A 72,089-nucleotide genomic window follows, 5' to 3' on the forward strand; every position below is an offset into this window, starting at 1 on the left:
CTTGCCTATCGGAGATATCAATCTCAATCCAATCAATCTGATTGTACTCGTACGATAGAAGATACAAGATCAGATCACACAGCTACGATAAAAACAGTATCAGTCTGGCTTCACAATACCAATGAAGTCTTTAAGTCGTTAACCTGGTTTTAGAAGAAGAAAACCAAAGGTTAAAGGAGAATCGACTCTAGCACGCAAACTACTATCACACGTAAGGTGTGGGGATTAGTTTTGCACAATACTAGATGTCTCTTTTATATAGTCTTTCAAATCAGGGTTTGCAATCAATGTTATCTTAGTAACAAAGCATTCAATATTCACCGTTAGATGAAAACCTGATTTAGATTCAAGCTAATATATCTCAACCGTTAGATCCAAAACTTAGCTTGTTACACACACTTGACAATGCACACTTCTAGGTTTGTTAACCATACCCAAACGTATGCACTTGTTGGTTCAACAATAGTTAACAAAAAGCTTATCCATATGAGAACTTCATATCAACCATGTTCTTTTTCACCATAACTAGTTCAAATGACTTTAAATGAACTAGTTAGAGAGTTGTTCAATTGCAAGGAAATCTTATGTACTACACAAGAAACAATTGAAGAAAAGATTATTTGATTCACTTGAATCGGTTTATGAACTTTTATAGCCACGGTTTGTAAACTGCATTCCTTAGTCTTTTTAAGTTTAAGTTCAGAAATCATCTTCAGATATATAATCTTCTCAAGTTCGCAGACTAGGTTCGCGGAGTTAAGTTACCGGGGCAGAGTTTTCAAACTCCAGCAGAAATTATCGGGTACGAGAACTTCGCCGGTTCGCGGACTGAGTTTGCGGACTGAGCTTCACGCAAGTAGTTTGTCAACTCCAGCAGAAATTCTCGGGTTTGAGAACTTCGGCAGTTCGCGGACTTGGCTCACGCCATTCTTCCGGTTCTCTTGATCAACAAAGTTCGCAAACTTTGGTTCAAGGAATAGGACTTATACATAAATGTGTTTCCACAACAATGCTTATGTCCACCATTGGTTATGTAATCTAAACTCTCATTTCAATCATTGAAACATTCTTAGAGGACGTTATATAGTTGTTACACCATTTCTCGTCAAAGCAATTTTCAAGATAATTGAAACATATCATGAATTTCGTCACATGGTAAAGACAAACCTGATCGAAGAGAAAATCTTACCAACACATATTCCAAGATATAGATAGGCGAGGTATACTCGGCTCGAAATACCAAATGTGTATAATCCAAGTCTATATATATAGCATACGACTTCTTGTCTCAAAGAGTAGGAGATAGAGTAGATAGAATTTTGAGTGATAAATAAGTTCAAGTCTTCACATACCTTTTTGTCGAGAAGTTCCACCGGTTCCTTGAGTAGTTCTTCTACTTGTATGATGAATCGCCATGAATTCCTTGAGATCAACTACACTTTCTATCCTAGTCCGAGAATTAGCTATAATAGACTAGAAATCAAGACTTATAGTTTTGATCACTAACATTGACAAACATGCTTGAGATAGCAACGCATGTGAGTTCGACCGAGCAATGCTCTAACAATATCCCCCTTTGTCAATTTTAGTGACAAAACTATCAATACATATGGAATACAAAAAAGATAAAAAACCTTTAGTAGCTCCTATTCCACATGTCTAATCTTCAACATTCCTCGAAATCTTCGTCACTTCCAAGTACTCCAATGATCCCAAAGGTTGTAAGTTTAGCATCACCGCTGTTGAAGATCCGTACTATAACAATGAAAAAACATAGTTCTTGATCATTGTTATACAGTCTCAATGTATTATTACACAGCGTCAAAGTTCAATTGTATCACAACTTCAACAATAATACTATGGTGATATGTATCACTCCCCCTTAGTCAATACTCTATCTCACATGGAAACCACTCCCCCTTACGTAATGATCCGAAACCCATATGTATTTGTAGTATGAACTACATATTAATTCTCCCCCTTTTTGTCAATAAAATTGGAAAAGGTACAAGAACGGGATCATAATGAAATTTCTGAGAGAGACATTTCATGACAAAAGGAAAAAATATATACCAACTAATTTAGATGCAATCATAAAGCCGAAGCTAAATGCATTCATCAAGGAATTTAAAGATACAAGATAACCCCTCTAATATTCCACAACCGCACACCCCTCAAGATATGACCATTAAGCACAAGTTCAAAAGAACTCTCCCCCATTTGATGTCATTCCCGAAAGAACAACAAGAGCGACCTTAATTTTAAAAGAAAAGAAGGATTTTATTAGACACCAAAAACCATGAGAATGATTTTATATATCCAAAAAACTCAATCAAATTAATCACAAGTAAACCCATGATTAATTTAATCGGAATACGCAATCAAATTAAACACAAGAGGTGATCAATTCAATTGATTATGCTCAACATAAGAGAACTTATGGAAACACGAAAATACTCAACTAGATTAATTACAAGAAAAACCATAATTAATCTAATTGTAAAACACAACCAAACTAATCATAAAAGTAATCAATTTAATTGTCATTTATTTTGCTCGACATAAGAAAACTTACGGAGCAATAACTAAATAACCAAACAAGATGATTAATTTAGTTTAATATGCTCGACATAACATATCTCACGGAACACCAACTAATCTAATAAATCAACTTGGTTGTATAGTGCTCAACATAAGATGCATTATGGATGATAGACGCATTTATGTGTCTAATTTGTCCCAATTGTTTATATTGTTAGTGCTCGATTTTGTACTTATTTGGTTATTGTATGTCTTTGTAGGTGTTTTTGGAGAAATAAGCTTTTGCGGCGAAATTGGCTAAAAAGTGGTTTTTGCGCTCGTGGGAGAAAATTACTATACGGACTCTCACTTTGGATAAGGGGTAACCTAATTACTAAGGGGCACCCCATTTCAGGGCATGTACTAAAGGGACACCGGAACTGGATAGGGGGAGGTCATCTTCAAGGTTTCAAAACTGGATTTTGGCGGAAAAAAAGGCAGCAGCGTCAACATTTTTGGATCAAGGATTTGAGCGACCTAGGAGGCGATTCAATGGGCAAATTTGGTACCCACGGACTCTACAAGACATAAGGTACCTGTTAGAAGCGATTAGACCCATCTAATTGGGCTGGATAAGTCAGAAAATCCACACAAAGTCAAGACAGTGCACACGGTTTCTGTTTAGGGTTTGAGATTAGTTTGAGAGATTTATGGGATATCTTGCGTGGGATATACATCAAAACAGTTGGGTAAAAGTCCTAGAAGATATTTGAGACGAGAGAATAGCTCGAAACAGCCTATAACGCAACAAGAAGAAGATTATTCTTCAAACAACCCGTAAAGAATAATGGAGATTTCCAAGGGGTTTGATCGAGTTTCAAGGGGATTTAAAGCCTATAAATAGTTTGTTTTATGTCAGAGAAGGGGGATGAAGAGTTAGGGGTCGATTGGGAGGCCAGCAGAGAGGCGCAGGAGGAGTTGCAGGAATTGTACCTGCTGCTGCTGCTGCCATTAACAAAGCTCGAAGAACACGAAGAACAGACTCTCCAGGGCAGACTTATTTTTAGCAGCATCAACAACAGCAGCGGAGTGTCGTTCTTTTACTGCAGTTCTCTGGTATCGTTCTTCTCTGGACGCTTATAGAGGGTCGTAGTTTCACTGTTTTATATTTTTCACTCTTTTAATCATATTTTGAGCATCAAGTATGTATTTTGAGAACATGATTATTATGACTAGCTAAACCCCAATACTGGGATGATGGAGGAAGCTGTTTTTAAGCCATGTGGTTATTTAAATAATTCTTAATTCACTTTTTGCACCGATTTTAATTGATTTATGATTTCAATTAATTACTTGTGATTTTGTTTGATGGAACATGCTTAGTCCTAGGGATTCTTGATGTGCCATGCTTATAATATACAAGTAATATTTTATGGAATCTAATTTGGCAAAGATAGAGTTAATACTTGTTTTATTTTGAGCTATAATCGCCTAGGATTATTTTCTGAGCCACTTGAATATGAAACACATTGGAATCCTGAGTCCTGGTTCCTCTTGATCTTGTGACATATATTCTGTATATATCTTAATTTTTAAATCTTTACAAGTCCGAGCAACGAATCCTTATTTACCGCAATCTTAATACTATAACAAAATGGCGCCGCCGACGCGGACTTGTATATAGATTTGTTTTTAGGTTTAATTTTTTTTTATTATTTATTATTATTTGTTCCTTTTTACGTTTCTTTTTGTGTCTTTCATTTACAGGTTCGAAGTGGAATACTAAGGACTTGGGAACAAAAAGCTTAAAGCTAAAACCTAAAAGAGAAGAAAAAAAAGACATAATTTTTTTTAGGATTTAATTTTTATTATTATTATTATTTTATTTTATTTTTGTATAAAGCTTTTATTTATTTATTTTTTAGAATTTGTAAATAGGCTTTATTTTTCATAATTTTTGTAATTTTTGGACTTTTTATTTGGACTTTATTCTGGACTTTGGGACATTTTTATTTTTATTTTTAAACCCTACGGAAGGGTATCCTTAAATACAAACTGTTTGCAGGGAAGGACGACGATTACGATATCGTCTCGGCCCCTCGGGTTCGTACATGACATAGGAGTCGTGGCCTGAGTCGACTTCAACGGTTCATCCCCTGTTTGGTACGAGAGGTAAGTCCATCGAAACACTCGCGAATCTCCTGTAAGCGAGTTACTGTATTCCTTAAGGTGATCCATTGATTGATGACGAATTTGGACTGTTTTTAATTTCCTAGTAAAGGGCAAGGCCTGGCCAAATCAAGATAAGGACTCGGATTTCATCATCGTTTCCTTCTTGCCCGCCTTAGGAAAATGAAACCAAACGCGAACCTAAGCCTAAAAATTTGAATAGAACGAGACCAATAGGGTAACGAGCTTAATAGGAAACTCGTTCGAAAAATATTGGTTGCTCTTTAAGCACATTTCAAAGTTCATGATGGTTTCTGTGAGTTGAATGCGTGACTGCGCCGCCTTGTGATAGCGGTGAGGCCTTGGGTATCAAAGCTCCACTGAGCTTCCCTCGCCTCGATTTAACTTACATTATCTCGGATTGATTCCAGAGGGGTGTGCTCAAATTGTAACGAATTCCTTTTCGAAGGAATAGAAGCTGGTCTAGAAAACAATCTAAGTGGAGCCATCATGCTTTTTGTTTGCTAGATTCTATAGGTTTGATATGGTCGAGTCGGACTTGTTTGTGATTGCGTAGAATTCCCCTGCAATTAAGAATGTCGAACTGGTATGATAGAAGCCAATACAATGAATATCGACCTGAATTTGAATATGGACATCATCAGTATTATGACCATAGTGAGAATAGTGACTGGGGACGCCAACCTTTTCAAGGTTATGGTTCATACCATGGTGAGCCCAATTACTATCCGCACGCGCATCAGTCATATGAGCAAGAAGATTATAATACTAGTTCTTCGTCTTTAGAGGATACAATCAAACTTTTGAAAAGTAGTCCTTATTATGATCCTTCAGTTCCTATTCCTTCTCTAGAAGAGACTCTCAGGAATTTAGCTAAGTCATCACGTCAGTTAGCTGAATCGACGTATAAATTAGATGAGGTGAATAATGTAGTTATGGACGAAAGAACTGCAACAACAACTGAATCTGTAGAAGATATCCTCAATAGATTAACTCAAAACTTAGATCCTACACTAAGGGAACTTTCTTTGGAAGAGACCCTTGAGAGGATAGCTGAGTCGACACGTAGACTTGAGTTAGAGACGAACGAAAGTATTGCTTGAAATAACTTGAATTGCCAATATAGTGTATCCAATAATACCCTTGAGAATGAAGATACTTTTTCACGTAATCAAGATAACGAGGTTATAATTGGCAACACTACTTATTTAGATAAGGTTCAATCATCTTCGTACTATTATGATGATGAGGATAGTAGTGATGAAGAATCTGAAATATGTAGGCATAGTAATCAGGAATCTAGTAATCCAATTGAGCTTTATAGTGATTATATTATTTCTACTTCAAATCCAAATAATTTTTATGATTATTCACCTATTCAAAAGAACGAGGATTTGATTAGGGATACCACCGTTTTAGACAATGTAGTTTTTCCTTTTGATTACGAAGCCGATAGTGGTTTAGAGGAACGGGTTCATTTCGAAAATACTGTTTTAGAGTCTAGCGACTTGGAAACAATAGTCTTGGAAGAAGAAGATAGACCCGTAGAGATGAGTAAAGATGCACTACCTGATAATAACTTAGAAGAATCTCTTGAATATTTTAAGGACTCTGAAGATACGGAAATTCAAGAAATAATTAAAGGTCTATTTAGAGAAACTGAAAACTCTAAGTTTGGGGGTGATTATCACTTCCCTAGTGCCTTACCTTTAACTCTCAGAAAGTCCCCACACTTAGGACTTGACATCAATGCCTCAACCATTTTACAAGATTACTTTCATACTCGTTTTCCTGAACCTAGTGATGTCCATAAGGAAGTTCAGTTGTTAGAAACCCATCCTCTGGTTGATGAGGTTAGACCAGGCTATGATACTAAGATCGACTTTGTTTTCCCACCAAATATTTTTCAAACAATTGTGGGAACGTATAAATTTCAAATGTGTCAATTATTAAGTTCTGAGACTAAACCTAATTACTTTAGGATATTAGAATCGACACATTTTCTTAAGAATGACCACTACTCTCACTGTGGTCAATTATGTAAGTCAAACCTGATTGACTTAGAGGATCCTCAATTATTTAGGTTATTATTTTGTGCTTCTAAGTTCTTATTTAAGTATTTACAGACTCTAGGACCTAATAATTCGGATCTCAATTTTGAGGAGTTGCAGCCTAAAGAAATATATTTAGACCCTTTTATAGAACCTGAACCTGAACCACAATTAGATATAGATATCTTAATCAGGAAACTAGGTAAGGGCATGCTAGTCTTGTACATTTTCTTGGTTCACTGCAGTTTCCTTTTGTCAGCTCTTTTTGGTTTTAAAGACCCACAGTTATTCCGGCTACTGTTATACGGTTCGAGTTGACTAATCCTTTTCTTAGTCTGGCTGAAGACTTTAAACTTAGCACTTCTTGGGAGGTAACCCAATCTCATGCAACCAGGTAATATCCTTCCGTAACTCTTTCATTTCAAATGGTAACAGTTTCTCCTTGTTCATGCTTTTAATTTCATCTTTAGAACATTGAGGACAATGTTAGGTTTAAGTTTGGGGGTATGGGAGAAACTTTTTAGTTGAATAAATAAACTCCAGAGCTTAGAAATTATGCCTATTGAGGATTGCACTAACTAATCTAAGTGGATGGAAGCATTTTGATTGTAGGAGTTTGAGGAACCAATCTGATTAGATGGAAACATCTAAAGAGTCTATTCATAAAAGCACAGAGCTCAGGTGTTAGAAATAACATGATAGTTTCACCATATCTCGTTGAGTCCTTTTCACTTCTATTTTTATTTTATTTTGTTTTTAAACTATGTTCTCTAAGTGATAGGTGGGGCCCACGATTCAAGTTGTTACCAATGCTAGGGTGAATTAGAGTGATTGAGATACCATGAAAAAAAAAAGTTGAAAAAGAAAAAGAGATGAAAAAAAAAGATGAAAAAAAATGGTAGTTACCAAAAAAAAAAAAAAAAAAAAAAAAAAAAAAAAAATGAAAGAAGAAAGAAATTGAGACCAGACCATTTGACCAAAAGGAATAAATTCAATAAAGTCGACCACTGGTACCCTTGTATATGCCAGTTGTGTTGACCTAGAGTTAGGTTATCGACCACTGGTACCCTTGTATATGCCAGTGTGTTGATATTAGTCAGACTAGTATCTAAATCCATTAGGATAGGTTCATTTTGGCGGAGGCCTTCAGACAGATATGGGAAACTCCGTTCACTTAGTAAACATCAAAACCATACATGTTTTTCTATATCTATCTTCTTGATCTATCCATGTGATTAGTTTTGACTCCGAATATGATGTCCATAGTGCAACTATCTGAGTAGAGCTCTGTCACTTTATATGAATTTTAGTATGCTTGAGTGCAAACTCGTGTACATCAATTGGAATTTCGCATCAGGGTACTTCTTCCTGTAGTCAATAAGTATGCCAACCAAGGAGATTCTTTAGTGCCTTCTAAGGTTCTGCGTAGATATCTAAGCTCTGGAGTATTAAGGTTTTGTGGGTACACCTCTGGTAAACCCCCCGGAGACAACACTCCGCCACTAGGGCCACCTAGTGGTTTAACGGCTTGCTGCACGTGCTAAGTGTAGTCATTTTATTTTAGATTAGATTTGCTCGAGGACTAGCAAATAATAAGTTTGGGGGTATTTGATAGACGTATTTATGTGTCTAATTTGTCCCAATTGTTTATATTGTTAGTGCTCGATTTTGTACTTATTTGGTAATTTTATGTCTTTGTAGGTGTTTTTGGAGAAATAAGCTTTTGCGGCGAAATTGGCTAAAAAGTGGTTTTTGCGCTCGTGGGAGAAAATTACTATACGGACTCTCACTTTGGATAAGGGGTAACCTAATTACTAAGGGGCACCCCATTTAAGGGCATGTACTAAAGGGACACCGGAACTGGATAGGGGGAGGTCATCTTCAAAGTTTCAAAACTGGATTTTGGCGGAAAAAAAGGCAGCAGCGTCAACAGTTTTGGATCAAGGATTTGAGCGACCTAGGAGGCGATTCAAAGGGCAAATTTGGTACCCACGGACTCTACAAGACATAAGGGACCTGTTAGAAGCGATTATACCCATCTAATTGGGCTGGATAAGTCAGAAAATCCACATAAAGTCAAGACAGTGCACACGGTTTCTGTTTAGGGTTTGAGATTAGTTTTAGAGATTTATGGGATATCTTGCGTGGGATATACATCAAAACAGTTGGGTAAAAGTCCTAGAAGATATTTGAGACGATAGAATATCTAGAAACAGCCTGTAACGCAACAAGAAGAAGATTATTCTTCAAACAACCCGTAAAGAATAATGGAGATTTCCAAGGGGTTTGATCGAGTTTCAAGGGGATTTAAAGCCTATAAATAGTTTGTTTTATGTCAGAGAAGGGGTATGAAGAGTTAGGGGTCGATTGGGAGGCCAGCAGAGAGGCGCAGGAGGAGTTGCAGGAATTGTACCTGCTGCTGCTGCCATTAACAAAGCTCGAAGAACACGAAGAACAGACTCTCCAGGGCAGACTTATTTTAAGCAGCATCAACAGCAGCAGCGGAGTGTCGTTCTTTTACTGCAGTTCTCTGGTATCGTTCTTCTCTAGACGCTTATAGGGGGTCGTAGTTTCACTGTTTTATATTTTTCACTCTTTTAATCATATTTTGAGCATCAAGTATGTATTTTGAGAACATGATTATTATGAGTAGCTAAACCCCAATACTGGGATGATGGAGGAAGCTGTTTTTCATCCATGTGGTTATTTAAATAATTCTTAATTCACTTTTTGCATCGATTTTAATTGATTTATGATTTCAATTAATTACTTGTGATTTTGTTTGATGGAACATGCTTAGTCCTAGGGATTCTTGATGTGCCATGCTTATACTATACAAGTAATATTTTATGGAATCTAATTTGGCAAAGATAGAGTTAATACTTGTTTTATTTTGAGCTATAATCGCCTAGGATTATTTTCTGAGCCACTTGAATATGAAACACATTGGAATCCTGAGTCCTGGTTCCTCTTGATCTTGTGACATATATTCTGTATATATCTTAATTTTTAAATCTTTACAAGTCCGAGCAACGAATCCTTATTTACTGCAATCTTAATACTATAACAATGGAGCCTCACAGTAACACATAAAAATATGGATCAGGGATGATCAATACTGCGGGATACACAAGGATTCATTCTATCTTCAATCACTATTTGCATAATGACCATTAATAGACATAATCCTTGAAAACAAAAGATTTTAACCTATCTTCCATCAAATGTTTGACAATATAGGCTTAACTTTTGTATTTGTCAAAAGTCTATTCATTCTTTTACCAGTACGTGAATACCAATCACAAACGACTTTACTTTTGACAGAGTATGGGGCACCATAGTTCATAGACGTAAACACCAATATCCCATAAAAAATTGCAATGTATCAAATCATAAAGATTAATACTGCAAAAACATCATCCTCCAAATATTTTTAGAATTTAGTACCAATAAATCTAAAAAAAAAAAAGATGAAAAATAATAGCTATGTGTAGTCACCATCATTGCTATTCAAGCACTAGTCATTCTTCCAACTAAGCCAAAAAGAAGATATACTAGGAAACTAAAAAGCAACAAGCTAAAGAAAAACAGACTCCGGTGCTATGCTCGAACACGAACTAAGATCATATGGACGGTTCAGGATCCTCACGAGTCATAGGTTCTTTGACTTGTGATCGACAGCAACCGCTGCATCTTTAGAGAGGATATCCTTGTTTGGAGGATATTTTGCATGATTTTTCATGAGATTAAGGTCAGGATTAACCTTTTTCAACTCAGATTTTACCATATCAAGACACTTCTTTGCATCAACAAGTTGTTGAACGTCAAGAACCATATCAGTTGGACTCTTCTCCCAATATCTGAGTAGGAATCAGGAGATTGAGAAAAAGATCCTTCGACTTCAACAAAGGTTCCTTTCTTTTTATCAAACTCGAAATACACCGTATTATCAACGAAGTCTTCAGGTAAATCCCAAGAACATGAAGAAGAATCCACTGATAATAGTAAGCCTAGAGTGAGATATCTCAACTCGATGGGAAGGGTATATAAACGATTTTGAAAGGGCTCAGGGTTTTACAAGATCGGTTTGTGTGGACACCCAGGAACCGTGTGTGTACCCATAGATAGAAGGTTTCTCAAAACCCTAAACAAGAAAGCTAGTTGTGAAAACAGACAACACAATACTTAGAAGCAAGGCTAAAACCAAATGGTTTAGTTAGAAAAAATACTAATGTAAAGTGATTTGTAACTGACAATCCTTATAAGGACGATAAGAAATTAGCTAGATAACCAGAGACACTTTACCGAAAGTATACCTATCCAAATCTCACTCACTAGGATTTTTGTAGGTGAGACTTCAACCTTGTGATTAATTAACACAAGTATGAGCCTTTGGCTCATTAAATGAATGTTGATTATGATAATCCCCTTTTTTGCGAGACTTTGGAGGAAAAACATTATGATGTGAAAACTTATCATAGAATCTACTAATATAAACATAATGTAGATTCTTACATGAGGGAATTAGACTGGAGGGAATTGATAACCTGTTGATGATCTCTTCATAATCCTTTATAATCATTTTTAGTATGTCTTCCGAATTTCATTCTTTTGGTATCTTTTTTCATATCAAGACTATCATTATCTCCCTTTTTCTCATAAGAAGATTCATGAGTTCTTCTTTGATGGAATGGTTTAGAGAGCCTGTTTCGCTTTTGAACATTTGAGGAACCTATAGGAAAATTACTCTTTTGTTCGGCATGTCCTTTTGAATCACAAAATGGACATACTTTCTGATCATTGAAATGATTAGAGGGAACAGTCTTAAAACCATCGTTGGGAGGCCTCTTCCTTCCTCGTGATGTAAACATTCCTCGATTAGAGGAAACAATCACATTTTTTATAACAGGAAGAGATTTTGAATTTACTTCTGAACTATAAATTTTTCTAGTTGAGTCAGAAATGGTTGGTATATCAGACTCTTTGAAACATTCTTGAGTAGAGAGTTTACTCAAAAGAAGTTCAGTTTCTAAATCACCCTCAACAAGTTCTTTGTCACGAGGGTTCTGTGAGGAACAGACAAGGGTGTTTTATTCATACAAAATTTTTAGAAGAGAGTCACATTTATTTACTATACCAACAAGAACATTGACTTTTTGTTTTAACCGAATGACATCACCAGCCAGGATTCTAACAACTTTCAGAATCACTTCACTCTCCTTGGCTGTATTCCTTTTAACATCCGAGTCAGACTCATTGGTAAGGTAGTCAGGGTAAAACTTGTCAATGTATGTCTGTTTCCTTGGAACACTAGGTTCTTCTATATTCAAGATTGACAACTCTTTCTCTTTAATAGATCCTATGGAAACATAATTTTTATTTATGATGGCGCGTTTATCAGAGATAGTACTCTTGTCCATAGAGTCAGATCGCTACAAACACAGACTTATAAGGTCTTGAACGTGTTTTCCTGCTCTGATACCAATTGAAAATGCGGGGTCTAACAACACCACCCAATATTTCGCTTCGCAATCTGTATGGACAAACTCGAATATACTTTTAAGAGAATCAACAAGACTCAATCAATTAAAAGTATATCAACGAGTTTATATATCTCTCTTGTTTTGATATACTCAAGCAAGAACTGCGAGTTCTAATCAAATACAAGGAATAACTTGGATGGTACCAAAGACCAATATCCAAGGATCAATCAATGACAATCAACAACCAAAGGTTGGATTACTCTAATTGATGATCTAACGCACAACCTGTATTATTTCAATTATAAAGATAAAAAAATATAATGCGGAAAATGAAATAACACAGACACCAGAAATTTTGTTAACGAGGAAACCGCAAATGCAGAAAAACCCCGGGACCTAGTCCAGATTGACCACACATTGTATTAAGCCGCTACAGAAACTAGCCTACTCCAAGCTAACTTCGAACTGGACTGTAGTTGAACCCCAATCAATCTCCCACTGATCCAAGGTACAGTTATGCTCCAACGCCTCTGATCCCAGCAGGATACTGCGCACTTGATTTCCTTAGCTGATCTCACCCACAACTAAGAGTTGCTACGATCCAAAATCGCAGGCTTTGACAATAAACAAATCTGTCTCACACAGACAAGTCTATCAAAGGATAAATCTGTCTCCCAAATATAAAACCTAAAGGTTTTGTTTCGTCTTTTGATAATAATCAATGTGAACAGGAACCAAATGATAATCCGGTCTTATATTCCCTAAGAACATCCTAGAGTTATCAATCACCTCACAACAATCTTAACCGTATGGTATCAAAAAAAGATGTTGCGGAATCACAAACAATGAGACGAAGATGTTTGTGATTACTTTTTATATCTTGCCTATCGTAGATATCAATCTCAATCCAATCAATCTGATTGTACTCGTACGATAGAAGATGCAAGATCAGATCACTCAACTACGATAAAAGTAGTATCGGTCTGGATTCACAATCCCAATGAAGTCTTTAAGTCGTTAACCTGGTTTTAGAAGAAGAAAACCAAAGGTTAAAGGAGAATCGACTCTAGCACGCAAACTAGTATCACACGTAAGGTGTGGGGATTAGTTTTGCACAATACTAGATGTCTCCTTTATATAGACTTTCAAATCAGGGTTTGCAATCAATGTTAGCTTAGTAACAAAGCATTCAATATTCACCGTTAGATGAAAACCTGATTTAGATTCAAGCTAATATTTCTCAACCGTTAGATCGAAAACTTAGCTTGTTACACACACTTGACAATGCACGCTTCTAGGTTTGTTAACCGTACCCAAACGTATGCACTTGTTGGTTCAACAATAGTTAACCAAAAGGTTAGCCATATGAGAACTTCATATCAACCATGTTCTTCTTCACCATAACTAGTTCAAATGACTTCAAATGAACTAGTTAGAGAGTTGTTCAATTGCAAGGAAATCTTATGTACTACACAAGACACAATTGAAGCAAAGATGATTTGATTCACTTGAATCGGTTCATGGAATTTTATATCCACGGTTTGCAAACTGCATTCCTTAGTCTTTTTAAGTTTAAGTTCAGAAATCATCTTCAGATATATAACCTTCTCAAGTTCGCAGACTAGGTTCGCGGACTTAAGTTACCGAGCAGAGTTTACAAACTCCAACAGAAATTCTCGGGTATGATAACTTCGCCGGTTCGTGGACTGGGTTTGCGTACTGAGTTCGCGGACTGAGCTTCACGCAAGTAGTTTGTCAACTCCAGCAGAAATTCTCGGGTTTGAGAACTTCGGCAGTTCGCGGACTGAGTTCGCGGACTTGTCTCACGTCATTCTTCTGGTTCTCTTGATCAACAAAGTTCGCAAACTTTGGTTCAAGGAATAGGACTTATACATAAATGTGTTTCCACAACAATGCTTATGTCCACCATTGGTTATGTAATCTAAACTCTCATTTCAATCATTGAAACATTCTTAGAGGACGTTATATAGTTGTTACACCATTTCTCGTCAAAGCAATTTTCAAGATGATTGAAACATATCATGACTTTCGTCACATGGTAAAGACAAACTTGATCGAAGCGAAAAGCTTACCAACACATATTTCGAGATATATATAGTCGAGGTATACTCGGCTCGAAATACCAAATGTGTATAATCCAAGTCTATATATATAGCATACGAATTCTTGTCTCAAAGAGTAGGAGATAGAGTAGATAGAATTTTGAGTGATAGATAAGTTCAAGTATTCACATATCTTTTTGTCGAGAAGTTCCACCAGTTCCTTGAATAGTTCTTCTACTTGTATGATGAATCGCCATGAAGTCCTTGAGCTCAACTATACTTTCTATCCTAGTCCGAGACTTAGCTATAATAGACTAGAAATCAAGACTTATAGTTTTGATCACTAACATTGACAAACATGCTTGAGATAGCAGCGCATGCGAGTTCGACCGATCAATGCTCTAACAAACAATGATAATGCGGAAATCAAAGTAAAAGACACAGCAAGGTTTTGTTCATGAGGAAACCGCAAATGCAGAAAAACCCTGGGACCTAGTCTAGTTTTGAATACTCAAAGAATTAAGCCGTTATAAAAAATCTAATACCAACTTCATATAGTTGAGACCAAGCAGACTACCCTGAGCTACTTAGTTTCCTCAATATCCCTGCACCTTCGACTTCTAGAGTTACACACGTGAATAGAAAGTCCTTTGGATCGTATCCCAGACAACAAAGGAAGAATCTGTTTGGTAACCACTCTAATCAATCTTGCTACAAGATTTATATGAGTTGTTGACAAAGGCTCTTCCGTTTAATTAAATAAGCTCCTTTGTCTGGTTAGATCAATCTAACTCGAACTACCGAGATAGTCAAAAATATATTGGCACTCAATCAATATAGATCTCAAAGAGAAATATAGAGAGTGCCGATCTCACGCAACTAATCAATTGAATAAATCAAATTCTAGTTGGATCCCAGACGATCAAGGTTTGTGCACATAATTCACAAGATACGAAAACCAATAAGAAATCTTTTTCGTCTTCAAATCTTCTTTAATCTTCAATAACCTGCACAACACCACTTGAATCTCTTATGATCAATCACGCATAGAACGAAGTCTGTATCAATAGGTTATCACAATATGTCTTTAGATCTAACAACAGTTCTAAAGATCCCGTCGATACTCTGATCTAGTTTGACTGAATCTTATATCAGAAGAGAAGATTCTCAAGCATAAAAAAACTAGGTGCAATCAAAGATTCAACAACTGTTAGTCAATCAAATCAATCGAAAACTAATAACACTGCAATTATCTAGTTTCCCGCCAATGTTACTCGTAGAGCTTCTTGTTCCCACAGAAGTCTTTAAACGAGCGGTCGTAAGAGATTTCATATAATTAGGATACTTTCCTCTCCGAATAGATGGCTCCACCAAAAATAACAAGAAATGAGGTTTTCCTGGCTCTTAGGATAGTTTGCTAGAATCAAGGATGTTTGGACACCAGGGAATTTCCAAAACCGAAAGTATTCTCAAGATATGCAATAAATGGCAAAATTCAGTTTTCCTAATTCCAATAAACACTTGTCCAATATTTTCGAAATCTCTCAATAAAAAATCTCCAATTAGTAAATGCACATTACTAATTTTTATTCTCTAGAGATATGCATTAATTGCTGTTAATTAAAGCATATAAAACCAAAAACCTTAATTAAAAGATTCTTAATTTATTTCGGCACATGATCACCTTGAGTACTAAGGAATATCTTTGAACAATAAATGATAAGAGTTATTGTTCGTGTTCAAAGTATGTTGACATTTTTTACTGCAAACCCTTATTTCATATTTACATGGATTTGCATTCTTGGAAATGGTTATACCATACTTCCAAACAAGTTTAGAATTGGTTCACCTGTTTTCCAAGACTATTATGTGATTGATCAATTACCAAATCACAAACATGGGTTCAATCGGTTCTACTAATCACTAGGATCGGTTATACCTAATTATGGAAACACTTGTGGTCGGTCACACCAGTCACTAGGATCGGTTACACCAGTTACTAGGATCGGTTCCATCTACACATGGTATTACTTGTGATCGGTCACACCAGTTACCATGACCGGTTACACCAATTAAAAGGATAGGTCACATACACTCATGATCGGTCACACCAATCACTAGGATCGGTCACACCAATTACAAGGATCAATCATACCATCACATGGTGATTACTTAGGATCGGTTACACCAATTAACAAAAACTAGTCATACCAAATCATAACTCAGGCATTGTGATTAGTTATACCAAGATACATAACCTAAGTTAAGATCGGTTCTACCATCTCAAACTTATTATTCATCCAAAGATTTGCAATGAATAGACGTACCAATAAGCCTAATGATTTCCTTTTCGATTCACGAAACAAGTTCATGAATTTACTTCCTTTAAACAAATGTAAAACATTATTCCTAGGATGAAATCGTCACCATAACCCATTCACATAATCATAACAATATATACAAGATTATGTTGATATCATATCTACGAAGTTCAAAATATAAGCGTTATACTTCGTAGTCTAATTCCTTAATACTATGATCATACTATTATGATCATGTCACATCACTAGAGTAATATACATTATGTACAGTATATACAGCTTCACATTTATGTTTTCGATATAGCACGACGTGAAATATACGTTAGGAATGAAACAGCTCAAGTTAATATTACTAACCTCAAGTGAAAGGATGATGCCATCGTTGTAGTTATTTACTTCTTCACATTCTTCAGGTCTTCGGAGTATTACTTGTATGTCTCAACATTCCTAGACTTTCTAGTTTGACCTAAACGAAGTTGACTCTAGTATTTAATCAAGCGACTCTAGATGAGTTTTGATACTAAAATATAAAAACCAAAATTGATATACCAACGCTTGGTGAGTTCGATCGAGCTATGCTCTAACATACTCAGAAAATAAATTTTGATAAATCCGGCATTCTTTTTGGTAATGGAATCTCTAACCATGTGATGAATCAGCTATCCTTTATTCCGAATATTCATACTCATGATTTTATGAGAAAGGTTACCTTGGTACTCCTATTACTTTTCAGAAATCCAATATTCAAGCTTATATGAGCATTTTATAATTTTTTGATGCTAGATTACTTCCTAGTGCCAGATACTTATATCACAAGTTGAGATAACTTCTCTTGTTAAACATGTTGGACAGGTCATTCTCATCTACCAGATGGAACATTTCCTTATCATAAAGTTTCTACACAAAAACATGAATTCTGATCTCTATAAATTTTGATGGGCCGTGAAACTTTATATCCTAAAGATAAAAAACTTCATCTGCTAGGTTGAGATACTTTATATCCCCCAAAGTTTGAAGAAGATTTAGGTTTTAGAAAAGCTGAACTTAACAATCTTGCAATGCTTTTTAGAGATGCTTGTAATCTTGTTGAGAGTCATGATTCACTTTGAGGTATTGTTTTAAAGGTTATGCACTTTACTAATTCTTACTTATTGAATGCTAAGTTTTCTTCTGCTTGTTCGTGAGCCTGGAGATTCCTTCATACTACCAAGGAAATCATGAAACATTTTATCTCCTGAATTATTGGAGATGGCCAGTTTATTGAAAGAATGACAATATATATTTCTAAGTCTACCGATTTGGGACTCAGAAGTCCTCGAGATCCCCCAAGTAAAAACCTTGGGAAGTGCATTTGGAAAATTAATTAGAGCGCCTCACTGTATACAAATGTTTCTTTGGGAAGCTTCCAGAGATGCGATTCATGCTAGGGTTGTCCTTCAAACCATAATTCCTTTGACTCTGTAATTTGTCCTAAATGTTTTCTTTTTAATGAATCTGTTAAGCATGCTTAATTCAGTTCCCCTTTTTCTAGCACTATTTGGCATAACTTTCCTTTCTGTGTGCATATTAACATGTATACTGATTCTATTTTGTTTGGTTGCCTTGATCACTGGTTTATTGACCCAGGATGTTTTTCACCTGGGGAGTCCAAATGTAACTATCATTTGGTGGTATTCGTCAATATCTGAATATGATAGTTGTGAATCCAAATCTAAGTTATTGATTTGGATTAATCTTACCCGACAAAGGAGTTACATGTTTAAACGGGAGAGCTTTTGTCAAACTAAACATATCTTTTTCTAAAATATTGTTGGAGTAGTTACCAAACAGCTTTGTTCCTTTACTGTTTGGACGACGATCAAAAAGAGTTGAGTGCTTAAGACTTTACATCGGTAAAACAACTCAAGCTTGGGATTCACGTGCGTGACCAGTAGATCGTAGACGCGGCGATACTGAAGGAACTAAATAACTAGGGGTGGATTACATAGTCTCAACTATACAAGGTTTCTTTGTACTTTGTGTAGCGGCTTAATTTTGAGAGTATTCAAGACTGGACTACGTACTGGGGGTTTTCTGCATTTACGGTTTCCTCGCTAACGAAATCTCGTTGTGCGATTTATTTTTACTTTTCGCAATTATAATTGTTTTATACGTTAAATCCTAATCACTTGACATTGATCCTATATTCAATCAGTCTTGTACCGCAACTATTCTCAAGTGAATATCAATCTGTTGTATTGTCTCGACTTTTCCCTCAGACGATCACACTCAGTATCAGACTTATAGGTTGAAACGAAAAAGCATGGAGTATTTGGGTATCCTCGTCATTTCACTGCCAGAGATGCGATTCATGCTAGGGTTGTCCTTTAAACCATAATTCTGTTGACTCTGTAATTTTTCCTAAATGGTCTCTTCTTAATGAATCTGTTAAGCATGCTTTAGTCAGTTCCCCTTTTGCTAGCACTATTTGGTATAAGTTTCCTTTCTGTGTGCATATTAATATGTATACTGATTCTTTTTTGTTTGGTTGGCTTCATCACTGGCTTATTGACCCTGTATGTTTTTTAGTCCAAATGTTTGTTTGCTTCTATTATGTGGTATATTTGGATTAGTAGGAATAATAATATTTTCAGTGCTGAACAAAGAAACCCTAGGTGATGTTGTAGCTAGATCTATGGTAGTTGTTAAAAATCTCATAATTCCTTCTAGACCTCTTCAGGTTGTCATTGGTAAAGTAAGATGGATACCTCCTCCCCTAGAATGGACCAAGTATAATTCTGAGAGCGCTTTTGATGCCACAATGACAAATGATGTAGGGTATTTGATGAGATATTTCCACAGTAAAACTTTTTTTTGTGTTGTTATAGTTTTCGAGGTGTGCTCACCATAAAAAGCGGAGACTCGTGTAATCTGGGAAGTTTTGAAGAAAGTAATGGAACTTACGCTCGCTTATTTCATAGTGGAAAGTGATGCTAAGAAATTAGCCGACCAATTTTCGGCAGGAAAATTTATAGACTACGAGCAAATGAATGCTCTTTTTAAAAATATTTCTTTGTTTAGTTTTTAGCCTTGTGGCATGTAAATTTACTTTTCAACCAATAATAAGTAATTTACTTTGACCTACTAGGCTAAGGTAAAAACAATTTTCATGTTTTAATTAAACCTTTTTAATGTCTTATGCCTACTGTTGAGCCAGACTGCAAGCGTTTCCAAGGCTTTTGAATTAAGAAAAAAATATGATTACTTTTTTTTTTTATGTTTGTGCACTGAAATTTATCCGAATCGCCTGTTATATTATTTCCTAGCTTTTTCCCTAATTTATATATCGTTTGACTTGTAATGTTTCCCTTTCTGGGAGTGAAATTGAAACAAAAAAAAAAGTACAACATAGAGCCAATGGTTGATTTCTTCTTGTATGATTGGATGGTTTTCTCAAGGAACCGTGTTTTGCTTCCTTTGAGCGGAGCCGGTTATCCTTTCACGGTCTCCTTCTAACTAAAAAAGTTAAATCCCTTTTTCTTCTCTTCTCCCAAGTAACTCCTCGTAGAAGAGTTAAAGCTTCTTCCTCTTCCGGACTTTGTTTAGTCTGCTCTTACTCCCTATTTGAGTAAACTTAATAAAATTGTACAAGTTGCATATAAATTGGACGGCTTATATGACCTGTTAAACACTAATGTCTCCACCTAATTATCATTATCCTACATGCAAAATACTAATATCCTACCTAATGATCATTATCCTCACTAAAGTATATATTACCTATATGATGGCTGATGGGACTGGGAGTAGATGAATGGCACCTTACACATGCATAATTTATTTTACAAGTTTATTATAGGGGCGGCATGGTTTATTAGAGGGCGGCATTTTAATAGGACAAAAAGGGTCATTATATGATCATTCAAGGTGTCCCTTATCAAAAAATTGGAAATGACAAATTAACCCTCATTATTGATAACCTAATTTAGTGATGATAATCAAGTTTAGTGTTAATGATTAATTTCACTTGTATTAACTCAAAATCAAAACAAAATCAGATTTTTTGAGTTAAAAAAAAAAGTTCAGAGGAGAAGAAAAAGAAAAACTTTTGTGATATTTGTGAAACCCTAGATTTTGATTCACTCAACCAAAATGAGTGATTCCAGTGACCCGGTATACTTCTAAATTAGTTCCCATTAGCTTTTTCTCGCTCAAAATTATCTAAAGTACGTAACAAAATCAAAACTTTTAAATTTTCAGAAGAACTTACGGTTGCAATTTTGCTCGTGACCAACCGTAATGCTTAGTTACGGTTTGTAAGTTATCGAATACCAACCGTAACTGGTTAAATTTGGGGAAGATCCAATTGTAAAACCAGTTACGGTTGGTAATTAAATTTGGACAACAACCGTAACTAAATTACGGTTGGTAACTAATGAATCGAGACCAACCGTAACTACCCTACGATTGGTGTGTCAACTTAACTTTTGAACCGTGAATCATTATTTGATAAATTCTTAAGACACATGATTATTTACGGTTGGTATGGTTGTTTGAGTAACAAACCATAACTCAATTACGGTTGATAAATATGATGCAAATACAAACCGTAACTGAACATATTTCTCAAAACTAAGAACTTACGGTTGGTATTTGAGTTAAAACCAACCGTAACATCAACTCAATCTACAGTTACGGTTCGTATTTGAGTTATTACCAACCGTAACTCACATGCAACCAGAAATTTCAATTTCAATTTTCATACAAAACCCTAATTTTTGATACAAAATTAACTTAAATCCAACACGATAAACTAAACCCTAATTGGGTTTTTCCAAACATTTTTCTAATCGCCGATTAATCGGAGATGATGAAATTTTCAGTTTTAATGGAGGTTACGGTTGATGGAGGAGAAGAGAAGATGAAGAAGAAGATAATAAAAAAAACTGATTTGATTTTTTCTGATTCATTAGGTTTAAAAAAAATCGATTTGATTTTGGTTGATTTAAGGTGAAAAGGGTAACCTAGTCAATTTACATTCCTTTTAGGACATCACCTAACCAACTAAAGGGACATTATTATCACAGTGCCGCCTCTCTAATAAACCATGCCGCCACTGTAATAAGCTTGTAATTTTATGTATGTAATGAATTTATGTGGAGCAATGTGGTTGTCATTCATGAATACTGGTTTTTCATTATTCTTTACAGGTACAAAATAAGAGACACTTTACCGTTGGTCATGAAATTTAACCGTTTTAACAGCCATGATTATTGATTTGAGACTCCAAAATTTTGTTATTTTGGCGTGTTATTAGCAAACTACTCAGTTTAACTGTTTAATTCTACTGTATTATAACCAAAACAATCAGCTTGTTTAGTCAGTTGTGAAGAACGGAACCAATTTGGTGTCACTGAATGGAAAGAAAAAAAAAATTGGGTCCAAACAGCTCGAGGCTTTAGGCAATGGCCTAGTTGGCCTAGTAGACGGCCCTGCAAAAGAGGGTAATACAAGTATAACAAAAGCTCCATTGAAGGGATATAAATTTCCCCAAAGATATCAATTTCAAAACTGTGTCAGATGACAATATCAAGATTGTTGTTTCTTTACATCATGGAGTTATATTTGGGAGAAACCCCGAGCAACCTCTAGGCAACAGCTTCTCTGGATTTGATCTTTTTATAGTGCAAGGCAAGCACTTGAAGATGAAGCTTAATCTGAAGGATCAGACCACCCACGGGCACTGAAGGAAGCTTAGTCTGTACGTAACAAATCTGCCTGTGGTCTGAATGTTCTGATAGTTAGGTATGGAATTATAACCATACAAGCCGTAAATAACGTGAACTGCAATTGAACAACAAATGCAGTGTTCAGTTTTCAACATCAAATCAATAAAAAAGAAAAATTCCAAAAACGGCTTAGATGTAAGATTGACTTATATGAAGCATTCAGTATGTACCAGAAGAGGAAGGGTTAAGAAACTCCAAATCGGCCACAAAGCAAACGTGAACCTGCAAAACAGAAGTTCAATAAAATGGGACAAGTCATTCATGGAAAAAAAAAAACTGACAAGTCAGGGTGCGGGTATAATAGTGTCTCACAGGTTAGGAATAAGGATTCAGATTTCAAAATTGTGGCTTAATACAATGTAAAATGCGAAATAATCGATTGAGAAGGAAACTAAAGATCTTACAAGCAAAAGGAAAATAAGCCACACAGGGTGACAAATGGAGCAACTGATGGAGTTAGCATTTCCCATTTATCATCAGATTTCCTGATTCCCCATGCTAGAAGACCAGTATAAAAGAAGATCCCCATATTCAAAATGACACCCACCATTCCTAAGTATAAAGGCACCCTGCAAGATGAACGGCAAAAGGAATTAGAATGGAAGTCACAGAAACTATTTCATCAACAGAATATTACATCACAGAGTAAAATATGTTTCATCAGCTTAAAATCATGTCCAGTATATTTACTTTTCTTTTTAGATATTTCAGTCATGATTTTAAAATTGTTAACTTGTTACTTTCTACGTTTATAAAAAGAATAGTTGAACTGAGGAGTAGGAAAAAATGTAGTCCGATAATCGCATCAGAAGAATCTTAAAGTCATCCGCAGCACTTGGGGAAAATGTGCAGCCCTATCCCTCTCAACTCTTTTTTATCTCTGACTACAGTTACACTGCATGATCCCGATTGGTTGGTTACCAAAATATTCTGTTGGCCCATAAAATGAGTTCACTATGGTGGGTATACATTCATATAATGTTAAGGTAAACTATCAAGTGCCATGAAGTTTCGGCAGATATGTGTTACTTGTGCTTCCAGTTAACTCGCTGTTAACTATCTTAAGTTCGGAAAACGAAATTTCAAATGTTTAGAGAAGTGGAAAATTAACTTTAATAAAAAGGACAACAGAGAGGCATCTCATGTTTGTTAATTCGTTTCTCTAAGTACTTGCATTCTAGAGATCCTTGCAATAGTAAATATACAGATCTTCCACAAACACACTAAAACCTACATCTCCCAAACAACCCAGGACTCCAAGAAAGACCAGCTTTACTGAATCGTGAAGAGAAAACGAGAATATCTGCTTCCCATGTGTAAAGAAATACAGGCAAACGTGTTTTCTAAACTATCCCAACTATTGGACTGCAAAGGCTTGTAAGTACAATATTTTTCATGATCTCAACAACCAAAACAGTTGCAAAATAAAAAATAAAGGCCTAACTGTCTCCAATATTTTACAAGGCTCTATTTTTTCACCTAAATGTTTATGTGACATCCTAAATTCCTAAAATCCTCCTTGTGAGCAACTACAAATCATATTTGTATGTATTCAACTAAATCAATTGAAACACAATAATAACAGCTAAAAACAGAATAAAAGAGCAAATTTATCTTGCATCAGTGTAAAACTTGATTACCTTCTAATTCGATTGTCATGGCACAATAGATATACGAAATTGGAGTGCCTATCACCAAAATAAACAACGAAAACCGCAGAAGCAATCCAAAGAACATTCTCCAAAACCTCAACCCATGTTCTCGCCCTAGGAATTTGAGCATTCGGCGTTACCATTCTTGAACATGCATCATCTTCAAGATCATCTCCACTAGAAGCATATCCTCCTTGACTATGTCTTTGCCTCATTAATCCACCACCAGCAACTGGTGTTCCACCAGACATTACCACCACCACCACCACACAAAATCCAAACAAATAAAACAAATACCACCACACTACACTAGTCTCTGTTGGAAATTCCAAAACCGAATTCCCTAAAAATTAAACTCCTCTCAATAAATCCAGCCTAAGAATTTACAGATCCAGCTCAGTAAATAAAGTTCCAATAATTCCATCTATAAATCAAAATCTCCTTTATATAAATATATAAAACCAATCAAATTTCCAAAAATAAAAAAAAATTCACTTCTCAAATCAAGAATCTGAGTTCTTCTAAAACACCCCCCACATTCGAAAATACTATCTAGGGCAGAACCAAATATCTGCAAATCCAAAACCCACATTGAAAATCAACTTTCTCAATGACCCCATGTATTGATTTTCACCATTAAACAATCTAAGAGATCTAAACGAAGGATTTCTCATCACACCCATTATCAAAAAAAACAATTTTTCAACTTACATACCTAACTATCCATCCATGCAAACCCAACCCTCTCTTCAAAACTCCATCTTCTCTCGAATTCCTTTCTATTTTCTCAACAAAATTCAAAGAATGTATATATTTTTCTGATAAGAAATGTAAACAAGTTGGCTCCTTTTTTGCAAGTAGACTGAGAGATCTGTAAGTACAGAGTAATTAAGAGATGGAGGAAGAATATGGAAAGATTTGCAGGGGGGTGATACGTTTCGTGAGAGAGAGAAGGGTGTATAGAATCTTCAAATGTGCTGAGAGTTCTGCTTATTACATCCTTAATTAGAAGATTTGGGGTGTACAATGATAATATGCCCCTCCTTTTGCCCCCCCCCCCCCCCCCCCCCCCCCCCCCCAAAAAAAAAAAATATTGATACAACCACTAACTCATATAATATGTTATTTTGGACTACCTGATTATAACCTTGGGATAAAAGAATATTGGCAGTTTAGCATGCTTTGTCCTTAAAATAGAATGCAATTTTGAGTGGGGTGCCCATTTATGATAGGAGGAGTGGAGATATTGAGAGAAAAAGACATAAAGTAGCCTTTGGGAGGTAACTCTGTTCACTTATTCATATATATATATACGGCTCTAGTGCGGGCTCAAAGTTAAAAGGTTACACGAGGACTAAATATGAAAGTAAAGACCAGATTCTTGGAAAATGCGTAGAATTTACTTAAATATTTTTTAGGAATTAGGTGGCAAGTGGGAACAATTGTCTCTACTTGTTTTTACATGGTTCTGGGCCTAGACATGGTTTAAAATGCAACCGATGAAGACATTGTGACTTTACATTCGACGGAGAAGTACTCTGGTAAGGAATTGAGTTAGTAGATTGCTAGCATCTCAAAGATAAATCCCAAACTGAAATTATTATAGCTTATTCATTGATGCTTTGTTTGTTAGTTGGTTCATACTTTGCTTGTTGAGCTTGGCTAACAAGTATAAATAAACTCATGTACAAATGCAATTGAACTGCCCATGTTTACTAGTTGCAAAATACCTACATAGGAAAGAATAAGTTCCTTAAAAGGTTAAGCACATCACATATAGTTACTCTATTTTAAGGACTGCCATGATGGTTGTCAGTAGGGTCTTGGAGAAAAATTGCAACACAAGTTTTAAACAAGAAATGAGAATAACCACTTGCATGCCAAAATACAGCAAAAATTGTCATTTTTTCATCCTTGCTTGCAAATTGAGGCTTAAAATCATTGAATTATGAATGTCAAATTTATGTAATTAAAAACCATCGTTTTCGAATATTTGATCAGCAGAAGAAAAACTTAATTAATGAATTTGAATTATTCAAGAGGCAGCCATGGACCATTATATTAGGTTACTTGTAGAGAAGGCAAATGCCAAATGTGTTGTTGTGAAAGTGAAGGCAAGTTACAGCTTAGCTGGTCTCATCATCTTAACACCGTTGGCGTATTTCCAATTGACTTCACAATAAAGGGAGTCATGCGCCATGACAACATTGCTTACTTTCGCTGGCAATTTCCAAAACATATTATTCTTCTGAGGATACAGTAACACAGTTGTCTCTATAGGTTTAACATACAATTCACGCTGAAACTGATTGTGAAGTTAGTTTCATTGTCGTCATTCAAAGACTGGAAGACTTCAACATCACAATGCCCCGAGAATTTACTTTCACCCTGATTGGCTCTGAAAAAACGCCGATGCCACGTTATCAACTCAACTTGTTTAACACGTATACAAACCGATACTTCATAATTGAGTGTGCTTCATTATTAAAATGTTGTAATTGCTATATGATTGGAAACACTATTTGAGAACTGGGGTAGAAAACTATGCCATTTACGAATTTGTTACAAAATTGTCTTAGTTACTCAGTTATTGGCACCTCTATTGCACAAACTGACCAAGTCCATCATAATGGAATACAAAGCTTCCAAAGACAAATAACCCAAGAATTTCATGTTTTCTGATCCACCACTAGCTATTTCTGAATGAAGTTTGCCCTCTTCCATTAACCCGCCGGCCATTAGCAACCACCATGAGATGCATCCCAATGTATCTTTAGGGTCGACGTGTGCCAGTAAGCACAATTTATCTCCTTGATCTAGCTCAAAAGACAAGCATAAAAAGTCTCGACTTGCATTTATACCTACCACGAGAGCTTCTTCATGGAGCCAACGAACTACCTGACTGGCAACCTGAAAAAGGAGGTTTGTTACTGAGATGGAAAATAGAAGTTCTAGATTACATTTAGATCATGTCTTGGAATGGACAGAGGTAAAACACCATTCTTCACCAAAATACTGACCAACAAATAAAAGAAATTAGAACACATCATCACAATCTAGTTATGCACATCTTAACGTTTGGGGAAACAGATTGCTGCAGCCATGTGAAGCCTATCTGGCATAAAACATCTGTATAGATCTACAATAGCACGGCGAAAGTATAGCTGATCTGTATAGGTTTTGTTGAGTGAAACGATACTGGGCTTGGAATCTATATAGTGGCTCCTCTTGAATATTAGCTATAATAACATGAATGTGTAACACCTTAGTTACTAACATGATGTAAGCATCCTAGATCGTACTACTAGACAAAGCTATCAGAAACGGGCAGACGAGAGTATATAATATATAGTTGAAACAAGAAAGAAGATACTATGCTTTCTCATCTTCAGTTTACTGCCTGCAATAAATAGGAGACATACCTGTTCAAGAAGGATTACGGGAAGATTTGCCAAGTCACACTCGTAACTGTTCATGGAGCAGGTTTTCTCAGTACTGCCATTGAATAAGCCAACAACGTTTGGTGCACCCTCTCCTTCTAATTTTATGCAGTCGTCATTTACCACCACTTTTGTTTGAAACTCTAACCTAACTCCATCCTTTCTACTGGGGACATCTGATGGTCTAGTCTGATGACCAGCACGAATGATGGACTGAGGAACCTTCATAGTTAGTGACCATGAAGATGTACGAGAACTCCATGTAGGATGAGATAACAAATGCAGATATGGGACCCTTGTAGCCTGCAAGAACAGAAGAACAATTAGTAAAAGCTCAACAACCTCCATATTCAATAGGGTTTTTTATAACTGAGATTCAATTAGTACCAGATTTTCTAGCTCTTCCAGAACTTTGTTCGAAAAGATTCTATGAGCTAATGTCATACAGAAATGACCTAGAAGATCAGACCCCTCCCCGGCAGGTTGAACAGGAACTCGAGCCTTGCTAGCATTAGGGCGTTTATCCTTTTCTCGTACAAACTTATGTTCATGGAAAATTTGCTGTAGATAAATTTCACAACTAGTTGGACTAGGAAACCTCGACAAACTTTTAAGGGAGCTTGCCGTCTCTTCTACCAGCTTCGTGCTGTCAGTTGTCTCTGAAGTTACTATTGCAGTTTCCAAATTTTGTGTGTCTGCCGAGTCATCTGTTTGATCTGCATCTTCACCAGAGGGCAAAAGCGATAAATATACAGAAGCTCCTTGGCCAACGCCCAGTTCAAGATAGTTATCTCTTATCCCAGTGACATTAAAACCTCGAGATGGAGTAAATCCTTCACGATTCACCAAATCGAACACCTGAAATCAGAAAATCTAACTATGAAAAAGTAAAATGGAGACAATTTCCTGTATACATGACATCACACACCTCTAAAAGTAGAAACCCCATGAAAATGGTTCAAAATATGTTTAAGATATAGTTGTGAAAACCCATAACACCTGATTTTTTTTTGGTCTCCACATTAATATATTTTGAGTTAATTGCTTACCAATCCTGACTACAGCTCAGCCTTTAAATCATTTTGATGTGCCAATACAAATATGTAACAATATTGCATGAATATCCTGAATGGAAAAACAGCTGTACGAACCTGTTCATCAAAGATTGCTCGATGAACATTACGAAGGACAAGATGTGTTTCTTTGACACATTCATCGACATTTTCTTTTACAGCTTCACGCTTAGCATCTGAGGCAGATATGTCGTGTTTAACGGATTCCTTTGTTGTACTACCTGAATCGACACCAAGAAATCCAAAATGCAAGAAGCGACATGACTTCGGAGGTAAATTTACAGCCAGCATGCCAGCAGAGTCATGATCAACACTAACGGTAGACGTAGCAGGGAGAAATAAGCTCATCGAATCAGACAACGAGTTGTCAAATAGGTCAATGGTGAAGCCCTCATTGCTGGGAGCAGAGACTGTCAAACGCTGTCGCTTCACCTTCCAATTCTGCTGCAACCTATAATTCTTCAAAATATGTGTGTCAGATATATCACTAAGGAGCTAAAACAAATGACTGATTTAAGCAAAGTTCTAAAATAATTTGTAGTTCAAGAAGTGGCAAAAAAAAAAAAAAAAAAAAAAAAAAAAAACGGAAGCGACCTAAGTACAGAGCTTTCATCTCCTAAATATATACAGTATTTACCTAATCAGTGCACCATAAAAGCGTGCTTCCCTCGCAACCTGTTTTTCCAATGTTTTGGCTGACTGCTTCAAGTATTTTCCCAGTTGCTGTAGATCATATACATCATTTAAATAGATGATTCTTGTAGAGATGTTATTTTGACATTTAAACAGGCATTATGATAGATTGTATGTGTACTATTGCAAGTAGAAGGAAACTAACAATACCCTGAAACATTGTAGTTTGGTTGCTGCAGCTACTGAAATGTCCGACAGAACCTCAGTAGGTAACTGCTTAGGCCTGGTCATGCTAGCCACTGTAACTGCGTCATTAGCTTCTACCTACATACAAAATTCCCAGAAAAACACATTAAAACCATACATGCATTCCAGTGCATCTACGAGGTCAATATCAACTTGGGTGTATAAATGATCCAGCAATATATACCTGACATGTTGTACAACTTACAACAAGGTGTATCCTTGTCAACCAACAAAAACTACAAACCCTAACAGAAATGAGTTACTCAAATTGAATATATTTAAAACAAAAAGTCATTTCTATATCTGGTGTGTACCACTTGCATATAATTTGTGCTTAAACATGATATACTGTCCTAAGTTAATGCCTTGCATCTATTTGAACAAGTTTAGATCTAACAGAACAATCATGAGCAAACTGATTACAAGATAAGCAATCACCTACACGGATCCACGTCTCGTGTCGGTATCAGACACTCTCATACCAGTGTCCAACACACTTAACCTATCTTTGCTACATGGGATTAACCCAAATTTCAATCTCTAAAACCTCAGTTTCCTCGCCTAGTTGAATGACACTGAACTTACTTAAAAAGAAAACCCCCTCTCCTCGTCTAATTGAATAACATTGATCCTCAATGTTGGTTAAAGCTTACAAAAACCTTTTTAGATATTCTAACAATTCATAACTACCCATGTCAACCCTAAAATCATTTGTACCAACGAAAGCAATATGTTTGCTACGCTAAGTTAAATGGATCCTTAATGCCATCTCCCAATATCTAGTCCAACAGTAACTGGGATCAATCAGTTCCTAACCCTAAGTTCTAAATTTTAAGACTAAAATTCATATGAACAAGAAAAACGACTCACCGTGTTAATCATATCGATAATAACAGAGAGTTCTTGATGAGCTAACTGTAAATTCTCAACCATACTCTGCCAAGGCCATGGTGCATTTGCTTCCTTTGCAGTTTTCTGCTTCTTCTTAGTATCTTTCTCTACTGCCCAAGCGAAATCAATTCGCCTAATTAAATCAAGTTTCTTCTGATCATAACCTACATCACTGATCAATCCAACAAACAAAAACAACAACAAAAAATCAAAATTTACTAAACACAAACAAACAATTAAAATTCAGAAAAAATTGAAGAAAAAAATGGAGGAGAAGAAGATCATACGGTGCAAATCTTTCGAGGCCATTTTCTTCTATTGCATCCAATCGTTTGATTGGAAGTTTATCCAGAGAAATGTCCAAATTTTCACTCATTTTTTTGTGAAATTTGAGGGAAGTTTTGAGAATTACTCCGTGGGAGCTAGTTTCAGAAACCCTAGAATGTTAAAAGACTGAGTGGAAGTGTAAAAATATACGGTGGTATCCAGAGAGAATGAGATCTGTTAACCAACAAGGAGCCCAGTTAGCCATGGGTCGAACTCCCAAGTTAAGTTATATGTTAGGGGTTCGAACCACGCGCTGTCTACAAAAAATAAATTATCGATTTCTTGAGAGGTGTAGTACATATGAAAATAAATTACTATTATTTCTATGCCACAAAAATTCTTGACATGAGAAGTATTTCATATATGATGGTTTTCAGATATTGATTTAGATGAGATATTTTTATCAAGTATTAATTTAAAACTATTGACATTTTGTGATACGTTAACTGAATCATTTGGTTTTTCATTAACCATTTTTTAGATTCAAGTCTTATAGGTTAGATCGCACCAAACACAGATTGTTAGACCTTTTCGTGTTTGCCTGCTTTGAAACCAATTAATATGACGAGGGTACCAAGTACACTACAAGCTTTTTGATATCAACTTATAAGTCTGGTACCTTGCGTGATCTAATATAGACAGAGACTGTCAAGAGGATAGCAACCACAAGGTATACACTTGGTATATAGTTACTAGTTCGAAACCCAACTTAACCATAGGGACCAACCCAAGTGTTTGGGATTAACGTATGATGTATTTACTTTTAATGATAACTAAAACAATAATTATAATTGTGGAAAGTAAAAATAAAGACACAACAAGATTTTGTTAACGAGGAAATCACAAATGCAGAAAAACCTCCGAAACTAGTCCAGTTTTGAATACTCTCAGAATTAAGTCGCTATACAAAGACCACTACCAACTTCGTATAGTTGGGACCAAGTAAACTACTCCTAATTACCTAGTTTCCTCAGTATCCATGCGCCTACAACCAATCTGGGCAATGCAAGTGAATTTTAATATAGAGTCGACTCTTCTTATCTCAAGAAGTTAATCAGAGATATATATGTTGAGCGTGGCAAAGGCTATTATGTTTAAAATAAATTAAACTCCTTTGTCGGGTTAGATATTCCAAGATATAGATTAACAAGTTAATCAGATCAAGTCAAACAGTGTTAACATATTTGGATACTGAAGAGTACCACCAAATGATAGCTTGTCGATCTAAATACGTCTAGCAATAACAAGTCTATCAAAAGATAAACCAGATCTAGTCGGATCCCATCTGATCAAGTTTGTGCACGAAGAAAATCACAAAGATACGAAACCAATAAGAAAATTTTCTTGTCTTCAAATCTTCAATAGTTTTTTGTACCAGCACAATAACAAACTTGATTCCAACTTATCATCGATCACGCACAGAACGGTTTCTGTTAACAATGGATGATCACAAGTCAACGTCAGATCTAAAACTCATATATGAACTACCGCTAATCTCTTGATCTAGTTTGAGTGACCTTATGTCAGAAGAGAAGGTTCTCAAGAATAATCAAACTAGGTCCAGTCAAGAGTTAACAACCATTAGTCAATCAAATCAATAATCGAAAACTAAAATAACAATGCATATTCTAGTTTCCCACTAACGTTACTAGTAGATGCTTCTTCATCCCAAAGAAGTCTTTAAACTAGCGCACGTAAGAGATTTCGCCTAATTAGGTTACTCTCCTCTCCAAGATATTATTACGAGTAATACTATTAGTTATATGCAACATTGCTCCGAAACCAAGTGCTTGCCTAAGGATAAATTTGTAAGAAGAACCAACTTCACTATATTTATAAACCTAGGTGGTTTGGATACCAAGAAATATTCATAACCAAAAATATTCTCAAGATATGCAATAAAGTACCTAAATTCGGTTTTGTCTAATTCCAACCAATATACAACCGTATAACCGAAATCCCTCTTGGAGAACTCAATATTAGCTAGCATTTAACGAATATATCTTTTTATAAATATGTTTTGCTTGTTGGTAAGAAAAAACATATACATTCGAAAATCTTAAAAGATTCTCGAATATTTCGGTATGGGATTTCACCTTGAGTATCAAGAAATATCTTTGAACAATTAATAAATAAGATTTCATCACATGTTCAAATTACTCGTTACGTCGACATCTTGAACTATCCTATTTTGCAAACGCAATTTCCAAATCACACAAACCTTAAAGTGTGCGTGACTATGAAAATCGGTTTTGCCTATTGGGACCGGTTCTACCTTGACTCCCAACAAAAAATTAGGATCGGTTCTACCTTGACTGCCAATAAGTAGGCAACGGTTCTACATTAATTCCATATATAGGGTAGGATCGGTCCAATCTTAGATCTTCAATGAAAAATCTTCTTGATTTCTTTTCAATTAAGAAACAAGTTTGTACGTCTACTTCCTTAAATTCATGTGATGAAACATAGTTTTTAGGCATGAAATCAAACATATGTTCACCATATAATCAGCAACGAGTTACAAATATCATGTCGATGTCGCACTTACGAAGTTCAAAAGATAAGCGTTATACTTTGTAATTCAGTATACCAATATAAAGCCAATGTAATACCTATCCCCGAGTCTCTCTATTTACTCGCAAGTAACTCGGGGATCACCTTCCAAGCGATACGCTCCTAAAGTACTCGTATGAGATGAGTATTTAGTGTCGACTCGCCGATTTATGACTGACTCGTGCGAGTCTGATCCCTAGTAACTCGGTTGGAGGATCAAAGTTGTAAACACAGCTGCCGAAAATCTTCTATATATGGGGAAAAAACACTTAAAAAAAAGGTTGATCTATTGGAGGGTCAATGAACAAGAATATGTTGCAAATATGAAGGAGCTTATAGAATACTCACTGAATATTTGTTCTCCAGTAGTAGAGAGTGTTCAGTGTTCTCCAATATTCGATCATTGAATGTTGAACATTTGTCTTAACATTTAGGTCTCGGGATCGTCGAGTTACTCGGCTAGGATCGTCTGGAAGCAGGGATCGGCCTTCAGGCGATTCAGTGTTGATCCCCGAGTTGCACAAAATTGTATAAAGCATTCACAACTATTGATATATTGTTCCTTTATACTTTCATCATAATAAGATGATTAAGTTTCTAATACTAGAGTTTCATGTATATAATTTCGCATGTTATGTTTTCAATCAGAAACGACTTGAAAGCTTACAATATATGAATGAAGCAAGTCAAGTCAACCTCAAGTGGAAGGATAAATTTCTTCGTTGATGTAGATACGTTTTTGGATACTTCGGGTCTTCAGAGTAATACAATTGTATGTCTCAGCCTTTCTAGATTTCCTAGTCTAACCTAACGAAGTTGACTATAGTAATCTGATCAAGCGAATTATGAGTTTTGATACTAAAATATGACAACCAACCTTGAAATACAAACATCTGGCAGGTCTAACCGAGCATTGCTCTAACACGTGTAATTTATGTGCACCCCCGTATTAATAAATTAATGCAGTGCTATAGTTCACTAGGGTTATATATACTAGAGTAAACCAGTCTCAACTACTGTTTACTAGGGTTCTCTTTGTGATTTTTGGTAGAGCACGCCTCGATCGAACTCGCAAGTGTTTCTATCTCGATCTTGTTTGCCAAGTTTAGTTGATCAAAACTATATACTTGATTTCTAGTCTACTTATAACTATGTCTCAGATTATGATAGAATGTGTAGATGAGCTTTAGACTTCACGACATTCACCAATTGAAGAAGAAGATCTACCGAGGAGCTTGGAGGAACTTCATCAAGAAAAGGTATGTGGAGACTAAAACTTATCTATCACTCAGAAGTGTATTCCATTTTATCTTCTAATGAGACTAAATCATATAGCTACATAGACTTTTACATTATATACGTTTGATAATTCGTGTCGAGTTTATCTCGCTTATCTATTTCTCGAAATACGTGTTAGAAGCTTTTTGTTTTATCTATGTTCATCGTATTTTTGACGAGTTTAGTTGGAAATAATTTATTTGTTGGAAACTAAATATTAAGTCAAAAGATGATCATGTGAAACTGTCATTTGATGTTATCTCGGGAAGTTTCGTATTGATCATTCGATCACTTGAAAATTACTTGAAGCTAATGATATGTGTAAGATTACCATTATCGTCTTCGAAGGATGTTTCAATTATTGAAATAAAAGCTTAGAACGATTACCCATGTCTGGATACAACGCGGTATGCATATCCAATATGCGAATTGTATTATGGTGATTCAGGTACGGAATTCTTATTTGCGTACCTAGTATGCGAACGGATTTACCAGAGAAGGTCCGGAACTCTTGTTTGCCTAGTATGAGAACATGTTTACCTGAGTTGGGTCCAGAACGGTTGTTCGCGAACCGTGTTTGCGAATGGCTTGACTGGGCCAAGGTCCGGAGCTAATGTTCGCGTACCCAGTTTGCGAACACATCGGTTAAGTTCTAAAATCGATTATGTATGATTCCTATACTCATGAAATAAAACATTTATGATTTAAATAATGCAAATTAACTTTGAAAACCGTGGCTTAATGTTCATGAATTGATTCTTGTATAAGTACTTGTACGATCACGAATCAAACCGATTTCGTTTCAATTTGTTCATGAATATTTCAATGAGATAGTGAACAATTGAACAACTCTATTTGAAACACAATTAGATTCATTTGATTATCTATCATGATTGATTGATAGTCATATTTGATCTAGAAGTGTTAGATGAATATGGTTTAGTCAAAAGTGTTCATATGGCTAACTTCGGTTAACTGTTATTCAGCCAACCCAATATACACGTTTAGGTACGGTTACCCATATCTAAATATAAGTATATTTCATTTGTGTGTAACAAGATAATACCATCTAACGGTGGAGATTGATTACTTCATTTCTAAGCAGACTTAGCTTGAATTTTAAATCAGGAGTAAATCTAACGGTGAAAATTGAGATCTTTGTTACTAAGTTATTTTAGCTTTGATTGTAAGCAACCTTGATTTGCAAGGATATATAAGAGAGAACTCTAACAACTAGAATACCTAATCCCGACACTTTCGTGTGACCTAGTTGCAAACTAGGGTCGATATTCTTTTAACCTAGGTTTTCCAAAACCATTATTAGATTAACGACTTGAAGACTTCATTTGGGATTCGTAAAGCCAGATCCAACTATTTTTCTGTAGTTGCGTATTCTGATCTTACTTGTTCAATCGTATTGAGTTTTATCTTCTCTAAGATTCACTCGAGATTTTTCTCCGATAGGTAAGATATAAAAAGTAATCACAACAGTTCTTCGTCTCAGACTCTTGTGATTCTGCAATAACTTCTTCTATTAATCAGTTAGGTTATTGTGAGGTGACTAATATTTCTAGGCTGCTCTTCGGGAGTATAAAATCAGATTATTAGTTGGTTCTTATTCACCTTGATCTTTGTATCAAAAGACGGAACAAAAAAAATAAATGATAGACATATCTGTGGGAGACGGATTTGTTTATAAGTCTTCTACTTTGGGTCGTAGCAACTCTTAGTTGTGGGTGAGATCTGCTAAGGGAATCAAGTGCGTAGAATCCGGCGTGGTTCTAGAGGCGTAAGGAACACTATTGTACCTTAATCGGTGTGAGACTTGGTTAGGGATCAACTACATTCTAGTCTGAAGTTAACTTGTTGTAGGCTAGAGACTGTAGCGGCTTAATACATTATGGTTATCAAATATGGACTAGGTCCTGGGGTTTTTCTGCATTTGTGGTTTCCTCGTTAATAAAATTTCTGGTGTCTGTGTTATTTGTTTTCCGCATTATATTTGTTTATATGATTGAAATATCACAGGTTGTGCGTAGTTCAATCAGTTGATAAATACGACCTTGATTGTTGGATAGAACTTGATTGACACTTGGGCATTGGTCTTTGGTACCATCCAAGTTATTTCTCATATCAATCAGGCTCATGGATTTCTATCTGTTCGATTTTCTGATTGTATTGAGAAAGAGATAAAGCTCTTTGATATATTTTTTTGATTTAGTCTCACTTTTAAGTTGGTGCTCTCGGAATTCTATTGGAGTTTAGTCCATACAGATTGTCGAACGAATTATTGGGTGTGGTTGTTATACCCCCGTTTTTTTCAATTGGAATCAGAGCAGGCGAACACAATAAACCTAATAAGTTTGTGTTTGTTTGATCCTAAAGTTTGTCCTAGTAGGAAACCACTTTGGGAGACTTTTTTAGTGCATGTGTGACGCACGCCAGAAATCCTTAAAGGTTGTTCAGAGTTTATTCTCTACAAGACCTCTGGTCTCTCAAGATAATCTCGAGTCATCTAAGACATTAAAAATCTTAGCTGATGGAAAACGATCTAAAGGAAAAGGAAAATATTCCTCTAAGAAAAGTCTTTTCAGGAAACGTGTGGACAAAAGCTCAATGATATGGAACGTCACTAGACCGCTACTCATTCTATTTTAGGAATACTATTATGATGGATCTATTAATAAAGATCTATTTACGGCTTTTAAAGATGCTTTTAAATTCTTAGAACGACTTAATTCGATTAAGGAAAAAGTTTGTCCTGGTGTTAGTTTCGTTTCTGTCAAGTCATGTATTCATGATGTGCAGTCTGGCCGTGTGAACAATTCATGTAAAATCGATAAAAATATTTCTACCGAGTTTGTTGCAAGTTCCAAATATCGGAAAATTTCGCCTCTTAATCTTACGAAAGAGGAGTCAAGAAAAACAATTAACCCTGAGTATCATCACTATTATGATTATACCTCTGGTACATATCACAAATATCAACCTGAGATGGTGCGTGAGCAGTCTCCTGCCCATCTAGCCTCTTGGTAACAAGATTTGGATCCACCCCATCTGTATATATAGCTTGAGATGGGGCAAGTAACGGTTTGATTAGCGTTATGATTTTGTGTTATTTTGGGTTAGTTTTTTTTAAAGTGTAAACTTTTTTTTAGTTTATAATAAAAGCTTCTTTGCAGAATGTTTCTGGCATTTGAATGTATTAAATGTGTTAAAGAAAATCTAATTGTTTCACACCTTATATGTCAGAGTATTTCTGCCTACCTGAGGATAAATAACGTTATGTAAATTTTCTATTATCTTAATTACCACACTGGATGAAAATATCAATTATTCATGTGCTCTAAATGTCCTTGACTATTCATTGAGATAAGAATAAAAGTGATTATCTTATCACACTGTTATAAATTCTCTCAGTATGCGAACCTCATGGTTCGGGATTTCGTATTGGTTTGTTTTGAACCATCTAGGAATCCTGGTTTTTCATGGGCCACGGTACCTGGACGGGTCCAAGACCTCTAAAGGGGATATAAAGGTTACCGTACGCGTACCTTTCTTCTTCCACACTTCGTCCGCGTACGTGAATAGGGGTTATTCAAGGGTTCACGTACCAGCTCCATGAAAAACCAAAATTGGAGGTCTAAAAAGTGCAAGGTTAGTCATCATCTACAAAGGAGCTCATCAAGTAAGATTATCTTCTTAGTACCTCTCTCAATTTTTAGTTTTCATGGGGAGATTCAATAGTGTTGGTGAGAATTCAAGAAGGATGTCTAAAAACCTTGCTTCATCTACTCTTATGAGTATGAGCATACCAAGTGACCAAGACTCTATTAGAATTGTATTTATCAATGATTCTAGTGGTAAGACCTTTGAAAAGATTTCTTCTAGTGGATTCATAATAGAGAATAAATTGGTAATTAAGGACAGTGGTCATAAAGAACATTTGGTATATTTTGAGAAGTATAATCTTGGTAACATCTTCAATGGTCTTGGTGAAGGATTTGACACCCTCAGAAGAATCCTTTGGGTAATTTTTGTCTTCCTAAAACAAAAGGAGAAAAACCATCTTATGATGCCATTTGGTTTGACCTTTGTCGCAAGAAGTTTGATTGTATAGAAGGAAAATTTCCTACCCAAGATCTTATTATTTCTTTGAGGATCTTCGAAAAACTTGGCATTTATAATCTTTGTCCCTCCACGATTGAGAACTCTCGGTGGAGTCGTGAGTTTGCGGAGTTGGTCTATTTCCTTGAAATGGGTGCTCAAGGTCTTGATATTTGTAGATTTATCATTCTTCAAATGGTCTCGATGACGTCATCCAACAAAAATTTAGGCTTTCTATACTTAATTGGTAAAATATGTAGTACACATTCCATGGCTCCCATTGTCAACTCTATTGGAACTCCCAAACTAGTCCGTCCTAGTATTATCATACGTATGAAGATGAATTTCTGCAAATAAGAAACAGATGCGATATTCTTGACGGTTCTTGTGATCGTACCACCTTGGGTCTTCTTCAACAGATTCACAAGGGTGTTATTAAGGTTAATTTTAAGGTAATGTGTGCAGGAACAATTATGTGTGATTTCTATAAAAAATCCCGAAATCAAGGAAGAAATGGATAAAGTTCAAGCCTCTTTGATGGATTTCGATGATGATGAAGATGATGATTACCTTCTTTATCTCTTGTCATTATTTTGTCTATGAAACTTCTTATGAGAATTTATTTTTATGTTTAAGAAGGATAACTATGGTTTGGAATAAGAATTATTGTGATTACACATAGTTATTTCAACTATTTTCATCTTGTAATATTTTTAGATTTATTTATTTAAATTCTAAAGTTATTTAGAAGATGATTTTTGCAGTACTTAATCTTTTTGATTTCATATATTTCAATTGCTTATGAGATGTATGCCTTTACGTTCGTGAACTGTGCTAGTATCTCATAAATGCTCAAAAGTTAAGTCTATTATGTCTTTATGCAAATATTGATAAAAGATAAAATGAACTTTTGAAAAATTCCGCAGTATTGATCTTTCCCTGATCCACTTTTGTGTGAAAGTACTGTATGGCTCCGTAAGTTTTCTTATGTTGAGTGTTTCCGATTAAATTAATCAATAAGGTTTCCTTATGGTTAATTTATTCGAGTTTACTGGATACAAATCCATGTGATTTGTTAATGTCCAAAGAAATCTTTTTTTTTTCTTGTAAAAGTAAGGTCGCTCATGTTGTGCTCTTAGGAATGACATCAAATGGGGGAGAGTTCTTAAATGAACATGTACTTAATTTCCATATCTTTATGGGGAGTGCGGCTGTGGAATATTATACGAGTTATCTTGTATCTTTATAAACTCCTTGATGAATACACTAAGTTTCGACTATGTGAAGTCATTGAAACAAAGTTGATATGTTCTTTTGTAGTCATACATTAACTTTTCGAAAATTTCATTATGATCCCATAATTTTCATACCTTTGCCAATTTATATTGACAAAAAGGGAGAGAATTATTTGGTAGTTCACACTACATACATATAGTTTACGGATCATTATGTAAGGGGGAGTGGTTTTCATTGTAAGATGAAAGTATTGACTAAGGGGGAGTGATACATATCACTATAGTTTTATTTCAAAGTTGTGATGCAATTGGACTTTGATTCTATATAATAATACTATGACATTGTATAACAATATTTGAGAACCTTTGTTTTCATATTGTTATGGCTACAGATCTTCAACGACAATGATGCTGAGTTGAACACGCTCAGAATTGATGGAATACTTGGAGTAACGAAGAATTTAAGGAAAGTTGAAGAGACAAGAAAATCAAGCATGATGGATGAGAAGCTACAAAGTTTATTTATTTTGTAATCCATATGTAATGATAGTTTCATCACTAAAATTGACAAAGAGGGAGATTATTAGAGCACTGCTCGGTCGAACTCACAAGCGTTTCTATCTCAAGCTTGTTTGTCAAGCTAAGTTGATCGAAACTATATACTTGATTTCTAGTCTACTTATAGTTGTGTCTCGGATTAGGATAGAATGTGTAGTTGAGCTTTAGACTTCGCGGCGTTCACCAATTGAAGAAGACTATCTACCGAGGAGCTTGGAGGAACTTCATCAACAAAAGGTATGTGGAGACTAAAACTTATCTATCACACAGAAGTCTATTCTATTTTATCTTTTAATGAGACTAAGTCGTATAGCTATATAGACTTTTAAATTATACACATTTGATATTTCGAGCCAAGTTTATCTCGCTTATTTATTTCTCGAAATACGTGTTGGAAGCTTTTTGCTTTAGCTATGTTCATCGTAATCTTGACGAGTTTAGCTGGAAACAATTTATTTGTTAGAAACTAAATATTAAGTCAAAAGATGATCATGTGAAAATTACCTTGAAACATCTTATATGATTTGTGTGAGACAGTAATTTGATGTTAGCTCGGGAAGTTTTGTATTGATCGTTTGATCACTTGAAAATTACTTGAAGATAATGGTGTGTGTAAGATTAACATTGTCGTCTTCTAAGGGTGTCTCAATAATTGAAATAATAGTTTAGAATGATTATTTATGTCTGGGTACAACACGCTATGCATATCCAATATGCGAACTATATTGTGATGATTCAGGTTTGGAACTCTTGTTCGCGTACCTAGTATGTGAATGGATTAACCTGAGAAGGTCCGGAACTCTTGTTCGCGTACCTAGTATGCAAACGGGTTTACCTGAGTTGGGTCCGGAACGGTTTTTCACGAACGACTTGACTAGGCCAAGGTCCGGAGTTGCTGTTCGCGTACCCATTTTGCGAACACAATGGTTAAGTTCTAAAATCGGTTATGTATGATTCTCATACTCATGAAGTAAACATTTATCATTTAAGGAATGCAAATTAACTTTGCAAACCGTGGCTTAATGTTCATGAATTTATTCTTGTATAAGTGCTTTGTACGATCACGAATCAAACCGATTTCATTTCAATTTGTTCATGAATAAATTTATGAGATAGTGAAAAATTGAACAACTCTATTTGAAACACAATCAGATTCATTTGGTTGTCTATCTATCATGATTTATTGATCGTCATATTTGATCTAGAAGTGTTAGATGAATATAGTTAAGTCAAAAGTGTTCATATGGCTAACTTCGGTTAACTGTTATTGAGTCAACCTAATATACACGTGTAGGTACGGTTACCTATAACTAAATATAAGTATATTTCATTTGTGTGTAACAATCTAAGACCATCTAACGGTGGAGATTGATTGCTTAATTTCTAAGCAGACTTAGCTTGAATCTTAAATCAGGAGTTCATCTAATGATGAATATTGAATGCTTTGTTACTAAGTTATCTTAGCTTTGATTGTAAGTAACCCTGATTTGAAAGTCTATATAAAGAAGAACTCTAGCAACTGGAAAACCTAATCAGTACACTTTCATGTGTCCTAGTTGCAAACTAGGATCGATTCTCCTTTAACCTAGGTTTTCCAAAACCATTATTAGGTTAACGACTTGAAGACTTCATTTGGGATTTGTGAAGCCAGATCCAACTATTTTCTCTATAGTTGCGTATTCTGATCTTACTTGTTCTATCACATTGAGTTTTATCTTCTCTAATATTTACTCGAGATTTATCTCCGATAGGTAAGATATAAAAAGTAATCACAACAGTTCTTTGTCTCAGACTCTTGTGATTCTGCAATAAATTCTTCTGTTAATCAGTTAGGTTATTGTGAGGTGGCTAATATTTCGAGGATGCTCTTCGGGAGTATAAGACCGGATTATGAGTTGGTTCCCATTTACCTTGATTTTTGTATCAAAAGACGGAACACAAAGAATAAAGGATATACATATCTGTGGGAGATAGATTTGTTTATAAGTCTTCGACTTTGGGTCATAGCAACTCTTAGTTTTTGGTGAGATCTGTTAAGGGAGTCAAGTGCGTAGAATCTGGTGTGGTTCTAGAGGCGTAAGGAACGCGGTTGTACCTTAATCGGTGTGAGACTTGGTTAGGGATCAATTACATTCCAGTCTGAAGTGAACTTGTAGTAGGCTAGAGTATGTAGCGGCTTAATACATTGTAGTGTTCAAATCTGGACTAGGTCCCGGGTTTTTTTTTTGAATTTGCGGTTTCCTCGTTAATAAAATTTCTGGTATCTGTGTTATTTCTTTTCCGCGTTATATTTGTTTATATAATTGAGATATCACAGGTTGTGCATAGTTCATTTAGTTGATAAATCCGACCTTGATTGTTGGATATAACTTGATGGACACTTGGGCATTGGTCTTTTGTACCGTCCAAGTTATTTCTCGTATCAATCAGGATCAAGGATTTCTATCTGTTCAATTTGCTGATTGTATTGAGAAAAAAATAAATCTCTTTGATATATTTCTTGATTGGGTCTCACTTTTAAGTTGGTGCTCTCGGAATTATATTGGAGTTTAGTCCATATAGATTGCCGAATGAATTATTGGGTGTGGTTGTTATACCCCCGTTTTTTATCTCCAATTTTCATCATACCACTCTCACACTATAATCTATAAGTTACTTGTACTGTCAATTCAAGTTTTAAGTGGTATTTAGAGAGAGTTCATAAGAAAAATGTACAACTTATTAATGAGTTTTCACTTGGAGACTCGAGACTGAATTTCAACATCATTTCTACTTTCAAGAGTTTCCATTTTTGCTGAGTGATTCATTGGACTTGCACTTTTACTTTTTCATTTTGGTTTGTTAAGTTTAATTTTCCATTTAAGGTTTTGGTCTACAAAATTGGAGGTTTTTTTCCTGATACAAAAGGGTTTTTCAGGGGTTTTCGTTTTTGCTGAGTGATTCATTGCACCTTTTACATTTCCAATTTCTCTGTGTCCATTTAGTCGTCATGTTTTTGAAACTATAACCTTGACTATGAATGGTAATAATTAGTCATACAAAAGGGTTTTTCAGGGGTTTTCGTTTTTGCTGAGTGATTCATTGCACCTTTTACATTTCCAATTTCTCTGTGTCCATTTAGTCGTCATGTTTTTGAAACTATAACCTTGACGATGAATGGTAATAATTAGTCAGCATGGTTGGAATAAATGCAACATGACGACATTTGATTGACTATTAAAACTCATTATACGATCGTGAGGACCATGCCTGGTCGGTTGGTGTTGTGCAGTCAAATCTAACATACGATTGTTGTTTTTTTCTAACAAGATTCATAAGTTAAATCTGACGAAAAAATTATCAAAAATGTTTAATAAACAAATTTAACAACATTATAAATGTGTGTTTATTATTCATAACTAATTCAATAAATTAATGTTAATTAACCAAAGACAGATTAGGTTTTAGATATTACTTTCAAATGACCTTATTTTATCTTATTCACCATACCCCAATTAGTTTGATTATAAATATCAAATGTATAGCTTGATAAGCCATCAAAATTCATAGAACAACAATTGTATTTGGATCTTGCATCTAACTAGTTAATCAATAAATTCTATATTGAGCATAAAAAAAGAAGCCCATGGATTGATCACGTGACAATGTTACCAAGTAAAAAACTAATCTTAATATATATATATATATATAACCAAGTAAATACATTATATAAAAGTTGAAATTCAATTATTCTATCAATCATTCATTATAACATATTCATGCATGTGACCAGCGCAAAAACCATTTTTTATTCTCAATTTTTGCTCGCTTTTAACGGATTCTTAACCATTCCAAGATATAACGCGGTACCATTGCCTAGAACCACGACTAAATCTATAAATTCCATCTCAACGTGCCGCCCAGTTACAAGCACCACCATCAGATTTACCATCTCTTATCTCTCCATAGATCTGATAGGTTTTATTAACTGGAACTCCATTATTATTGAATTGAAAATTACACGAGTAGTAAGTTTTCTCAGTAAACTTTAGAGAAAACTTCAACTTAAAGGTTAGATGATCTTCAATACGTATTGCACCTACATCTACATCCTTCGACCAACAATGTATGTTCAAATCCGGGACTTTGTCGATTTGGTTACCAACTTTCACATCAACTACTTGTCCATATGAACACTCAATAAAACTGCAAACAAAAAGAAGTAAGCAAATATGTAGACACGGTTGTTACTTCCGAGATTAGCCATTCTTTTCATAACATAATGGTTACTGAAAATCCCCATATACATCTAGCTATTTATAAAAAAAAAATTCTTTCTTTAAAACATTAATGCTACATTTACATCGTACATATCTTTCTTTTTAGAAAAGAAAATCTCACTGTGATTTTTCAAAATCTGATTATAATTTTCTATCATCTCCAGTGGGGATTTTCTTTATATGAGAATTCATTTCCTGATTTGTTTGTAGTCTTATAATTCGTCAAATTCACATCGCACATCTTATTTGGATTAACTTTCAGTTTCAGAAAAATATCGAATTTGGGTACGAACTCTGTTAACACTTGTCGTGGCAAAGCCTCTTGCACTGGATGGCTGCACGCCTGCACCAGAATCTTGTTTAAATCATATATGTAATTGCTTCAATTGATAACTTTAGTTGATGATAGGAGTAAAAGAGATTGACAGTATCTAGTGCAGACACACAAAAAAAAACTAACTGAGAGGGACTAACAACAGAATACAAAGAAATACATTGCAGTACAAATCCAAAACGACAAGAAGATATGAGGCTCCATTGCTTAATCTCTCAATATTGATCAATAGATTAATGTCAACGAGTGTGAAGATAACAACCCATGTGAGGGAATTTGCACAAATACGATTGGAGATTACAAGTGCACATATTTAAAGTAAAAGATGACTATGGGAGAAAACACGGGAATGATCGCAGTAGTAACGTGGAATATTTTTTGAGGCTTGCACTTGGTAATCAACCTTGATATAACATTTATAATCGTCAATTTTTTCCCCGGTATATATACATTTTACTGGACTTATATTATTGTTATCATTGATGTAATACAAATGTGAAATTTGATTGCATATGTTGAAGAGAAGTTCTTCAGAAGTGGAAGATATAAAAACTTAAAGAGAAGTTCTTCAGACATACAAAATAGTGTACTTCTATCAAGACAACAAATATCATCAAATGAAAGCGGAGAGTCAACAAAAGATTTCACATCAATAAAATTGCAAACAACGGATAATTATAAGGAGAGTAATGATATCGAAAAATGAGGAAATATAGTTGTTTCCAAGGGGATATTACCTGATAAGCGTGTAGTCACCAAGAAAAAAGTCTAAGCTATTCCACCAGACTAGTCAAGTTGAGCAGTTCATAAATGAGTTTGTAATCAAATTAACCGCAAAATATGGTAAAGATTTTGAGTTGTTGTTTGGATACTGAAGTTCCCTTACTCATGTACAAATATTCTGCTAAGATGTTGCCTCTCATGTTTGGGCTTAGACTTGGACATTTCATCTTAAGTAATTTTGTGCTTCATAAATAAGTTTTTCAGACACTATGTTTAAGAATTGAAGTATTACATGACGCGGTCATTGGTGTGGATCGATGACATCGTATTAATATCATATCTGATGCTATGGGTCAAGGTCATCCTAGGGGACGGTCTAAACAACACATTTTTTTGGGTCATTCACACATGGACAAAAAAAAAGTAAGACCTTTCCACCTAAAAAGTTCGTCTCTAAGAGCATCTCCAAAGCAAAGGGTCAAGGTCATCTTAGGTAGAGTTCTTGTTAACACATTTTTTTGCGGGTCATTTTTAATGAATTTTTTTTTCTTCCTAAAGTTCATCTCCAATCTCCAAAATCTTGTTTAACAAACTTTATTTGAATTTAGAAACAAAACGATAATGTGGATTTAAGATCTAAGATCATGAAGAAAGTCTAATATAGAATTTATCCTTTGAGTCCGACTTTGTGCACCCTGGATTTAACCGGAGTGCATGTTCCTCCTCTCCTTAGTTGCTGAATATTTTCCATTATTGTCTAATTTTTAATATCCTTTTCATTGTTAAATTGTTTTAAGAAAAAACATCGGAAATCACGAACCTTCAATTAATACTGTTATTTTCTTTTGGCTTCCGTCTTTTCATTTCTGTATCTTTTCTTTGTACAACTTGGTAGAAAAAAAAATGATCTTGATTATACTCAACAAATCTTTAACTATCTTCTGATTTCATCTAGAACATCATAAAACAAGAAGACAATCCCATTAAAACTACGTTTGTGTGTAAACAAATATTTGGTCTTTCACCCAATTACATTGTTTTCTTTTTTAAAAAATCTTGTAGTTAAGTGATTGTTTATGTAGTTGTTAAGTCCTTTGTCACATTAGTAGACTTGGATGGAAATAGCATAACTTTGTACAAAAATAGGTTGGATACTCGGATCATATGTATGTGAGTTGTGATTCCCTTGATTATATGTGTGTGTAGACAGTTTGGTATTAGTTCGTATAGAGATGTGATTTCGACTTCCATATATTTTTATATTAAAAAGAAGTTTCAGAAAGGGCCAAAAACTCTGGTTAATGGCCAGGTAATGACATGGAATTGCCAAGGTGGAAATTTGCAAGGATTTTTTTTTGATGAAATGGATAAAGAAAAATATTGATTATTATTAATTATTAGAAATTTGATAGATTGATTACTCAAAATATTAAAATGTGGGTTTTGACAAATACGTTTGTTGAATAAATTTAGAATAGTTGAAGAGGAAAGAATAAATGAATTCAAATATAAAACCATAAAGAGGAAAGAAATAAATGAATTCAACTATAAAACCATAAAATTTTAACCAATAGGCAACAAAATCATAAAGCTCATTAACATCCGTACAACTGTTTGGATTTGAGTATAGATTTTAATTGTTGGTTAGATGATCTTATCAGTTATATTGATCTCAGTATCATAATCAATTTTGGGTGGTTTCTGTTTCTTTACCAAATTTTATGAACTTCGATGTTTCATGGAATATATTGAAAGTTAGAAACAACATAGAGATAATTTAATAAGAAAATAGAAAAAGTTAGAGATAAAATATAATATAATTTTATTTTAATTAAACCTCTAAAAGGAAAATAATTTTGTAAACGATTGAACTCTCTGTTAAGTCCGACTAATAGCGATAGGAGGAATGTGTACCCGCAGGTGCACAAAATTGGACTCTTCTCCTTTACCCTCACTTAGCCACGTCATCTTTCTTTATAATTTTGACTCCTTGCATTGGAGATGAACATTTGGAGGAAAAGGTCACCTTTATCTCTTGCATTGGAGATGCTCTAATCCTCAAGGTTTTATCTAACAAATTTTAATTTGATATAGAGACAAATATGATGAAGTGGAATAAAACCCAAGGTCATTGAGAAGGTCAAATATCGATTTTTTCCTTCACCCCCACTTATCCGTATTATTTTCCCAACGACCTTGACCCTTGCAATGAAGATGGAATTTTGGTGAAAAAATGTGCTAAATCCTAGGTGTCATGTTTTTTTAAGACCTTGACCACTTACATTAGAGATGCTCTAAGATGACCACATTTTCATTCTAAAGGTGTAACTGACGGGTGCCTTGCATGTGTAAATTCTATGTTTCACGTAGCATGCATCATCATCTATAATAATAATCTCTATACGTATTGAAAGTGAACAATAAAAATTTGTTTCTATGGTTTCTACAACTATAGCAATTTCCTAGTGATTTTTATAATTACTACAACAAGATTTTATTATGGTAATTATTATAACAAGATTTGCGAATCTAATAAGAAAGTCTTCTCGTCATTAGATGGAGGAGAGTTTATCGGCTGAAAAATGAAGTGAAGATTCATGTGTTGGTACAAAAATAAAACATGGGAAAACCCCACGCTCCCACTGGATAGGTCCCAAAACCATCCCCTGTTTTCTTCTGTGGTGGGGCCCATCCACTGTGAGTGGGCGGTTTTCCCATGGCGCAAAACCACGGTTTATTTAGAACCACTCATCTATGATTAGACCAAGTTATCATATTATCCCCTCAAACCCAATGTCTATGATCCACAAGCATCAATAATCACAAATGTAAAGGTAATTTCATAGGACTAGGGATTATTTCAACCAATTTTTTCATAAGAATAAAGAACAAAGTTAAGATCGCCTATAAGAATCCAATGGAGATCTGATAATCTAAGATATCAGAGACCACATAAGGGGATATTTCCTGATAAACATGTAGTCTCCATAAAAAAAGTCCAAGTTATTTGACCAGATCAATCTAGTTAAGCAGTTCATAAGGTTGTAATCTTAACTCAAATTAACCCCGAAAATGTGGTAAAGCTTTTGTACCGCTGCTTGGAAACTAAAGTGCCTTTATCCGTGTACGAATACTCTGCTAATATGTTTCCTTTCATGTTTAGGTTTTATTAATGTCTTAGAATAGGACAATTTCTCATGAGTTTCTTCAAATACTATGTTTAAATTTTTTTAAATAGTAAATTAGAGCTTCAGCTTGTTCTGCATCTATTGCATTTGTTGGGATGCATCGCACTCTATTGCAATTACCTTCAAAATTTCTAGAGATTAGACCAATTCCAGATATAACTGAGTTGTCAATGAAAGAAGCATCAAAATTTATTGTTTCCACATTATCTAAAGGAGGGTGCCAGGTATGTCTCTCTTGATTATTATTACCCAGGTTGCCAGAGTTTGATAAGGAATTGTGTCATTCCTCAAGATGTTTGATAATGTTATCATAAATGCTAGATATATCAATTTGAATATTATCAAAATTCTTTGAAGATCTTCCCCTCCAACTATACCGTGTTACAAAACAGGTACATTCAAACTTATTAAGATCAAAATGCACACCTGCATTATTAGCATTAAAAATAGTACATAGATATTCATGGAGATTATAATTGCTAATAGATTGATATAGATTAAGATTAACCCTAGTCCATATATTAGTGGCAATAGGACATTCCAAGAAGAGATGTTGCACAAACTCAATATCATTATCACATAGAGAACAAGAAGCATTTTTATGTATAGTTATTCAAGGTAATATCTCTTTAGTAGGAAGACAAGAGTAAAGACACTTCCACATGAAAAGTTGTATTCTAGGTGGAAGTTTTATCTTTATAATAGGGCACTGAAATAAGGATTCATCTAGTATAACATTATAAGCAGTTTTAACTAAGAAAAATCTGTTATGAGCAGGGGATCATTTAAGTTTATCACACCCATTGAAAGGGATTCTAATTTTGGTTATGTTATTCATAGTATCCTCATCAAAAAGGATGTCGAGAATAGAGTATCTAACTTCAAAGAGTGAGTATCTTTATCTATGACTAACTTGTTGCGTATTAGTAGAATAGTTGGTTGAATCTGGTGGTTTGTTTCCATTCGGTATCCAATTATCCTTCCGAATGGATATATTTTCTCCATCACCAATCTCCCAAACATAGAGTCTTTTAACAATTTCAAGGCCTTGACTGATGCTCTTTCAGACCCAAGAACCATGTGAAGCAACAACACCATTAAGGGGATTAGTATTACTAAAATATTTGCAGCTCAAAAGTTTTACCCACAACTCATCTTGGTGATTGAGCATTCTCCAAGCTAATTTAATTAGAAGATCTAGATTCAATATATTTGTTCTTATAATGTTAAGGCCTCCTAGAGCTTTAGGCAGAGCAACATCTAACTATTTTTTTAGGATATATACCACCCCGTTTTTCATCCTTACCCCACTGGAAATTCATTTGAACAAAATATATTTTATTTGTGATTTTCTTAGGCATAGGAAAAACAACAAGATGGTGGTTGGCCATATTTCCTAAGACAAATCGAATGAGGTCAGTTTTACCTGGTGGGGCAACAAACTTACCTTTCCAGTTAGCTAGACTAACCTTGTATTCATCAATCAAGTGAGAAAAGGACTGAGACCCGTCTCTTTGCAGTAAGAGTGGCACACCAAGATATTTTTATTATAATGCCATTCTCTTAATTTGCAGGATACTGGAAATTGTGTTCTTTATATCACCTGGGACTCTAGGGCTAAAAGCAACACCATACTTGTTAAAATTGACAGCTTGACCTGAAAATTCGCTAAACTGGTTAATAATAGAGGCTAAATGATTAACTTTCGAGCTTTTATGAAGACTAAACAATCATCTGCAAAAAAACAAGTGACTGATTGGTGGACTATCCTTTGTAACTTTGAAACCATGAATTAAATTAGAATCCTCAAATGTTTTGAGGGCTCTAGAAAAAGTTTCCATACAAATGATGAATAGATAGGGAGATAATGGATATCCCCGTATCAATCCTCTTTGGGGATAATATAACTTACCTGGAGCTCCATTAAATAGATGTTGACACTATTGATATGCACTGCTCAATCATATTACACCAAAAGTCAGAAAACCAAGCGCTTTCAAGTAAGAAATCTAAAAAGATCATTCAACTATGTCAAATGCTTTTGACATATCAAGTTTAATGGCAATACCCCCATCTTTAGCTTGAGTTTTTTTTTTTCTTCCAAAGAATCAATCATTTCATGAGCAATAATGATGGTATCCTGGATAAGTCTACCAACAATAAAAGCAGTTTAGTTAGGTGCAATTACCTTATAGAAAATCCTTTTCAATCAATTGACGCAAGGAGCCTTGAAATAATTTTATAAGCAACATTGCATAAGCTTATGGGTCTAAATTCCATTGTTGTCTTAGGACAATTGGTTTTAGGATTAAGAGTAGTAAAAACTATAATTAAACTATTTTAAAATATGCTGATATTCAAAGAAAGAAACAACCATGTTAACTACATCTTGTCCTATGGTATCCCTAATAATATGATAAAATTATCTAGCAGGAAAGCCATCTGGTCCAGGAGTGAGTATGGCTTCATATCAACCACTATTTTCTTAACTTCATCATAAGAAGGAAGGGCACTGAGCATGTTATTATTAATCTGAGCATGTTATTAATAAACACTATGTTTAATAACTAGAGCTTATTATCAGGATTTTATTTGATTTGGCATCATACTGTTTCTTTTTTTCTTATTGGAGCAGAAAATGTCCTTTTTAAACCAAACTTCTTCAGAATCTTCTCACTTTCCATCAATTTGTGATTTACACTCTTAAAAACTGAAAAGATGAGAGTACCCAAATATACCTCAATCTAAAACTTTTCCTACCTATAAGTTCTTTCTCCGAAAGTGATTGTCTATGGACTGAGTCGAGACAATGCAACTAATCAGTTCACACTTCGTGTGATCGTCTATGGATACAAGATCGAGACAATATAACAACGAAGTATGTTTACTTGATAAAAAGGTTCGGACTTAACCAAACACAATAGGATTCACTTATCAAGTAAATAAGAATTAACGTTTGTGTAATTTACTTTAATTATAAAAAAACAATTATAATGCGAAAAAAGTAAATGACACAACAAGATTTTGTTAACGAGGAAACCGAAAATGCAGAAAAACCCCGGGACCTTGTCCAGGATTGAATACCCTCAGGATTAATCCGCTACACAAAACTACACCTAACTTCGTATAAATGAGACCAAGCAACTAAACCTATAGTTCACCTAGTTCCGTCTTTATTCCCACACCTCCAACTTATAAATAATTCACGTACTTGGAACAATTCCTTTGGTTCGTATTTCAAACAATAAAGGAACAACAAATCTATTTGGTATCAACTCTCTTCAACCAAGTGATATGAGTCGGACAAAGGCTCTTCTGTTTATCTTAACATAAACTCCTTCGTCAGGTCCTTAGATCTATCTTATGTTCAATTACCGAAGTAATCGTCAAGATTTTGCAATCAACACTCTTAATCCAAAGAATTGTGTTGATGTCGACCTACTCAATTAATCAATCCAATTATATCACAAGGATAAAACCGATTATTAATTGGATCCTCTTTTTACCGAAACAAGTATTGTGCACACCAAAGATTATGAACCCCAATTCAGAAATCTTCAATATCTTCTTTGTCTTCAAATATTCTTAGATCTTCAATAAATACCTGCACACAACAACTTGAATCTCTTGTGATCAATCACGCACATAACGGAGTATGTTAACAATGTATTATCACAAGATCGTCTTTAGAACTACAAACAGTATAAAGATCCCTGTTGAAACTCTGAACTAGTTTGAGTGAATCTTATATCAGAAGAGAAGATGCTCAAGCATAAACAAACTAGGTGCAATCAAAGTTCAACCACCGTTAGTCAATCAAATCAATCGAAAACAAAAGATAAACCGCAATTATCTAGTTTCCCACCAACGGCACTAATAGAGCTTCTCAATCCCAAAGAAGACTTTAAACTGAGCGGTCGTAAGAGATTTCGCCTAATTAGGTTACTCTCCTCTCCGAATAGGCGGCTTCACCAGTAGCAGCACAACAAGAGGTAGTTTGCTATTACGAAGGATTAGTTTGCTAGAAATGCAAACTTCAAGTATTTATAGACTAGGAAGTTTGGAAACCAAGGAATTTCCAAAATCGAAAATATTCTCAAGATATTCAATAAAGCACAAATTCGGTTTCCATAATTCCTGGAAATGCTCTGCCCAAAAATAATGATCGAAATCTCTCAGAAAATCTCTAATTAGTAAATGCACATTACTAATTCTTACTTTCATAAAAATGAAATTAATAACCTTAATTAAAATATTCTTAACTTATTTATGTTTCGGTCCTAGGATTCTCTTCCCTTAGCTATTAAGGAATAACTTTGAACAATTAAATATAAACATTCACAGCACGTGATCGAAGTATGTCGACATCCTTACTTTGTAAGTCCTTTTTCATACTTACAACCTTGAAACCGATTTGCCACACTTTCAAACAAGTTTAGAATTGGTTCATCTAACTTTCAAGAACTATGTGATTGATTAAACAACATTCAATTACAAACCATGGGTGTAACGGTTCTATCAAAACAAGTTTCGATTCTACCTCCATGTGAGTATTGTGCATAGTCACACTAGCTTTCTAAAATTCGGTTGACTAGGTACTAGGATCGGTTCCCCACATATGTATGGTATCTAACTTTAATGTGTTGCACATGTCCATAGGATCAGTTCCCCTTTGCCTAAAAACATGTTGCACATGTCCATAGGATCGGTTCCCTTTTATGCTATAAACTTTCTGCACCTCATACAAGGATCGATTCCCCTTTGTGACGTACTGCACCTCTTACTAGGATCGGTTCCTCTTTACCCAGATTTGGTCAGACATAAAATCACAAACTCGATCATACCATCTCAGGTGATTACTTAAGATCCGTTTCACTAATAAAAGTCATACAAATACATAAGTCAGGCCTTTGTGAATAGTTTTACCAAGAACACAAACAAGTCATGAACGGTTATACTAACCACACATATTGGTTGTCCAAAATATATGCAATGAATAACAATACCAATAATACCTGGCGATTTCCTTTTCGATTCACAAACCAAGTTCATGAATTTGCTTCCTTAGAACACATGTAAACATTGTTCCCTAGGATGAAATCCTCACCTCATACCCATACATAATCACAAAAACATTCAAATGATTATGGAGATGTCTTATCTACAAAGTTTAATGGTTAAGCAATAAACCTCGTATTGTATTCCTTAATACTATGTCTATCTAGAGTTCAATCATGCTTCGTAGTTTTGTTTTCAATATGAACGACTTGAAAGATACGTTAGGGAATGAAACAGTTCAAGTCAAATATCACTAACCTCAAGTGTAAGGATGATGTTGTCGTTGTAGATCCTTGCTTATTCACATCTTCAAGTCTTCGCAATACTTGTAAAGTCTCAATATCCTAATACTTTCAAGCTAACCTATACGAAGTTGACTCTAGTACATAATCAAGCGAATCTTAACATGAGTTTTGATTCACTAAAATATGACAACCAAACTTGACATACCAACGCTTGGTGGGTTCGACCGAGCTATGTTCTAACAATCTCCCCCTTTGTCAATTTCAGTGACAAAACTCTCACATCATATGGATAAACAAATTACAAGAATTCATTACACATACGCTTGATTCCCGGATTCAACAGCACAATAATCTGCATACATTCAATCCTTAAAAATGTCGATGTTGACATTATAATAACAAAGCTAATACTCCCCCTAACGAAGATAGGTAGATTTTCAATCCGCACGTCTTTGTTATACCAATTAATATGATATGTTACTCCCCCTTAGTCTGTGCTTTCACTCTTTCGTTTAGATAAAAGTTTAAGAACCAATGTTCTTTTCTTTAGTGATACCAATCAATATAAAATCAATGCTAGTATCACTTGTTTACTCCATATAATTCTCCCCCTTTTTGTCACAAAATGACAAAGAAACGAAAAAATAAAGGACAACACGAAAAGAATTTTACAAATCTCAAAATAGACTTGCAACCTATAGAGTTAAGCACGAGGGTTCCACACACCATATTCTGATAACCAATATCAAAACCGAAACTACAAGTAGTTTTATTTTGATATGTTATCAAGGAAACAATTGTCCGAAACAATTTTTACATTTTATTTTATAAAACCAAAAATTAACTAAGCACCTTAGTTCCTTTGCTAAGCCGATTGCATAAAAACAATCGCTTATTTGATAAGACCAAAATAAAGATAACTTTATTTTTCTCATCAGGTTCTAATTATCCATAAACTTAGACCTTTCAATTTTAAACAAGACAAGTACTAGGTTAGTTAACTAGCATTTCTTGTTAAGGCATTCGTTTAGACTTGAATAACCGAAACCTCACTTCGATAAGTCTAACTAAGATCAGAATTAACTTAGTTTCTCTTATCCAGAATCGAATTGGACTAAACAACTCATCCCGTAAACCTTTTCTTTCGTTAAGCCATAAATAATTCATACAAACCAAATAAATCAACTTGCATAATTATTCACCTTAACCAGAAGCAATTGAAACAACATAGACATTAAAGCCGCAATTGCACAGAAATTTTGTTAAGCAAAAGCAATAAATATATATGGAATAAACTCAGGATTTTCTTAAACAGGAAAACAATTAACTAACAAGATTTTTACCTCAAATTTCGCATCCACTTCTCCAATAAGTTTGCATCTTCGTTCAGGGAGAACTGATATCGAAATATCATCATGTTGTCATCCTTATGCAAAAACAAAAGAATAACAACAACCAACCTTTACCAGAGAAAGGTTGAAAATCGGTTTCAACAATTGAAAGCAAAAGTTGAAAACCGTCGAAACACATATGCTTTTATGCTAAAGCAAAACCGATTCAACATATTGAGACTTTTTCACATATTGTTTCTACCAGAACCCCTCATGATTCTTTGATAAAGCCTACCAACATGGGCTAGAACTTAATCCTGCTAAATCAAAAAGTCACCCAAACCACAAGGGTTCACAATATTATGAGATCAAATATCAAGGTTAGAAAACCGAAATCAAACATCCCATAAACATACATAGCAATAAGATAAAAGCATTCAAGCACAAGCTATGTAAACCAAAAACTATCACAAGAAAAATTATAAATCAAATAATTTTATTCATAATAGACCAATACAATCATTGAAAGAAATCAAAAATTGATGTCTATTTTACTAGATTAAGTATTACATTATAACTTAATCTCTAGAAAACTTCTCATTATTTACCGAAGATTCTTCGGTGATTTGATTCTTGGGTCTTCTCTTCTCTTTCAGATGATTGAGTCTTTGTTTCAGAAGATTCAATTCCACAACCGACTTCAAGAGGTTTGATTCGAGGAATTTCTCATTCACTACTGCAGTTTCCAAAAGCTCGCGAGCGACTTCAAAGTCCCCCATTAACATAAGCATAAGCTCAAAAGAAATATGATTCTTTTTATGTTCATTTGAGAAATAACACTTGAACTCAACTGGAAAGGTCTCAAGTTTTCGAAGTTGAGATTCAATTTCAATAGTATTTTCACCCATCTTTGACCGTAAACAAAACATAGAAGAGTATCGGTCCAAACGATGGTTTATATAATAATTCAAACTTGGTTTCCAAGACTGAAATACCTAATCGCGATATGAAAATATACACTTTTGGAAACAACATAAGAGTTTTTCCGAAACAGTATGACCTAGAGGTTCTGAAAATATTTTTCAAAAACTTTTGTCAGGAACTTCCCAAAGATAGAACGATATTCCAAGTATTATAAAAATACTTTAGATATTCAAGAGTATAAAATTATACGTTCTTCAAATTCTTGTGCTCCTTTTAAGAATTTCCCTTTTTATTTGGATTGAGCACATCTAGGGAAATTTCAAAGGCCAACATCAGTTGTTGGGATGAGCTAGTGATAGCTCAGAATTTATGGAACATGATCCATCATGATATTTTTTAATATCTATCCTTTTGGGATTCTTCCAAGAATAAACTTCTTTCACTGTGTCACAGCTGGAGTGATCTGATTTAATAGAATAATCAGCTCGATGATCAAAATCATAATCGTGACTTGAAGTTTTTTGAGTTGTGAAATAACCAGAACTCTTATATCGACCCAGGAATTTCTTGGAATATGACATCATCATTTGATGTGATTGTTTCCTGGATTCAATCTCAGACAGTTGATCAAAAACTAAACATCATGATCTGAAATCATTCCCTTTTGTGTGTAAGAGTTGATCTTTACTTCTGTTTGAGAGATAATCATTGTCATCATGGATGATAAATGGTCTTGACCTGATACTAGTCATAAGATTACCCCTAGAAACGCATCCATCATGATTCTTGTGAGTGGTTAGATAATTAGAATCACAATGTTGTATATTGGTTAAGAGATTCTGGAGGTTAGAATCACATATCCTTGTTTTAACTAATATAACTCCTTTGGCTTGAGCAAGTTCAATTCCTTTAGATTCAGCATGTTCATGAATCAAGAATTATCTGACGATCTTTTCGGCAGATGGATAATAGATATTATCCTTTAGATTATATTTTTCAGCAAGCTTTATGAAAAACTTAATCTCATCACTGTCATCTGAATCTGACTTGTTTTCCACAATAATTTGTTTTCTTATTAACACATCATGGTTAATATTTCTTGAGTTGTGTTCCATTAGTGAACTAACAGTGCAGAGATGTTTATCAGGTTTTGAATACAAACATATTTTCAGAAGTATATCATCTTCTTGCTTAATGTTAAATGAATCAGACATTAGATTCAATTTCTTACAGGTTGGATCGCACCAAACACAAATTGTTAGATCTTTTTCGTGTTTTCCTGCTTTGATACCAATTGAAAAGATGAGGGTACCCAAAAATACCTCAATCTAAAACTTTTCCTACCTATAAGTCATTTCTCCGAAAGTAATTGTCTATGGACTGAGTCAAGACAATGTAACTAATCGGTTCACACTTCGTGTGATCGTCTATGGATACGAGATCGAGACAATATAACAACGAGGTATGTTTACTTGATAAAAAGGTTCGGACTTAACCAAACACAAGTAAATAGGAATTAACGTTTGTGTAATTTACTTTAATTATAATAAAACAATTATAATGCGGAAAATAAAAGTAAATGACACAGCAAGATTTTGTTAACGAGGAAACCCCAAATGCAGAAAAACCCAGGGACCTTTCCCAGGATTGAATATTCTCAGGATTAAGCCGCTACACAAAATTACACCTAACTTCGTATAGTTGAGACCAAGAAACTAAACCTATAGTTCACCTAGTTTCATCTGTATTCCCACGCCTCCAACTTATAAATAAGTCACGTACTTGGAACAATTCCTTTGGTTCGTATTCCAAACAGTAAAGGAACAACAAATTTGTTTGGTATCAACTCTCTTCAACCAAGTGATATGAGTCGGACAAAGGCTCTTCTGTTTATCTTAACATAAACTCCTTCGTCAGGTCCTTAGATCTATCTTATGTTCAATTACCGAAGTAATCGTTAAGATTTTGCAATCAACACTCTTAATCCAAAGAATTGTGTTGATGTCGACCTACTCAATTAATCAATCCAATTATATCACAAGGATAAAACCGATTATTAATTGGATCCTCTTTTTACCGAAACAAGTATTGTGCACACCAAAGATTATGAACCCCAATTCAGAAATCTTCAATATCTTCTTTGTCTTCAAATCTTCTTAGATCTTCAATAAATACCTGCACACAACAACTTGAATCTCTTGTGATCAATCACGCACATAACGGAGTATGTTAACAATGTATTATCACAAGATCGTCTTTAGAACTACAAACAGTCTAAAGATCCCTGTTGAAACTCTGAACTAGTTTGATTGAATCTTATATCAGAAGAGAATATGCTCAAGCATAAACAAACTAGGTGCAATCAAAGTTCAACCACTGTTAGTCAATCAAATCAATCGAAAACAAAAGATAAACCGCAATTATCTAGTTTCCCACCAACGGCACTAATAGAGCTTCTCAATCCCAAAGAAGACTTTAAACCGAGCGGTCGTAAGAGATTTCGCCTAATTAGGTTACTCTCCTCTCCGAATAGGCGGCTTCACCAGTAGCAGCACAACAAGAGGTAGTTTGCTATTATGAAGGATTAGTTTGCTAGAAATGCAAACTTCAAGTATTTATAGACTAGGAAGTTTGGAAACCAAGGAATTTCCAAAATCGAAAATATTCTCAAGATATTCAAGCACAAATTCTGTTTCCATAATTCCTGGAAATGCTCTGCCCAAAAATAATGATCGAAATCTCTCAGAAAATCTCTAATTAGTAAATGCACATTACTAATTCTTACTTTCATAAAAATGAAATTAATAACCTTAATTAAAATATTCTTAACTTATTTATGTTTCGGTCCTAGGATTCTCTTCCCTTAGCTATTAAGGAATAACTTTGAACAATTAAATATAAACATTCACAGCACGTGATCGAAGTATGTCGACATCCTTACTTTGTAAGTCCTTTTTCATACTTACAACCTTGAAACCGATTTGCCACACTTTCAAACAAGTTTAGAATTGGTTCATCTAACTTTCAAGAACTATGTGATTGATTAAACAACATTCAATTACAAACCATGGGTGTAACGGTTCTATCAAAACAAGTTTCGATTCTACCTCCATGTGAGTATTGTGCATAGTCACACTAGCTTTCTAAAATTCGGTTGACTAGGTACTAGGATCGGTTCCCCACATATGTATGGTATCTAACTTTAATGTGTTGCACATGTCCATAGGATCAGTTCCCCTTTGCCTAAAAACATGTTGCACATGTCCATAGGATCGGTTCCCTTTTATGCTATAAACTTTCTGCACCTCATACAAGGATTGATTCCCCTTTGTGATGTACTGCACCTCTTACTAGGATCGGTTCCTCTTTACCCAGATTTGGTCAGACATAAAATCACAAACTCGATCATACCATCTCAGGTGATTACTTAAGATCAGCTTCACTAATAAAAGTCATACCAATACATAAGTCAGGCCTTTGTGAATAGTTTTACCAAGAACACAAACAAGTCATGAACGGTTATACTAATCACACATGTTGGTTGTTCAAAAGATATGCATTGAATAACAATACCAATAACACCTGGCGATTTCCTTTTCGATTCACAAACCAAGTTCATGAATTTACTTCCTTAGAACACATGTAAACATTGTTCCCTAGGATGAAATCCTTACCTCATACGCATACATAATCACAATAGCATTCAAATGATTATGGAGATGGTTAAGCAATAAACCTCGTATTGTATTCCTTAATATTATGTCTATCTAGAGTTCAATCATGCTTCACAGTTTTGTTTTCAATATGCACGACTTGAAAGATACATTAGGGAATGAAACAATTCAAGTCAAATATCACTAACCTCAAGTGGAAGGATGATGTTGTCGTTGTAGCTCCTTGCTTCTTCACATCTTCAAGTCTCCGCAATACTTGTAAAGTCTCATTATCCTAAAACTTTCAAGCTAACCTATACGAAGTTGACTCTAATACATAATCAAGCGACTCTTAACATGAGTTTTTATTCACTAAAATATTACAACCAAACTTGACATACCAACGCTTGGTGGGTTCAACCGAGCTATTCTCTAACAAAAACATTTATTTTTCTTTCCCACCTTTGGTGCTTCCCCAAGTTGACGAAGGTTAACTTTGGGCTTATCCCGACACTTCTATTGCTATTGGGTTTGTCTGTTTGATGGTGGGAGTAATAAAGATTCGCTCAGTATCTAGCGCACAATTGTTTTTTAAGAAAGACTTGTTAAATAGTCCCACATCGTCTAGGGCAATCTAGGTTGTGTACTTAATAAGACTCAGACAATCCTATCCTCGTAAGCCTGTTTTCAAGGTTAGTTAGGTCCAAGGATTACTAAAAAAACATACTCACAATAGAAAAATATAGAAATACATTGCAGTTCAAATTCAAATACCTCCAACCATTACAACAACAAAGTGAAGAGGAAGCCTTACCACACCAAGATCACACAAATATCAAATTCAAATACTTCCAACCATTACAACAACATAGTGAAGAGGAAGCCTTACCACACCAAGATCACACAAATATTTTATTTGTTTCAAACACCTCCAACTATTACAATGTGAACACATAAATCACGAAGCCATCCACGTGTTCACAAACAATACTCGCATACATCCTAATTCTAGAATTGTACGTCGTATGCGTAAAGGGGATGATTATATCGATTCATCGACTCGAAGACTTCGGGCTTGTCATTGTCTAGTCGAATATTATCATAAATAATGTTCGTATAAAGGAATAAACCAAGAATCAAGTATAAATGTAAAGCATATGAAGTTTAACGCTGAATGTAAGGTGCTGAAATGTAAATAAGACAGATTTACGTGGTTCGGCACTAAGGCCTACATCCACGGGGCTGGTGTTTCACTATGTATTGAATGGTTACAAAGATAGTCGAATGACTTTAGAGTATACATAGGTCTGCGGAAGTAGGGGGATTACTTACTCTTCCTATTTCTCTCTCCTATATTCTCCTATAATTGCTCTAATTGGTCGACCCCTTCTCTCTTAGTGGAGAGGGGTATTTATAGGGTTGGAACGTGGGTCCCATTTCTGAGGCGCCGTTGTAATCTTATCTTCTTGTGCTTTGTGCCTATTACGCAGAGGTCTTCGGCATATGCTGCGGCCTGAGCTTGAATACGAAGGATTATCCTCGCCTCTTCCACGAGCTGATTGACACGTGTATATCTCTTTGGTATTTAATGCGGGTAGATGGATGTCTGCTCGTGTCAGACAAGTGTCTCTTTGTCTGGTCACATCTGTGTCAGCCAAACTTCCTCTCGGCCGTTGATCTGGGATCTTCCTCGGGATTGGGTGTGATAACACCCAAGGGGTATTATCTGGTGCTCCTCTGAGCCATCATACCTCTGTGATCCTCTGTCCCTGACCGTCAGATCTGCTGACCGGTGGCATCTTCTGATGAGATGCTTGCTATCATGTTTTGATATCTTGTTTTGCATGCCTTCCACGTGTCTCTTTCTGTACACGTGGTGGATGATGAAAGGTGTACATACAATTTGCCCCTCTTCTTCTGACTTGGGCGTATTTTGCAATTTTGAAGAAGAAAGGTCGTCCTACACGTTTCCCACTTTGCATTAACTTTCCCCGTAACTGCTCCTTGGTACGAGGAGCAGTTATTGTCTTCTCTAGCTTCATAAATAGGAAAGAGAATGTGAAAAAAACTTTTATCCTCTTCTTGTCAGTGTTCATCCTCTTCTTGTTTTCTATTCTTGTTCTTTAGTCATTTATTATCATCATTCTTGTGAGGAAGATAACAATTCAATTTTCTGTTTCTTTCGCTCTCGATTGTTGTTGCCCCTGTATCTTTTGATATCTCCGATCCTCCTTTCTTCGACTGTGGTTGGTGCTTGTCGTCCTCTTCTATACAGGTATGGGGTTTTTCATTAGTGTTCATCATTGATTTATCTATGTATCTACCCGTTTGTCTCCTGCTGCTGTATTCTTGGTTTTGTGATGAAGAACATACATGTCGAAGCATATATGCTTGCCCCTGTTCTTTGTTACAACGTCTGTGAGTCTATCTAAGTATTATCCCTGGAGTTGGATGGAGTATTTTTTTTCTTAGGGTTTTTAATGTTTATCCGGATGAACCATCAATTATGGGTTTTTTGATCTTTAGTGATCTCCTCGTATTCTTCTCTAAACTGTTTTTGTGTTTCCTTGTAGATATGTCTGATCGTCCGCGGGCTCCTTACCAAACCCCGCCGTCTAGTCCGCCAAGATCCCCTCCGCGTCGAGATTCTGACAGATCTCCACTTGGGGAAGGTCCTTACAAGTCTTCGCAATCGGATCCTCGGGGTCATAGGGTTTCATCTTCCTCCGGTGCGAAGGTTGTGCCTACTAAGAAAGGGGATGTGCCGAAGGGTCCTTCTGGATCTAGGTATGTTAAACCGCGCCCCTTCTCGTCCTCGTGAAGATTCTAGGAGTACGCAGGCTCCTCCTCGTGATGACTCTAGGAGTACGCGGGCTCCTCCTCCTCGTACGAAATAGTGGATGTTCCGCCCCTTCGTTCAATGGCTCCTCCTTCAGTGCCTCCGCAGAAATCTTTGCCGCCTCCTCCCCGCGGTTTCTTTCAAAGGGAAGTACTCCAAGGGTACTATGTCGAGAGCTGATCCGTCTAAAAATCTTCCTTCTAAAAGGAAAGCTTCGGAATTGAGTCCTACTTCTGATTCCGCAGACGAAGAAGAAACTGTCCCCGTGATACGCAGCATTTCAGTTGGTAAGAAGAAGGTCACTTTCAAGCATATTGATCTTGAGATGTTCAAGGAAAAACATGAACTTCAAGCTTTTGAGGTTCGCTTCTATGCCCCTGACGATGATATCACTTACGAGCTCCTTGCTAAGTATCAGTTTGACGAGTTTCATCTGTTGACTACGGTTGGAGCCTTCGAGGCGGGTCTCATGTTGCCCCTATATAAGTCGGGTGACTCCTTTTATTATGACGTGTTGGCTAGTCGCGAAGGCTCTTCCACGAACACTCATAATCGTTCCGTGTCACAACTATCTGGGAATTATCTTCGTTCACTGAAGGAATGTTACCTGCGAAGCAAGGGAGAGACTATGATGACCTGCTATGTTCCAAATCCTGCTGAGAGAGAGTGGTACACTCCTCAGAATTTTAACAGTTCTTTTGGGGATTATGTCAACAGCAGAAACCGTAAGCCGTGGAGTGTTAGTCTTCGTAATATTGCTGCTCCCCGTGGTGAAATTCGTCTTTTGAGTGAGGTGAGTGATGCCAAGCTGAAGTATGTTCCTGGTACTGAGGGATCTGCTAAACGGAAACTCTTTCCTGCTCGTGAAAGGATTAAGCGTGACCATGATTATGAATGAATGCTACTGTTATTGAGGTAGTTGGTCCTTGGGCTTATGGATGGATTCCGGGTCCACGCGGTTGGCGTCCTTCTGAAAATAGCAAGCCTCGTGAAACTCCTCCTGCTCGTTATGGAGATTTCTGTCCTTGGCGTCCGAATTTCGCGGGCATGAATTTTCCTTATGCTCTTGATGTCGTTGATGGAGATGAGGAGGAGGGTTCTGGTGCTACCCATCCAACGAAGAGGTGTTGCTGCCAAGGTATAGTTTCTTCTTATATTCTCTATTCTATTTGCCCCTTTTTCCTTGCTTGAAATAATTTTCATTTTTGAAGTGAGGGAAAAAATGAGCCTTTGTGGGATGTATACTGGTTTGTAGGTGTCGAAGAAGAAGAAACTTGGACCCAAACAATCTTCTACTACTGCGGTTACCGGTGAGGCTGAGGTTTATGAGGAGGTTACGAGTCCCGTAAACGAAGGGTATGGTGAGGATGAAGAAATGTCCGATGGAGAAGAGCGTACCGACACTTCTCACCCTGATGACGAAGGTGGTAATGGTGAAGAAGAAGTTGCCGCGGGTGGTGATGGTGAGTCTGAGGGTAATATTACCGTTGGTGGTACTGGCGGGGGTGGATCTGCCCCTGTTGGCGATGATATTGTTGGTGTGGGTACTCTGCCCGTTATTTCCCCTGAATTTTCTTTCGGTAGGATATATTCCGCGGGGGAATCCTTTGATGTGAATGCTGCCATGGGTCTTGCCGAAGACTTCTCATTGCTTTCCCCAAATGATGATTGGGATGTGCTTGGGAATCTTGGCAAAGAAGGTACCACTGACGCAAGCTGAGAACGCAGGTGGTCATGCTGAGGGTGGTAATGTCGAGACTTGCGCGGGTGAGGAGATAACCGCCAAGGGGAAGTCTGCGGTTGAGTCTCCTTCAGAGGATTTCCCTTACTCGCTAATGCCTGAAGGTGAAGATGCCATTTTGGCTTGGCTTAAGAAGAAGAACCTGATGTTCGTCCCTAACCCTGCCCCAGTGGTCACTGGTGAGAAGAATTCCGACGCTTATACTCGTCGGATGATGCAATTGTCTTCTGAAGCCCGCGTTGCTGAGATGTGGGAGAAGAATCTGAGAGCTTCGGAAGCTAACCTAGTGGTTGACCCTCCCTCCTCTGTTGCTGATATGATGGCCATAGCTGATGGGTACCAATACGGTTTTCCCCAGCAGCGTGTCTTAGAGGTGAATCCTTGTACTTTTTTTTCTTCATGATATCCGAACATTGTATTCTTCGTGATATCTGATCCCTTTGGTATAATAATGTTTGTTTTTGTGACATAGATGATGAGGAGCGAACATTGTAACCATGTTCTATACCAATTCTTCAAAGCAAAGTCTTTAAAGTTGGAGGCCAAGCTTCGTCATAGAGAAGAGGAACTGTCTGCGGCTGAAGTGGAAATAAATGAACTGAGGGGCCGTCTGAAGGAAAAAACAGCTGGGTAACGCTGAGGAGAGTCTTCGTTCAGAACTTGCTATAGTCCGCAACGAATTGGAGCAGACTCGTAGAAATGTCTCGTCCTTCACAGGTTCGTATTTTACGGATCTTTCACTCCTCGTGATTCCCTATCTGTATTTTGGTGTTCTGTCTGAGTCTCCCCACCCTATCTTCAGTGGGTGGAGTCCCCGAGCTGATATGGCTTCGGAAAGAAAGGGAACGACAGAAATCCCGTATTGCAGAGTTGGTGGGTAAGTTGAAAAGCGAAGCCGTAAAGTGGAATGCTCGTGCTGATGAGCACAACGCCTTAACAGCTGAGTGGCGTGAAAAGCGAACACTGATGGTTGATATGCAAAATAAGTACAATCATGACCGTTGTCTGTTTAATGGTACGCTGCTATGGACGCGTGACAACCTGCGTGATGCTCGAGAACATGCTTCGGACTTAGAGGCTAGAGTGCGCTTTTTGGAAGGAGAGTTACAACATGCTCGTTCTTTCTTAGTCCCTGGGGTTAGGGATAGTATGCTGCGTCTTTCTGAGGAAAGATATAATGCTAGGGCCGAGGTTGGTGCTCTTAGTAAAGCCCTAGCAGTGTCTCGAGCTGATGTTGCTCGCCAAGTGGAGTCTGAAAGAGATCTTGAAGTCAATGTGTATCGACTCCATAAAAGGATGGGGGAGATGAATGACGAAGTCAACCATCTTCGTCACTTGGATTCAATGAAGCAGGTAGACTTAGACGCGAGTCAATTTGCCCTTACGAACCTTCAAACGGATTATAAGAAACTATCCAACGAATATGACTTTCTTGATGAGGCTCGGGACGCAGTTGTCAATGAGTATGAAGAGGCTTCGGATAATGTCGAAGGTATAACCTCGTTTTATCGAGTGTGATTCTGTTATTTCTTCGTTTTAACCCCTTGGTATTTCTTGTTTTCAGCACTCGAGGGACAGCTTCACGCAGCAAATGATGAGCTTAAAAAGACTCAATCTGCCTTAGTGCAGCAAGAAGGACAAGCCAACTATTTCAAAGGGTTGGCCGCGTATCGTGAGGAAGCAGCGGAGATTGCCTCCAAAGAGGCGGAACGCCTATCTGCATTGCTGTCTCAGGCCAACCAGCGGACCACTGTTATCACTTATAAAGCTCGATGTCAGTTGGCTGAAGAGACCAACAAAGTCCTAGATAAGATTGAACTTGATCTTAAATTCGAACATGGTCTTGTGAAGAATTATCCGCGTCGTCCTCTTCCCGCGCCCTTGCCTGGTTCTTCTGGGCCCTCTTCAGGTGGTAGCGTACCTTCATCTTGCAGATACAACCCTGTTGATGGAGTTGTATCGTCCAAGTAGATTTATTTTATTAGTCATAGAAAGTTGATCCTTGTTGATTATATAATTTCGGATCATTTTTTGATGTGTTTCCTGCTTTATCTTATTTGCTGAATCTTGTAATCAACTCTTTATGAAATGGATCATCCTTTTGGCATACCTGCGTTATCAATTCATCTTTTTATTTTAAGTATTGTGAAGTGTTAAACTAAAAATAACTTGCTTTGTAAAAATTTGAGAGTGTTTGGGTGCGACACCGAAGGTAAATACCTTTGTGATCGTCTTGAGACCTGTCACCCCGCTGGCGAATCCTAGGCCAGATGATTCCCAAACGGTGGGGGCCGAGGCAGCGTTCTAGGATATGGAATGCTTATTTGAAAATATTTACATGCACCCATTCCGTCGACCCGCTGTCTTAAAATTGGTTGGGTATCTCTTTCTGCTGGGTGCCTTCCCCCTGGTCTTACACTCATAGACACTGATAGGGGAGCCCTGAGAGATTGTAGATTAACTACTTTCCCCAATATTGTTAATTTATTATGTAATGTACATGAGTTCATCCAGCGGGCCTTTTGACCATTTCGTTTGCTTGAAGATTTCCCAAAAAGTTTGTTTGATTGATAGGTTGAGGCCTGCTACTCCTCGTCCAGAGATAGAAACATGTAAAGCGGTTACGCTGCCGCCTTCTTCTGGTATTCTTCACGCAGATGCAAAGCTGCGCTGCTCCTATGGGTAGTACGTTTTGAGCCATTTAGCATTCCAAGGGTTCCGGAGGACCTCGCCTTTTAGATTGCGAAGATAGTAGGAACCGTTTCCCGCAATGTCGTGTATTATAAAAGGTCCTCCCCATGTAGGTGCTAACTTTCCCCATTTCTTCTCTCGTTGATACTGCGGGATTGTTCTTAGCACATACTGCCCTTCTACAAAATTTCGAAGCTTAACCTTTTTTTGTACTCTCTCGCTAGTCTCCGTTGATAATTTTCCATCTTTTGCAATGCTGCTTCCCTCCTTCCTTCCAGGTCGTCCAGTCTCTCTAACATCATGTCTGTTGTGAGATTTTTCTCCCATGCTTCGGTCTTTGTGGTTGGCATGAGGATCTCCGTTGGGATGACTGCTTCAGCTCCATAAGTGAGGAGAAATGGGGACTCCCCAGTGGCAGATCTTCGTGTTGTCCTGTATGCCCATAATACATTGTGTATCTGTTCACACCATCACCCCTTGTGCTTGTCTAATTGCTTTTTGAGGATAAGGGCGAGGGTCTTGTTAGTAGCTTCCTCTTGTACGTTGCTTTGAGGGTATATGGGGGTGGACTTGTTTTTCCTTATTTTGAAAGTGTCGAAGAGCATGTCTATGTTTTTCCCCTGTAATTGTTTACCATTATCGGACACGATTTCCGCTGGTATGCCGAACCTGCAAATAATGTTTTGGAATATGAAAGTAAACACGTCCACGTCTCTGATCCTGGCTAAGGCTTTGGCTTCCACCCATTTACTGAAGTAGTCCGTGGCTACTATCAAAAATCGTCTTTTCCCTGATCCTTCGATGAAAGGCCCAACGATATATATGCCCCATTTTGCAAATGGCCACGGACTATCCACAGAATTCAACGTTGTTGCTGGTGCATGTATCTTTTTGGCGAAACACTGACATTCTTCACATCGTCGGGACATTCTTGCAGCATCTTGTATCATTGTGGGCCAGTAATATCCTTGCATTTTTGCTTTGTCGGCTAGTGATCTCATGCCGCTATGATTCCCTGCGTCACCATAGTGGATGTCGTTTAGAATTCGATGCCCCTCTTTCCTGGATAAGCAACGTGGTAACGGTCCGAGGAAATATTTCTTGTACAGGATCCCATCCCGAAGATCATATCTTCCTACTTTGGAGAGTATTTTCCTGGTTTGTTTGTGATCCGCGGGTAAGGTTCCATCCTTGAGAAACGCATGGATCATCATTCTCCAATCATCTTCGTTGTTGAAATCTTCGTCTTGATTTTCTCTTAACAGGATATCTTCTTCGTCAAAATCGTCACGGATGTCTTCTCCCACCTGATCTTCGATATTTTCTTCCACCGTATCTTGATTTGTAGCAAAGGAAAATTGTGATGCAATCGAAGGCTCGTATACTCTTGTTATTTTGATAGCTTAGATACTCTTGTCCTTCAGCATGGATGATATATATGCTAGGGCATCCGCGTGCCTGAGATCCCTTCTGCATAAGTGCCGGAACTTGATGTACATAATTTGTGATGCTAATGTTTGGACCAAGGCCATGTAAGCTGAGAGGGTGTCGTCGTACACATTGTATTCAAGCCCTATTTGCCGTATGACAAGCTGCGAATCACTTTTCAGTCTTACATCAGTTACCCCCATCTCTATTATTAAGCGGAGGGCATGTACGACTGCCTCGTATTCGACGATGTTGTTAGTATGCTCTTTGAATTCTAACCTGAGTGCCTGTACGATCCTTTCTCCAGTTGGGGTGGTGATGACAATGCCTATTCCTTCCCCTTCCTTATTTTTGGAACCATCAACGAAGACTTCCCATTGTCTTTGACTCGCGGGTTCGAGGACATCAATTGGATCCTTGCTTTCCTCGTCGGCTTCTGGCATTCCCCTAATCTCTTCATCGTTGTCTAGGGGGAGGTCTGCTAAGAAATCCGCCAAAACTTGAGATTTTTGGGAATGTTGAATTTCATGAATGATGTTGAATTGGTCCAGGTGGGTGTTCCACTTGGCTATTCTACCTACTTTCCCCGCGCTTTTGAGGACTGCTTCCAGTGGTGCTTTGCATGGGACGCGGATGAAGTGAGTTAGGAAATAGGTTCTCAGCTTTTGAGTAGCCCATACCAATGCCAGGATGAGTTGTTCGATCTTCGTGTAATTCCTTTCCGCAGAATTGAGGGTCTTACTGACATAATAGATAGGATGTTCTATCTTCGTATTGGTTTTGACCAAAACTGCGCTAACTGCGTCTTCTGTCGCTGCTATGTACAATGCCAAAACCTCATCAGGATCAGGCTTCTGCAGGATCGGAATTGAAGCCAGGTGTTCCTTGATTCTTTGGAAGGCTTCTTCGCATTCTTCGGTCCATTCAAACTTACTCCATTTTTTGAGAATATTGAAAAAATGTTTGCATTTGTCCGAGGATCGGGCAATAAATCTGTCCAAGACTGCTAAGGACCCATTGAGCTTTTGCACTTCTTTTAAATTCTTCGGAGATGGCATTTCCACTATAGACTGAATCTTCGCGGGGTCTACCTCAATACCCCTTTTTGTTACCAGATATCCGAGGAATTTCCCTGAGGTGACACCAAAAGTGCATTTTTCTGGATTTACTTTCATGTGATGTTTCCCCCGACCTAACTCACATCAGCCATCCAATATTCCATCTTCAAAGTTGGACGGTTGGATGACAGGAATATTCCACATAAGACTCCTGTCACAGAAAAAATGTATGTGTCCTTTTTTTGGTTACTACCCCAATATTCCCTCCATCTTCTTTTCCAGAAAGCAACGATTTCTCTCCTCTTCAGTTCCATCACCAACCATCGTTACCATCACCGTCCCCCACCACTATCATCATCACCAGCATCACTGCCACTGTCTTATGCAGTCACGGTTAGTTCATTTTGCTCTCTGGAAATCGTTTCATCGCAATTTCCCGAGCTATGCCTGAAAGGAAATCGCCTCAATTGCATGTCTGCTAAATCTTATGCAGACATGGTTACTTCCCATTAAATCTTCCAATTGCGTGCCTCAATTTACTCCAGGTATGTTACATCTATCCCAATTTGGATTGTTAATTTCAAGTTTTATCGATTACGTCGCAAATTGAAAGTAAAATTCTGGATTTATCTTTCTCATGGTACATATATATGCTGCTTGATTTGAAGGTCCAATGTCTCCTTTGATTGCACCCAGTTTTGTAGCTGAAAATCCCTTTTGGTTGTATACATAATTTAATTCTAGGGCTAGTCTCGATTTGGAATTTAAGCTAAATCGATGTATGAAGCAATTCTTTTTTTTTTCCCGCAATGTTCAATGTTAAATTAGAGTTTAGGTTTTTATGAAATTTGATATATAATGGATTAGTGAGTTCCCATCTTGAATTTGTGGTCTGGATGTTTGAAAGGGAAGATTATTCGAATTAGCCAGTTGGCCGCTATGAGCAGCAACTGTTAACACACATTGGTTTAAACAGATGATTATGAGAAAATGAGTGCTCTATTTTTCAGAATGGAGTATGAAGTATGCACCATTTTGCTTACAAATACACATGCACATCATTATCAGATTACATTTAGAGAAGCAATACTTTGTATGTGGTACATAACTTATTCAATTGCTAGACTCCCAAATCAAAAGTAGTTGCAGTAACATAAAAGTTGTGATATGACAAGAAATAGTAGTACTGATAGACACTCATCAATTGACACAATCGTTCTGGTAGATCGAGTCACGGAATTCAGTTTCTAATAGAGATACATTTTGGAACTTTATGACTGACATTTACATTTGAGGTGTATTAGTACAAACTACAGATTAAGAGCCGGTTGCAAAGTGAAAATCTCAAATCTTAAGACACTTTAGTAAAATTGATTCTTCAATTTTGTTGTGAGACCTTTAGTGGTTGTCTACAACCAACCATCCAAAAAGTTTGGGTTGGGATTGAGTCTTGTTGCCATTCATCATCATCATCTAACTTTATCTAATGCTCTAGCCACAGGATTAAAGAGAAACAATTGTTCCGCAGTCGCAAGGGATATGTTGCATAGCCTGGAAGAAACATCTTCACTTTTTGGTGATTCAAGGTAAAACTAATGCCAACAGAGCTTATAGCTTTGAGTAGTTATGTTTTAGACATTAGCTTAGTAAACGGAGCTTATAGCTTTATCGATATTTTGTATCTGAAAAAGAAATCAACATGGACCTGTTACTGTTACTATAATTGACAAAATATTTGAATTTTGTAGTAAGTATGTCATAGCTCCGAGAGTTGAAAAAAACCAATGAAGAGATTCCATCGAGTCATGTAGTTATGTAAATAAAATTTACAGCTTTCATAGCTATGTTTTATACTTTAGCACAAGATTATGTCCCTTACTATCTACATGGAGAGCACTATGCAACTGATTATTTACATTTCTATTATGGTTCTCATTCAGTCTCTTTACAAGTCTCATCTGTTAAAGCTAAATTTGGCACCTTCGGAAACACTACGACTAATATTCTTATGAGGTAGAGATATGCAGTCTTATATGTCCCATAGGCACATGATTCGCGAACAGATTGTAGACGCGTGAACCAGCAGATCCATCACCTGACACTGGCTGTCAAATAACTAGACAGATTATTAGATATTCCTCATTACACCCAATGACCATATCATGCTACTTGATTATATTGTTTTCTTTTATAATTTTGTTCATTGTTTCGTCATGGAGAGTACAGGT

At 36.1% G+C, this 72,089-nt stretch overlaps 2 protein-coding genes and 1 long non-coding RNA gene across 3 annotated transcripts in view; 1 reads left to right on the forward strand and 2 right to left on the reverse strand.

The window, feature by feature from the left end:
* Positions 1-22,115: 22,115 nt before the first annotated feature.
* LOC113355732 (transmembrane protein 128-like) lies at positions 22,116-25,081 on the reverse strand. The gene is made up of 4 exons (XM_026598668.1): positions 24,037-25,081; positions 22,801-22,965; positions 22,567-22,618; positions 22,116-22,451 (listed from the first exon to the last, which is right to left on the reverse strand). The coding sequence occupies exons 1-4, from the start codon at positions 24,297-24,299 to the stop codon at positions 22,362-22,364; spliced, it is 570 nt and encodes a 189-aa protein (XP_026454453.1). The 5' UTR covers positions 24,300-25,081; the 3' UTR covers positions 22,116-22,361.
* A 1,427-nt stretch (positions 25,082-26,508) lies between these two features.
* On the reverse strand, positions 26,509-30,794 carry LOC113355733 (mediator of RNA polymerase II transcription subunit 17-like). The gene is made up of 8 exons (XM_026598669.1): positions 30,619-30,794; positions 30,311-30,503; positions 29,405-29,518; positions 29,199-29,284; positions 28,640-29,012; positions 27,876-28,346; positions 27,471-27,791; positions 26,509-26,958 (listed from the first exon to the last, which is right to left on the reverse strand). Exons 1-8 carry the CDS (start codon positions 30,705-30,707, stop codon positions 26,632-26,634), a joined length of 1,974 nt encoding a protein of 657 aa, XP_026454454.1. The 5' UTR covers positions 30,708-30,794; the 3' UTR covers positions 26,509-26,631.
* A 39,326-nt stretch (positions 30,795-70,120) lies between these two features.
* LOC113361089 overlaps positions 70,121-72,089 on the forward strand; it is a 2,295-nt gene continuing 326 nt past the window's right edge. Inside the window, exons 1-3 of the long non-coding RNA XR_003364936.1 lie at positions 70,121-70,406; positions 71,357-71,447; positions 72,088-72,089. The exon at positions 72,088-72,089 is cut by the window's right edge and continues 326 nt beyond it. This is a non-coding gene — a long non-coding RNA (uncharacterized LOC113361089). The remainder of the gene's footprint in view (positions 70,407-71,356; positions 71,448-72,087) is intronic.

Source organism: Papaver somniferum, chromosome 3 (assembly GCF_003573695.1).
Source record: "Papaver somniferum cultivar HN1 chromosome 3, ASM357369v1, whole genome shotgun sequence".
NCBI classification, from domain to species: Eukaryota; Viridiplantae; Streptophyta; class Magnoliopsida; order Ranunculales; family Papaveraceae; genus Papaver; species Papaver somniferum.

Coding starts and splice junctions, on each gene's coding strand:
- LOC113355732 (XM_026598668.1), bottom strand. CDS start 24,299: ATGTCTGGTGGAACACCAGTTGCTGGTGGTGGATTAATGAGGCAAAGA. Junction 22,966..24,036: donor CATGACAATCGAATTAGAAG/GTAATCAAGTTT, acceptor TTCATCTTGCAG/GGTGCCTTTATACTTAGGAA. Junction 22,452..22,566: donor TCTTAACCCTTCCTCTTCTG/GTACATACTGAA, acceptor GTTCAATTGCAG/TTCACGTTATTTACGGCTTG.
- LOC113355733 (XM_026598669.1), bottom strand. CDS start 30,707: ATGAGTGAAAATTTGGACATTTCTCTGGATAAACTTCCAATCAAACGA. Junction 29,285..29,404: donor CCAAACTACAATGTTTCAGG/GTATTGTTAGTT, acceptor TATGATCTACAG/CAACTGGGAAAATACTTGAA. Junction 27,792..27,875: donor TGGAAGAGCTAGAAAATCTG/GTACTAATTGAA, acceptor CTGTTCTTGCAG/GCTACAAGGGTCCCATATCT.